The sequence below is a fragment of the Meles meles genome, chromosome 10, assembly GCF_922984935.1.
Source record: "Meles meles chromosome 10, mMelMel3.1 paternal haplotype, whole genome shotgun sequence".
Taxonomy (NCBI): Eukaryota; Metazoa; Chordata; class Mammalia; order Carnivora; family Mustelidae; genus Meles; species Meles meles.
In genome coordinates this window covers 3,003,449-3,072,767 of record NC_060075.1, presented here as the reverse complement: position 1 = coordinate 3,072,767, position 69,319 = coordinate 3,003,449, and the positions used below count along the sequence as shown (strand labels likewise).

The 69,319-nt window shown below is 58.8% G+C and overlaps 2 protein-coding genes and 2 long non-coding RNA genes across 6 annotated transcripts in view; 2 read left to right on the top strand and 2 right to left on the bottom strand.

Moving 5' to 3' along the window:
- Nucleotides 1-12,137: 12,137 nt before the first annotated feature.
- On the bottom strand, nt 12,138-36,908 carry LOC123952130. Its single transcript, XM_046021364.1, has 7 exons — nt 36,888-36,908; nt 36,667-36,803; nt 36,036-36,079; nt 35,403-35,576; nt 24,052-24,320; nt 21,442-21,569; nt 12,138-12,859 (listed from the first exon to the last, which is right to left on the bottom strand). Exons 1-7 carry the CDS (start codon nt 36,906-36,908, stop codon nt 12,697-12,699), a joined length of 936 nt encoding a protein of 311 aa, XP_045877320.1. The 3' UTR covers nt 12,138-12,696.
- LOC123951690 lies at nt 26,734-34,349 on the bottom strand. Its single transcript, XR_006820497.1, has 3 exons — nt 33,869-34,349; nt 29,509-33,756; nt 26,734-26,862 (listed from the first exon to the last, which is right to left on the bottom strand). It is a non-coding gene; the product is annotated as an uncharacterized LOC123951690 (long non-coding RNA).
- A 251-nt stretch (nt 36,909-37,159) lies between the features above and the next one.
- LOC123951691 lies at nt 37,160-54,523 on the top strand. Its single transcript, XR_006820498.1, has 3 exons — nt 37,160-40,403; nt 48,522-48,527; nt 54,512-54,523. It is a non-coding gene; the product is annotated as an uncharacterized LOC123951691 (long non-coding RNA).
- A 13,819-nt stretch (nt 54,524-68,342) lies between these two features.
- The window catches only part of INSIG1 (insulin induced gene 1), a 23,291-nt gene continuing 22,314 nt past the window's right edge, over nt 68,343-69,319 (top strand). For 2 of the 3 annotated variants that reach the window (XM_046020820.1, XM_046020819.1), the window contains exons 1-2: nt 68,344-68,483; nt 68,965-69,319. The exon at nt 68,965-69,319 is cut by the window's right edge and continues 74 nt beyond it. In XM_046020820.1, coding sequence (XP_045876776.1) covers nt 68,991-69,319 — 329 coding nt within the window. In that variant the 5' untranslated portion in view covers nt 68,344-68,483; nt 68,965-68,990. Of the gene's footprint in view, nt 68,484-68,964 lie in introns of all 3 variants that reach the window. The other variant, XM_046020818.1, reaches the window with a different exon arrangement.

Below are 69,319 nucleotides of genomic sequence, written 5' to 3'. Positions count from 1 at the left end.
GAGTTATTGACCCCCGAGACCGGCTCTTCTCGTGTGAAGTATCAGCCGCAGCCGGTTTTCCTCCAGAAGGTGGTTGGGAGGGGCGGTGGGCGAGTGCACACAGCAGGCGCCCAGTCAGCGCTGTGTCCCTGTGGGCATGTGGCCCCGGGGCCTACGACCCTTGGAGTGGCCTGCACTTGTAGTAAGACGCTGTGGCATGGGGACAGGCCGCAGAGCCGGCTCTCTTCAGGCCCCTGCGTTCTGGGCTCTGACCCGGCTCCAGATCCCGCCAGCAGAAGGGGAGACTGGACAGGTGTCTCCGGCGGAGGGACTGGGCATGGCCACGCCCCCCCATCCTCGCTGCAGAGACAGGTGAGAGGGGTGGGGGATAGCGACATCAGGGCGGCCGCCTTGGGAGACCACCTGCCACCCCACAGACACACCCACGGTCACCTCCCGGCAGCAGAGGTGAGGTTACGGCGCACGAAAAAGGACAGTCTTTTCGACAAAGACTGCTGGTCCAATAGCCATGCAGGTAAAACCCCGAGACGAGGCTTGGCACCCCTTTCCACAACACCCACTCGAGGAGCCTTCTAGAAGGATCAGAGACCCAAAAATGAAGGACAAGAGAAGTGGTTTTTGGAAAAAGCGAGGAGAATAGCTTCACGTTGCTGGAACAGGCGAGTATTTCTTCAACAGGACACACCAAGTCCTCACCAGAGAGGAGACACGGCAGTGAACGGAGCGGCCCTGAAACCGAGTGTGCCTCGTCGTAAAGACACCTTTAAGGGAAAAACAGTCACAGACTGAGGGGACATCTTTGCCATGCATCAAGGATCGACACCGAGTACACACACGCACACAACCTGAAGTCAATAAGAAAATGACAGACGAATAACAAAACCAGAAGCAGGAACTCCAAAATAGAGCTTCTCCAAAATCCAAAAACACAAATGAGAAAGCGCTCAACGAAGCAGGTACATGTTCCAGGACTCTCCTGAGAACACGTTCAGAAAGCCAGGAGACACTCACCTTTGCTGCGGACAGGAGGGACAGCCCGCCCCCTGGGCAGGGGTGACACCCTCCGAGACGCAGGGGTGTCTTTTTGGTGATATGACGCGTGGACTTTGTGAAGTTCACTGACCTGCACACTCATGGTTTGCGGGTTTTCCTGTCTGTGTGTCAAACTTTAATGAAATGCAGTAAAATAAAAGGGAAAAGTCGACATAGATATACGCTTTCTCACATTTCTCCATTTTCCATGATTAATTGCAAATTTGGAGAGAGAAAGGCAGGGAGATGGGCCCAACAGAAAAAAGAAAGAGAAAGAGAAAAAAACAGAAATCAGTGTTTTTAGTGAGTGTTAAAGCGACCAAAGACACACACGAAGGGGGCAAGTCAACACCCCCGGCTGTTATTGTGATAAGGTTTTTGCACGCAGAATTGGGGATGTCTCGTTCTCGTTATGTTTTCTGTATCGAACACGGAGCCTCCTTTCCAGAACAGCAGATAGGAAGTAAATTGGAATTATTTCTCGTCCTTATAGAGGCTCTAACTTCAAATAACACAAAATGTCAAGTTTAATGATTCTTCCCACCGCTAAGCTGGAAATCAATTTCTTACCTCATTTATCGAGCCACCGCCCGGTCTCCAGCAGACACCGTGTTCTCACAAGAAATCGCGGCTCCCTGCGGTGAGAGCTCAGGGGTCCCGCACAGACTGCTCCCGTCTTCCTGCAGAGAGGACTGACCACCTCACGCGAAGGGGAAAACCCGTCCCTGGGAACAAATGAGAAAGTGAAGTGTGAGCAATCACGGACGAAAACACTCTCCCAAGAAACACAGAAGCGGGTCCCTGCCTCTCCCGGGAGGGAAGGCGGACGTCGGCCAGCGAAGGGTGGGGCTCCAGAGTCACAGGAGAGAGCTCAGGAGAGTGTCCCCGTGACCTCAAAGGGAGGAAGGTCGTCTTCATCAAAATGTCTGAACCCATGAGGTGCGCGCACAGAATGCCTGCTTGATGACCGAGGACCCGGGCTTCTCTCCAATGCGCACCTCGGCCGTGAGTGCCCAGCAGGGGAGGGATAGAGGACGGTCTGGGGCTGGCGAATCCAGACTCTCGCACCAACAGGAAGGCGACTGCCACCACAGGGGACCAGGAGAAGCGTCCAAACAGGCCGTTTGCAGAAAGCAGACGCCAGGAGGCCTCAAGCAAATAAAGCCACGTTCAAGCCACGAGGCATCCCGCAAACACGAAGGACAGCACTGTGTCTCCCTTTACGCTCACGGGCTCGGCAAACGCTACACGTGGGTCCTGGGACACGAGGGTGGCGGGGAGTGGCACGGGGCCCGGCCCACGGCCAGCAGCAGCCCCTCCCCCCAGGGAAGCCGCGCCTGCAGCCTGGGCGCAGGGCAGCTCCCGCCTTGGGGCGCGGGCCTCACCTGCTGCTGGCGACCCAGCTTGCCCGTGGGGGGCCCTCCCCCAGGAGGCCGGCTCACCCCTGCTTGGACTACCGAGTTCCGTACACACTCCGGCAAGGAACGGGCTGTGTCTTCACAGCTCGCCACCTGGGCCCGGAGCAGAGGACGGAGCTGGGGACACGCTTGTGTTTTTGAAAGTTCACGGAAGGGCGAGGGCCGCGGGGGTCTGGGGCACGGGCGGCGTCTGAGCCCCGACAGCCGGGGCTCGGGGGCAAGTGTGGTCCTGTCACAGCTGCAAGCAGAGTCTGCCATCCCTCGTGCGCTCGCGTTTATCTGGGAGGCCAGACCTCTCCTTGGGGAAAATCACTTAATGGGTTTTTTTTTTCCCTCCAGAACAAAGATTTGGGGAGGAACTGGAAACAGCGGCGCGTAATGAGTCGGGCTTGGGCTGTGGGCTATTCCCACCTTTGCGAGCCTGTTTCCTTTAGGAAAGATGCTCCTTTCCCAAAGAAAAATGTTTCTTTGTTTTTAAAAAAATGGGTTTCTAGTGCATTGTCCCTGACAGTACCAGTTCTGGGGAAATGTGTGTGCATTCAATCCACGACCCTCGGGGCCTGCGAGGGGCGCCTGGCAGGAAGGTATAGCACTGAAAAGAAAAAGATGATCCGTGTGGAGCTGGGGTGCAGGAGGGGACGGCGGGGGTCACAGCAGCAGGGCCTTCGGGCAAGACGACCGTCCCCGGCGAAGCAGGGCCCGCCCGCCGGGCGTCAGGCGGGGCCTCTGAAGGGGGGATGGGTCGGCACAGAGCCCAGGGAGGAAAGGTGCGCCCCACTCCTGCCCCCACAACATGGCAAAGGGTCAGCGCTGAGGGCATATGGGATCTGGGAGGGCTCCTTGGAGGCGGTGAGCTCACAGCCACGCTGTCTTCTGGTCCCAGGTCCCTGTCCCGTGATCCCTGCTGACCACCCCTCACGCGAGGACATCAGCGAGGGGTTGGCATCCGGCGGCGGGAGGAGTGTCCCAGCCGGCGCGTCGGGCCCCCAGACAGGCCCCCTAAGCCGGGAAGTGGGTGGTCTGTGGCCGCACCTGGTCAGGCGATCGGGAACCGAGTCCGCCCGTGTGGCTTTCTGAGCCAGCAGAGGGCTCCACGCCGACACAGGGTGTCCCGCGAGCAGGTCTTGTCAGTATTCAGGATTTCCTCACCTCCAGAGGCTGACGGTCTCCCCGCGCCCGTGGGACTCCCACACTTAACACGTCCGGGTGAAGGGCTGTTACGGATTCAAAATCCCCCAATACGCCCGACAGCGTGCGTGCAAGGAGAGTCCGACGCTGTCAAGAGGGGGCTCGCGGGCAGCCTTGAAAAGGGCGCGGTGGGTGGTCTGTAAGGCGTGGAGAAGGACGGGCACGGGCGCTGTGGAGCCTGGGCAGCGGCTCTTGTCCCCGGGAGCACGGCTCTCCCGGCTAACCGGCCTGGCGGGGCCGTCAGCTCGGGGCCCTGCTGGTGAGGCAGGGGACAGAGCTTCGGGACACGCACGGCGGCCACACAGTCGCGCTCTCCAGGGGTGCGGGGCGGGCACTGCGGGGTGAGCAGCGAGGTCCTGGGTCCGCTCGCACGGCGACGGGAGTCGAACAGTGAAACGAGGAAGCGACTGATTTCTCCCGCGTTTGGGACTTTTCAGCACGTGGTACAGCGTGTGGGCGAGGAAGGGCCCCCCCTGCTTTCGGGGAGCTTGGGGGAGAGACAGGGGAGGGCGAGAGTGACCACCACAGCAGCAGTGTCTGCGGGGACGTGGTGGGGGGGGTGGGGCCCGGGGGCAGGAAGGAGTCACGGGAAGGCAGGCTTGACTCTCCCCATGGTCAGCACCGGGAAGCGGATTACAGAAACACGCGGGAGCGAAACACAGAGGCGAGTCCCGACGGCGCCCATGGCCCCCACGGCCCCGACAGCCCCAAATGACTGTAGCTCAGGGCATGGACCCGTGAGGGTGTGGCTCGTGGTTGAGTCTCAAGTCCTGGGTCAACCTCCGGGTCAGGCCTCGTCTCAACCCCGCGGAGCCTCACCTTGCCCATCTGGGATGTGGGTTCGACACTGACCTGTGACCTCAGCGAGACGGAGGGACGGCCAGGCTCCTTGCACTGCCCCGAACACGGCGCACGTTAGCTATCGTGGCCGTGACCCTGGTGAGGGGTTCCGGACGCACGTTAGCTATCGTGGCCGTGACCCTGGTGAGGGGTTCCGGACGCACGTTAGCTATCGTGGCCGTGACCCTGGTGAGGGGTTCCGGACGCACGTTAGCTATCGTGGCCGTGACCCTGGTGAGGGGTTCCGGGCGACACGGGGATGCACGGACGTGGCCCGCTGGGAGGCGAGGACTTCCCTTCTTAGGGAGGAAGGAGGCCCCTGGGGAGCTCCAGGGATTAAACATCGAGGCTTCCTGCTGAGAAGCTGGGGTCAGAGCGCAGGCCTAGCCCCAGACCAACAAGGACGCTCCCGGCCCAGAACAGCCCAGGGCCCGGACGCCTCCTCCCAGTCGTCCAGGGCACAGGGCAGACCTCTCCTCGGGTGCCGTGAACTCCACGCTGTCCGCCTCCATCTCCCCACTGGAGAATTATAAAGACCGAGGACTTTCATTTTCTTTCTGCTTTTGCTACATTTTCTCTAGGGACTGTTCTCCCTTGTGCAGTTCTCGTTAAGACAGTCAAAAGCTGTGGCTCCAGACCCTTCTGTGTCCACACCTGGGTGCGAGGCCCAGGCCCACCTAGAGCAAGAGAGGCAACTGCATTTCTTTGGCTGTGAACTAAAAGGGCCCAACCTCCTGCCCCCTTTTCCAGCTGTGAGTGGGGTCCTCCGAGGAGAGACTCCGAGAATCCCCCCAGATGCTCACGCGCCTCCGTGGGGGCCCTCAGCTCCCCAGCCTCAGCTGTCGGGAGGGAAACTGCCGGCGTCCCCCGCCCGCCGCCACCCTGCCCGCCGCCGCCCCAGCTCAGGCCCCTAGTCTGACCACCGGAGGGCCTCCGGCAGGGGGACACTCAGAAAGGAGGGGGCGGTCATCCAGTCTGGGAGCAGAAAATGGGTGGCTGCAGAGACAGGCTCAAGCAAGCCGCCTCCAAGGGGTCTGGGGCCTGGGCTAATCCAACCCAAAGAACTTGAGCCCCACAGTCCAACCTTGGCTAACGGGGCTGCGGGCTGGCCCAGGTGCTGGAGCCCCGAGGAGCCTCGGACTCCCCAGCATCTCCGGGAGTCTGCGTGTGACACATGGGCCGTGTCTGCCGTCCACACCTACCCCTTCCGCCTCTCTCTCGCGGGCAGGCACGATCCAGGGCGGGTGCGGGGTGGGGCCTGGGACGGGGGCCCCCACCGCCTTCCCCAATGAGCCTCCATTCAGAGCATGGCCTTCACTTAGCGTCTAAAGGGTCTGGGGGACCCTCGCTCACACATGCCCCCCACACTGGGTGTCCGTCTGGGGAGCCCCGGAGCTCACCTCTTTCTGTGTATCTCTCTCGCCCATCGGAGCACGGGGTCCTTCTCCACCAGGCGTCCCAGCGCCCCGACCTCGTTCTGAAGCCTTGAGAGGACTGGATTTACTTAAGGAGGGTCCGTGCGGAGCCGTCGTGTCCATCCGGGACGGACACTCGCGGAGCAGGGTGCCACCCGCGGCAGCGTCCGAGGGGGTGTGCGTTTACTTCCTCACGAAAACCAGTCACGTATGGTGTTTTCTAGAACAGAGAAACGTGACTGCATCTTACAAGTGAAGTCTCTGAAAAGTATGAAATGGTCAAGCATAGAATCAACGCTCGTCCCCCAGCGCCCGGCCTTCCTCTCCTCTGCCCGCTCCCCCAGCCTGAGCCCACACTCCCGATGCCGCCAGACCTTCCGTTCGCGTCGTTTTCGAGTTCAGACTCCAGCCGCCCTCAGCGACTTTGGGACGATGAGCTGCACCTGTCCTAGGGCGGGCTGTCGGGGGCTTGTGGTATCTTGTGTCCCTGGTTTTGAGTTACACATTCACGGGCTTCTGGTCTCACCGGTCTGTCCGGAGCTTGGCTCTCGCGTCTCGGAGAAGCAGCACGTGGCCAGCGCCCACATGACTGCACTTCTGGGCACAAGGCCCCAGGTCCGACCGGACGGCAACAGTTTCCCAAGGAGCCAGGGACTCCCCAGGAGGCCCCACGTAGGCTCCGCTGTCCAGACCCTGCAGCGCTGCGGCCTGAGACGGGGCCACAGCACAGACGTCCCCAGGAATTCCTCACCTGCTTGTCCAGCCACCGCCCAGAGAGCCCCCCACAAGGTAAAGATCCCTCGGGCACGTCGGCTGGGGGATGGGTTTGATCTCCAGAGAGCAGTTTGCAGGGGTCAGAATTGCAGGTGGAGGGTCTGGAGGGTTTTGGGGGTTGGGGTCTAGAGCAGACAGGCTGAGGATCGCCCCCACCCGACCTCAGAGCTCAGCCGGGCCCTCTTCCTGGCCCTGTGTGGCCTAGAGAAGCCATAACCTCCATTGCTTAGCTGCAGCGTGGGGTAATGACCGCTCGTGTGGATGGAACTGTGTCTCTGAAACCTCATTTAAGCCCTAACCCCCCGTGCAGCTGCATTCGGGGCCTTGAAGGAGGTGGTCAAGGTTAAATGAGGCCTGGGGAGGGGGGAGGCACCTAATCCCATAAACCGCGTCCTTACAGGAAGCGGAAGAGACACCAGGGCTGGCCGTCTGGGCGCCCTGTGAGCACACGGCCGGATGGGTCTCCCGCAGGCCAGGAAGACAGGCCCCAAGGGGACCAGCCGGCGTGAGACGGGCCCTCCTGTTGGGGAAGCCCCAGGTGCAGCCTAAGACGGTCACCAGCTCTGCTGTTAGGCTTGGGAGCAGCTGGAAAGGCCCCTCGCCTTCTTGGGGTCTCACAGGCCGATTTCTACAAGCAGGTGGCTGAGGATACAGGACAGCCTGGCAAGACCACAAGCCCCACAGCGATCCCGAGATCCAGAGCGGTGATCCAGGGATCCGGCGCTGGAGGGAACACACGCGACACCCCACCTTCCCACCTTCCCACTCTGTGCATCCCTCCTCTGTCCCCCCAGGGATGTTCCTGGGATGTCCGGCCAGCATCACACCCTGGCTTCTGCAACGCCCCAGGTCCCTGCAGGTCCCTGCACTACCAGGCGTGGCCACCGGGTGGCAGCCCACATGCGGTTCAGGCTCCGGGTTGGCAGGACCAGGTGGGGACCCTGGCCAGCAGGGCTGCTCCTGGTCCTTCATTTGAACCAATCCAGCTGGAAAGAGGGGGGCCGGTGGAAGCTATTTCTGCTTTGAAATAACTTTGTTGTTCTGGTGCAACTGTACTTCCCTTTAATGGTTGAAAATTTAGCATCTCAATCGAGATGCGCAGTTCACTGTGAAACAGACACCCAATTTTGAAGACTTTGTACCAAAAAACGTAAGCTAGTTGTTCCCATGTTTTTGTTTGGAGTAGACATTGAGATGATGTTTGGTGACGTCGGATGAAAGAAGACAATGTAGCGTGGGTGTCCCCGTTCCTGGTTACTCCGGCTCATTAAATGACGTATGAGCTCAAACTACATTTCTGCGGGACCCTGAGCTCTGTCTTCCTCCTCCCCGTGGACAGAGGGAAGGCGTGGCCCGGCTGCAGTGGGAAGCACCTGGGGTCCGGCTGCCCCGGGTGCTGTAAGAGGAAACCGGTCCGGCGGACTCAGGGCACCAGTCGGGGTCAGAGTCCTGCCAGTCATGAAAGACGCTACTTACCAAGCTGCTCCTGGGGTGTTTTGCTACAGGTTGGGTCCTTCATCAGTTCAAGCGGCATTTACTGAGCAGCAACGTGCCAGGCCCCGTGTGGGAGTCAGTGCCAGGCGCGAAAGGCCCTCTGGGTTTCCGGAGCCGGGGAGTGGGCTGCAGACAGCAGCAGAGGCCTGGTCCCCAGAAGGGATTTAAAATTTGGGGTGACAGGCGAGCCTGGATGCAGGTCCATGGCGTCAGAAGCCACCCGGTCCTATGGCTACAGGAGGGAGCCTCGTGTGGGCTGCATGTATGGGCACACACACACGCACACACACAATTTATACACGTGTGCACACATTTACACACACGCACGTACCTAAACACACGTATGCAAATACATAAATACGTGTGTTCACAAATATGTGTGCCCAACGTGTGTGTGCAAACACGTGCACGTATGCCCGGCCGATGCACAGATGCGTGCATTTACACGGACGCACTCACATTTACACACACGTGTGCGCCCGCGTGTATCTGACACACAGACAGACACGTGTGGCTCGTGTGTGCCACATGTAGAGCGAGACTGCTGAGCCCACTGCACGCGGTGTACCTCGGCCAGATCCTGCCCGTGTTCCTGACTCGCGACGCTGTTTGAAGAGACACGTCCCTCTTCTCCCGTCTCCAGGAGACTCTTCTCGCCCGCCAGCGGTTGATTCCTCTTGAGTTTGAGGACGAGCCTCGGTCCTCTCTCTGACGCGCTGTGTGGTCCTGGGGACGTGACCCGCCTCTCCTCACGGGCGTCATCTCTCTGGATGAAAATGACCCGGTTTTCCTCCTTCCTCCTCAGCACGTTCCTGTCTAGCCGGTTACCCTTCCCCTGGGACACCAAGTCTGCATTTCCCAGAGAACTTTGAGCCCATCTCAGGGATCAGCTTTCTCTGTGGATTCACCAAACGCCAGAGCCCGCCTGCCGGCCCCTGCAGACTTCGCACGTCACGAGGAAGACTCTGGCAGATCCAGAGTGAACACATCGCACTTTGTTGAACGGATCAGCCTGGACCCACGAAGAGGGCAGGGCTGGTTCCAGGAGCAGCGGAGGGCAGAGGGCTCCGTCTGAGGCCAGGAAGGCACGTTCGAGTGTCTTCTGAGTGATCGGCAAGTGGTCACTGCCCTACGGGGAAACAGACCCCATTCTCAACCCCCGACCGTGGGCCTGTTCTAACTGTCCAGGACCCTCAAACACACGGTGCAAGGAACAAGCTGTAAGCCCAGAGGACAGACTTACAATCACATGCTTGGGGGGAATCTTTCCTTTTAATACATAAATTTTATTAATTTCTGGAGAAGGACATGGAAGAAGAGGCCGTGATGAGCCGAGCCCACAGGAAAGCCTCCAGCTGAACAAGAATGGACTAATAAGGGTGATGTCTGGAGCCCCAGCGGCCCGCGGGGAGCCCGAGCAGCGGGGTGCAGGCTGCGGGAACGCATCGCCTCACCCCTGCTCACTCCCTGGGCTCCTGCTTCCCGCATGGCCCCGGGAGCCTGGCTGCTCTGCTGCAGAAGGCAGAGCTCTCCGTGGCCCCCACGTCAACCACGCCGTCCACGCCACCCTTGGCTCGTAAAGAATCCGGCATGGGAAACCGGGTTGGGTGTGCCACACGACGTGAGGGACCCAACAGCCACGGGACGTCTTTTTCACGTGCCTCCTCTGACTCACTCGTGTAACGAGGAAGGACCTCCCGCGGCCACGCTCTCCGGGGTCGGACCGAGCTCCCCCTACGACCATGCTCTCCAGGGTCGGACCGACCCCAGGCCACCGAGCTGAGCGTTCCCCCTGCCCCCGGAGCGTGTGCTGCAAGTCCTGTGGGCCACCGCGGGCCTGGGAGGAGACCGGACCACCACAGCACACTCCAGACGCTCAGCAGGGTCGTCTCCATGTTTTCTGGGGAAAACTTTGCTTCCGAGTCCATTCAGCCCCATTCTGGGCCGAGGACAGCCCTGGCGCTTGGGGCCAAGGTCACAGCCAGCATCTCCCCTCAGCCCGCGGCCCTCACTTCTCCTCCGACGGGTCCGCACCGGCGAGGCCAGGCCGGGCTGCAGCGGCGGCGACTTGAACTACACAAGATGTTTGACGAGTCCCCAAGGCCCGGTGGGAAGCGTGGAAACGTGGAGCGTCGTGGTGATGCTCAGGATCCCCAGGGAGGCGGGACGGGCCCGCGCAGGGTGTCCCCCCGCAGCTGCTCACGGCAGAGCCCGACGCTCTGAGCCAGCGTTGTTCGGGGCCCGTGTGCCAAACCGGGGTGACTGTGACGCTGTGGGACGTGTGGCCGCGTCAGGACACGGGAGGGGCTGTCACGGCTGAGGGCGGGATCAGGTAGCCACGAATGTGCCCATGCACGTGCGGCCCCGAGCGTCTGTGGGGTCGAGGCCGAGAAAGCCGGCGGCGGCGCCTCGCCCGTTCCTGTCACGTTTCTCCACACGGCCCCATGGTTGCGGACGCTGTCGTCCCCGTCACTGACTCGGTCACCTCCAGGCCGCACATTAGTGAGACTCACAGGGTCGGGAGTGACCAGGCAGGGCGGCCAGGCGGCCGGGCAGGCAGGGAAGGCGCTGGCATCCACGAGGTGGGCTTGTCGCCACCCGAGTGGGAGCAGTGAGGGAGGTCGGGGACGGCCGTCAGCCCGGAGGAACTGCCTGGGCCCGGGAGGGGCCGGAGTCGCCCCGATGACCTGGACGCAGACGGGGAGCAAAGCCGACGACATCTTCAAGCTGAACAAATCCTGAAAAGATCCTAAAATCAGGCGAAGACCAACAAGGTGGCCCCTGAGAGGGACGACCGGGACGTGGCGTGTTTGGGGCAGAGCACATGGCCCGCCTCGACGAGGCTCGCAGGGCAGACTTCCTGCCTCCCCTCGCTCGCAAAACGCTCCAGGTAGTGGGAGGACGGTTGAGAATCACGGACGGGGCCAAGCACGCACAGCAGAACCTTCTGGCTCCGGCCCGGCCCGTTGCAGCACGTTTTTGCCCGTGGTACTTTCTCCGACTGAGCCCCTAATCTGTGCGGGGGCGGACAGGGATGTCACTGGACCCACTTCATCAATGGGGCTCAGAGGAGCCACATGACTTTCAGGGTTTCAAAGAGCTGGGTTTGGAAACCGGGCAGTTCATTCCAAATCCCACACTCCTCTCGAAATGCCTGGCCCCAGGGGACCCGTGCAGGACAGTTGAGGGGGTGCTCCCAGGGCCCAGTCCCAGGACTGCGAGCCCCGCAGAGGTCAGACATGGGGGAGGATCCCTTAGGCATCCGGACAAGACAGAAAAGGAACCAGACCTCATCGCAGAGTCGCGGGACAGAGGGTTCCCCACCCAGAGCGCCCGCTCATGGATAAAGGAAACGGATCGCTTGAAAGTGAGCGGCTGCAGGGAGACTTTTCCATGTGACTCTTTCTTAGGGACTGCGCCAGGGGATGAGCTGTGATCGACCCGAGATAACTAGGAAATCGGGGCCAAAGGGTCAGCAACAAGTGTGTTTGAGCGAACTGGCCGGAAGCTAGAGGGGGCGTAAGCGAGAGGACAGAGTGCGAACGTCTGCTGCCTCAACAATGAAGCAGCAAAGGAGCCACCGTGCAGGGGACTGATTCTTCATCAGAACCGCTAGGAGACCAGCGATGACATTTGGGCACAGAAGCAGCCATAACAACTCAAAAGTAGTAGGTGCTGAGAAGAGTTAACTTTTGATTAAAGCTGGGGGAGCAGGAAGGAAAGAAAGAGCAGCAGGAGGGGGAGGGGAGGAGAGAAGCCACGTCGTTGTCGCTCTCACCAGGGAACCCACGGACCCTGTCTGAGGACAGAGAATGTGCAGCCCTGTAAGGAGGCTCGGTTATAAAGGACACACTGGAACGCAAGCACAACCTTCGGTCTCAAAAGAGTTAACATTCAAGACGTTTGCGGGAACAGACCCCACAGAAGAAGATCGTTTGAATACGTGTGCCTGAGAAAACTGCTCCGTATCCATCCACATAAACACGCGCACACACGTAATGTATATATTTCAGGAATCGGGGGGGGGGGGGAGAGGTAGACACAGACATAGTCATGTACTCTATCCACATGCATGGACCGATAACCCAATGTCACAGCACAAAGTAATGACCATAAATGCATTTGTCATACCAGTGAATGTAAAAGAAACTAACTACTAAAAGAAACACGGTTCTCAAGTTGGATCATTGCATTAAACATCTCCTGCTGTGTAACCAGCCACCCCCGTATTTAGCGGCTGAAAACAACAGTCAGTACGTATTGTGTCTCACAGTTCTGGTGGCTCGGGTGTTCAGGGGAGGACTGGTGGATGCTGGTCTGCTCAGGGTGCGGGCTGCGGGCGTGGGCTCATCTGAAGGCTCAGCTGAGCCGGGAGACTCCACGACCAAGATGACTCCTTCCATGGCTGGCCAGGTGGGCTCTCTCCACATGAGCCTCTCCATAGCTCGACTCGAGTCTCCTCGCCGACAGGGCATCTTGCTTTTCAGAACGAGCAACGCCCAGCCCAGAGCAGGAGCTGCACTGACTTCCATAGCCTAGACTTGGGAGTCACACACCGCCATCCCCGCCGTCTTCTGTCGGTCACGCAGACCAGCTCCGGCTGATGAGCGGGAGCCCACCCGAGGGGCAGAAGACCAAGAGATGAGAATCTCTGCATGCCCTCTTGGAGCCTGGCTGCTCCTCCAGTTCTGCGGCTGCCTTCAAGAGAGTCACCCGAGGCCGTTATTTAAAAAGGTTAAAAATCAAATATAAACAAAGACATACCAAAAAAGAAAGTCAGTCCCCAGTTTTAATATGAGACTATTTTTTTCCACCAAAAAACATTAAATGAGATAAAACAAAGGCACTTTGAATCCTTGAGCATTATGGTTTATGATCAAGAGGTCACGGTCATAAATACTGATATGCTAAACATTAGAAAAGAAATTTTCAAAAAGCAGAAATGACAGAGAGTACAGGAAAGTCGGCAGACACCCGTGATTTGTAGGAGGTTCTGTCTGTCCCGTCTGGTTGTGTTACCCTGTTCCCCTTGAACATATTTTTAGCATCCCATTTTAAACAATCTCTTGGCTTTCCAGCTGTATCTTTTTGTGTTATTCTGTCAGCAGTTTTCTGGGGGTTATGACAAACTTACCTAACATCTTGCAGTCATTTAGAGCGAACCTTGGCCCTCTCAAGAGCACCGGAGAAGCCTTCCCGTCACACCGTCCCGTACCCCGCACTGCTCATGTCATCATGATCACATTGACGAAGTCCACATAAACACTAAACCCAGAAAATTCTAGAATACTTGCTCTCGACAGTCACATGCATTTCCCAGAAGTGCAGAGGAGCAAAGGAGCACATCACCTTTACCCGAGCACCTCCCGTTTCCGTTGCTCTAACACCCTTCATGGGAACCGGCCAAGTTATAAATCAGAAAACACCCACATTCGTTTCGAAAAGGAGAAATAACATAGAAAACATTTTCTAACCATAGTGTAGCAAAACTAGAGGGTGCCACAATCACAAAACCAAACACAGCCCTAGAAATTTTACCACTCCCTACTGATCAATTTTTGGGTCGGAGGGACGTTTAAAGCAAAACTACAGAATTTCGGGGAAATCATCACACCTGAGCTACTACACAGCGTTTGTGCGATCCGAACAAAGCGCACTCATAGACGTGACTATTTGTATCCGTAAAAAAGAAAGAAATGAAATGAGTTCACCACCTCGTTCAGAAAGTTGGGGAAAGTGTGCTGGGAACCGCCGCACAGAGCGGAGCAAAGACTCAGTAACAACAACAGAGAAAATGTTCTGAGATCCGGTAACAGCTGAACTCGTGAACAAACCAAACGGCTGGTTAATTTCTAATCAAAGAAAAGTGAGGAAATGTAAAGCAGAAAGCGAGGAATGTAGGTGACATGCACCCCAGGTCCGGGCTAATGTGTCCCACGCGCCCGAGCACTGAACAGAAGGTCCGGAGCTGTTACTGGTGTTACTATTTTTGTCCCCAGTTGACCTGTGAGGCAATGAGGCCCCAAGAGGTCCTACGACCCCTGTGGGTCTCCCAGCCCCCGCAATGGTGGACCCACAGCCAAGCCCAAGGCCGGGAGACAGTGAAGCCCTTTCCGTCTGGGGTTGACGCTGTCTGTCAGTGAGGTCAGCTCAGCGTTTCCCACTCCCTGGAACCAGGATGGCCTCAGTCTGAACGCATTTACGAGCACCCGGTGGAAGATGGAGGATGACCCCTCCCCGTCCGCCAGGCCAAGGGCACGGCCTGCTTCTGTCTCACGCAGCAACGGGCTTGCAACAGGGAGGCTGGGAAGGAGGTCACGATCTGTCCTGATTTTAGCTGATCACCTAGTTTTTCAGGTAGCCGATGAAGACAGAGACGTGGTCTATGAGAAAATGAAATACAGGAACGCCCTTTGACTTTCGTTGCTGGTGACCAGGCGAGACAATGATGGGCCATTTGGTAACGGGAAATAAAGCAGCTGCTTCACACCGCGCCTCCAAATCAGTTTCCAGATTGATTTAAGCTCAACGCAGAATATAAACCACAAAGGTTAAAATCCTAGAGAAGAAAAGACACTAGCATCTTGAGAAAGGGTAAGTACATAGTAAGTATTTACAAATTAGTAAACGACCCCAAAGAAAAATGGACAAAAGATCTGAACAGGCAATTTCCAGGAGAAGGTAATGAAATCTTTGTCCGATACATTCCAGAAAATCTGCTCAACCCTGCTAAGGACCGGTGAGTGCCGCTTATCTCAGTAAAGGCTTCCAAGTGCGCTGGCGGGGAAGCCCGGCGGGGCAGGGCGCTGGCCGTGGGGAGGACAGCCGTGTCGGCCTCCTAGGGCTGCTGTGACAAGTGCCACAGTGTCTCATGTTCTGGAGGCCGGAGGTCCGAGCTCAAGATGTGGCAACATCGGCTCCTACTGAAGGTTCTGGGAAGGTGTCCTCCCTCCCCACCCCCCCCCTGCTTCAGGCATCTGGCAGTGGTGTTCTCCCTGCATGTCTCGGGGTCTCTGTGTGTCTCTCTCCCCTTAGAAGAACACCAGTCATTGGACTTAGGGCCCACCCTAATGCAGGGTGACCTCACTGTAACTTGGTTACATCTGCAAAAACCCCATTTCCAAATAAGGTCATGTTCAGGGGCCTCGGGGGGATGTGAATTTTGAGGGGACTCTGGTGAGCCCAGTACAGCAACGTAGCAACACCTTTCTATTTTAAATATCCCTGTTCTTGTCCTACAACCTTCCTACAGGTATGTGTGTGTCCTGCAAACCACTGGGCTACCTGTCCGTCTAAGACCTGCAGGGACAGGTACGCCGCAGCCCGTGAGAGCACTGTCCTTGGACCAGAGCACAGCGGCAAGCCCAGGAGCCGCTGTGGTCTCTCCTCCGTCTTCTGAGCTCGACCTCCGAGGGCATTAGCACCCTCTCACCCACTAACTTCCCTCCCGGGCCGCACGCCTATGCGTCTACCACAATCTACAGCTACATCTTCCTCCCTGGCCTCTGGCTTCCTGAAGGTTCCCACAAACAGATGACTGTGTTTCTTCCCAAGAATCAGATGACATCAGTCCGAGCCTGAAACCCTTCTTTGACTTCTGTGATGGGCCGAATATACGTGTCCCCCTCAAATTTCTCTGTTGAAGCCCAAATCCCTGGTGTGGCTGTATGTGGAGCAAAGAACTCCCAGTCCCCACACAGCCCGGGTCCCCGGTCCCCACATGGGCCAGGCTTGCTCCTGCCCCAGGCACGCACTCTGGGCTCTGCCCTCCCCCCCAGGCTCCTCCCCACTGGGCCTGCATCAGCCAGCAGGCCATCCTCGAACACTGAGTCTAAAGTAAGGACGCACAGCCCTCAATTTCTACTTACCGGCTGGTATTTCTCCCCCACAGAATTCATCACCACCTAAAATTCGCTCTCTGTTCCCGTCGCTGGCCTGTTTTGGGAGTGGCCCCCACCAGAGGGAAGCTCGGGGACAGGCCCTGGCCTCCCCCGCAATGCCCCCCGCACCACGGTGCCCGGGACGTCGTCGGAGCTCGGAAACAGGGATCAGGCACGCTCCTCGAGAGATGCCAATACCACAAACAGAAGCTTTTACTCAACACACGTGCCACCCTTCTGTGGAAAGCAGCCGTCACAGTGAGGTCCAGGGCCCTGCAGGGCTTCGAGGCCCTGCTAGGGGGCCGTGAGCTTGAAGCTGTTTTCCTAAGAGGAGCACAGCGTTTGCCCTTTTGTGCCTCGTGTCCAGCGGCTGCAGGATACCGGCGCGGAGGGAAGGCAGAAGCGGACCCGAGAGTGCCGCCGTCCGCGACAGCGTGAAACGCCAGTCTTCTCCACAGTAGCTTTTGTTCTGGAAGAGCTAGTTTTCGTATGAACATACTAACAGGAACGGGGTTATTTTTCTTTTAAAATGAGTTTATTTTAATTTCCCAGTTTTCATTTCCAGCACGGCAGGTGTCAGCAGACGTAATCCACGTCAGCGAAAGTCTTCGGGGTCGTCAATGATTATTTTCAGAGTGTGCAGGGTCCTGAGACCACAAACCGTGACAGCGGCGGCCGCAGACCCCGTCCAGCCGTGGACGAGACCACAGGGCCTGCCGCACCGATGTTCCCTCGTCACGTTAAACAGACCAGCTACAGACCAGCGTGGATAGCTCGACCCTCCCGTGCGAAGTCGGAGAAACGGTAATAATCATTTGTTTAGCCGTAACCCCGCACGTGCGGGGGTCCTCACAGCCCACTGGCCAGGGTGTCCGGGGGGACAGCCGGGCGGGGAGCGGACAGGAGGTGGGGAGGAAGGACCTACTTCTTCCTGTGTGCATTTTTGTACAATGGGATTTATTCCTTTATTACAGACTCTTTTTTTAATTTTAATTTTTATTAATGTAAGTCGGAGCCCGGCGTGGGGCTTGGACTCAGGACCCTGAGATCAAGACCTGCGCCGGGATCAAGAGTCAGACGCTCAACCGGGTCAGCCAGCGGCCCCCAGACTCCTCTCTAAAGAATCTTGGGGAAGAGAAAGCCCGAGGAGGCCGGGCTGGCTGGCTGGGGGGCTCTCGGGAGGCGGAGGCCCCGGGCAGCGGCAGGAGCCTGAGGCCAGGAGGCGGGCTGCCCGGGGCCTCGGAAGCCCTGGTGGGCGCGCAAGGGTGGTGAGCGGTGCGGCCGCCGGGCTGCGTGCTGCAGACCAGGGTTCCGTAGGTCGCGGGCCTGCATCTGTACTTGGCGGCTCCAGGGGCCTCTGCTGGACACACACGTCCGAGAGCTCAGAGCATGGCAGGGGACTTGGGAGGGGACCCGGTCGTGAAGGAATCAGAAATGAGGCTGGGACGGCCCACGGGGAAAGCCCACTTCCGCCAGGACGACAGGAGCCGCCGTGGTTCCCGGAACGGCCCTCTGAACAAGCCTCGGACACTGTCACGGCTCCTGGAGGTCGCTCTGTCCCCGCGGGCTAACGCACGGCTGCGGTGGGGAATACAGCCGGCAGCCTGCAACCACCCATGACCTTGAGAGCACCTTCCTGGGGTCAGGTTCCCGAGGTGTCCCCTGCTGGTGGGGATGGGGCAGGCTGGCGGATACACTCCCAGGGGCACAGGTAGGCGGGCGAAGGGCAAGCCCTGCAAAAGCCTCTTCCCCAACCACGGTGGGGGAGATCACGGATGGAACTGCCCCTTTCACTTTAAGTTTCTCTTCCCTGGGCGTCCTTTCTTAAGCCCCCACACTTCTGCCGCTTGTCTTTCTGGGCGGACATCAGTCTCTTTGGTCCCCACTGATGCTGCTTCCCTGTCACTGAGCAGCTGTGGGGTTGGGGGGGACGCGCAGCAGAGTCTCGGGCCGCCCAGAGCATGGGGCCAGCATGAGAGCCAGGGGTGTGGAGGTCAGGAGCAATGCTTCGCAGTGCCCAGCCCGTGCAGCCAGTGGCGGCCGACAAGACCAGGCTGGCAGGTGGGCTGCGATTCTATCTCCTCTCAGGTGAACTTTCCGCTGAAAGCCTAAGCAATTAGGGTCCTGGTTTGCTCTGAGCTGCTCATGCAGTTTCCAAACTGAGTCGGGCTTGACGCTGGTGGTTTCCCTTGGCAATGTGCCCCTTGTTGCCAGCACTCAGCCTCAACACCGCTGGAAACCTCCGATCACCACGTCTCCCGCTCCGTGCCCCACTTCCGACGGAGGCCCCGGGAATCTCCAGATAAAGAGCTTGTAACGCGCACGGTCCCAACCTCAACTTCAGGCTGTTTCGTCCCTTCAGGTAAAAACTGGTTTGGTATTTAAGTTGCATCAGTACTTACCTCTTAAGTCAATAAAGCTTGATGTGCTTCTCCATCGACGTGGGTGTCTGCTTGGACTTTCTTCCACTTCCAGCCCACACGCAAGCAGCCTGGGAAAGAGGACAGCTCTCGCGGGCAGGATGGCTCCCGGGTCCCGCATGGTTCCCAGGTCTCACACCTATGTCCAACGGCTCCGCGTCCACGTAGTCAGAGGCTGGCGGGGGTCTGGTGGCTCGGGCCGCTGAACGGCAACATGAGGAGAATGAAACATGGTTTCTCCCTTTGGACAGACGAAACAGTTGCTCTGATCTCGGCTGGTCCTGCTCAGGAGCAAATTTCTGGGGAGAGTGATGAAAACCATCAGATGGCCTTAAAACTGGGACCAAGGAGATGAGGGCCTCTGGTTTCCATGGGTGTGCCCCTGCGAGGAGAATGGGGGGCCCCTGCCATGCCTCACAGCCCGAAGGAGCCCGTGGGTCTCTCACACCCAAACCTGCACATGCCCTGCCCCGGGGGGCCAGCACCAACGCCGCCAGCTGCAACCGGACCCTGGGAGGTGTTCTGGGGTCGCATCGTGGGAGGGGAGCGCTGGGGGGTCAGCGGCGCTGAACCTCGCGACCCGCAGAGGACAGAGATGGGGCTGGGACGGGCTGTCCCGCTTCCCGGGGTGGCAACCCTTCCTGAACGCTGGCTTAGCCGGCCAGTAGGAGCTCTGCACGCTCTGCGGGCAAGGGACAGACCCGGACAGCCTTCACCGGGTACGGCGGTCCCGTTCGCGAGCCAACGTGCCTGAGCCCCAGGTGCCCAGACGTTGGGTCTGACAGCATTCTGGCCGTCCTCAGTGAGGGTATTCCGGGACGAGGTCGGCATCTGAAGGTGCGCACTGGGAAAAGCTGATTGCCCTCCCCAACTGCGACATTGGTCTTTGGCTGCCCCACTGGCCTCCCGGCTCTCCAGCTTGCACGTGGCCGCTCGTGGGACTTGCCAGCCTCTGTAGTCACATGAGCCCACTCTGCACGTGCGCGCGTGTGTGTGTCTGTATCTCCCACGGGCTCCGTCTCTCTGGAGCTCACCCTGGGGCGAGCTGTGCCGCACTCATGGATCTGAAGCCTGGGGCTTCCCCGGTCTGTGACCCTGTGTCGGCAGAGATGTGGCAGTGACCTCTCTTGGCCACCGAGGGCCTGACCGGGGTGAGCCCCTGGGTTCTCGGAAGCCGGACGGCATCTGGGGTAATGGAACAGGTCTCCAGAGCGTGTGGGCTTCGCCACGAGCACCGTCTGTCTCCACAGGACTCAGAGCTGCAGGAGGACAGCCTGGGTCGGCACGCGCGGTGAGTCGGGCATGGGAGGCCGTCGCGGCCGTCCTGGGGCATCTGGGAGACCTGGTCAGGGGCGCAGGTCTGCGGTCAGGCTGCGTGGGGGCCCGGGGCGCCCGGGGGACCCCACGAGCTCCTTCCTGCCCAGCCACATGTGTGTGAACAGCACGAGTTTCTTTGTCTTCTTCAACCAAAACATGTCCTAACAGAAGAGAGGCAGAAGCGGACGGGAAAGCCCGGCACCTTGGGCTCAGCCAGTCAGCGAAGGGATTTACAGAAACGTGAAGACGGCTGTTTGCCCTGAAATACGTGTGTTAAAACGTAACAAATTTATCCCCGCTATTTCTAAATGAATGAATAAATACGGTGAAATGTTTTTGGTTTTGTTTTCCAATACAGAGCGCTTCTAATCAGTGACCGCTGACGTGGCAGATATCCACAGGTGTGACTCACAGGAAGCACGGCTCCGCGCGTCCTCCCAACCCCTCAGAGTGTGGCGGGGTCCAGGGGCGCTCCGGATCGCAGCTCTGTCCCCGCCCTCACGACAAACCAGCACCTTCCGTTCCTCCGCACCTGCCTGCGGGCCTCTCCGGTGAGGGAGAGGACAGCAAACACACCTGGCTTCCCGCTTCCCACACTCTGTTCCAAGCCGTTTGCAAATATTAAGTCAGTTAACCTTCATGTAATGCCGTGAGGTGAGCATTATTTATTACCTCCCACTGACGGGGGAAGCCCAGAGAGCTTAAGGCACTTGCCGCTGGTCACACAGCTGGGAAGGACGGAGCCACGACCCACAGGCAGACAGGCGTCAGGCCCTTCGTCGCTGGGCTGTGCTGTCTCCCATGCCAAATGATTAGTTACTGGCGCTCCCCGGTCCGCGTCCTCTCAAACCACACTTGCATTTTAATAGCCAACTTTGATGTCCTGACTCTGGGTTCACAGTCCAGGTGGTACGGCCTCCCGGGCGGAGACGTGTGGGTTTGTGCTGCGTGTGTCCTACTCGGCTGAGGTTCCCCCACAAATATGCAGCCCGGGGGGGAACAGCAGAATCGTGCCTCCTCCCAGTCTGGAGTCTGGAAGCCCGAGATCGGGGTGCGGGCAGGGAGGGCTCGTCCTGACGCCTCGCCGACATGTGCATCCAAGCCTACGCGGCACGGCAGCTCGCCAGACCTCAGTTAGGGCCACCCGAAGCCGCTGTGCCTCCTGGTAACTTCTTGCCTGCAAGGATCCTGAGTGCAGATAAATTCACGATCGGAGGTATGGGGGGGCAAGGGCGTCCGCGTGCAAACGCAGGTGCCTCATCCAGGCCCTGGCAGTACCTCACACCACAGCCGTGCTCCCGACACTTCTGTAACGCAAGCACCGCTGTGGGTGTGGGACCACAGCCAGCCTAGGGAAGGGGGACAAGCCCCAGATGGGGGCCGGAGCAAGGCGGTGCTCCGAGCCGAGGTAGTCCTGGGTTTGATTTGTGTTTCTCTCTCTTCTCGCTCCTCTCCCGCCCGGCTGGCAGTAGGGACGGGACCTGAAGACTGTTTCTGTGGGGAGTCCTCGCCCTGCCCACCCGGACACAGGGGCAGTGACCTTCCTGCTGCGAACACGGTTTCTCCAGGTGGCCCCGCAAGCCAGGCCCACTGGGGGAGGCCCGCCTCTCACCAAGTACCCCCAGAGTGGTTTGTGGTAGGGCAGTGCTCATATCCCACTCACCGGGGGTAAACGGAGGCAGCATGCCCGGATTCAGCAGAAGCCCCATCACAGCTTGCCGGGAAGGCAGCTTCTGCGCGCAGCCCACACACAGCGGGGTCACCAGGGGAGCCGGGCGCCTTCCACAAAAGCTGTTTTGCAAAATTAAGATAAAGGAATGTGCAGATTTACAGAAGTGAGAGACTGGGGTTGATTTTCGGCTAATCAAAAGGCCTCCCCGAGAGGTTCATGTTCAGCGGGAGGGCGGCCCGGGAGTGCCAGGGGCCGGCCGGCACGCCCTTGCCCTGCTCCGGAACATGCCTCCCAGTCACGTTTGTTCCCAACACTTATCACACTGTGCAACTTGATTAAACAGCACGTCAGCTGTGGCCGCCGGAGCTGTTTCTGCGAAAACTGAGTCCAACGACCTTGGGAAGTCTCCAGAACGAGTCTGCCTTAAAAGAGTTGCCATTGTATTAGCTGTGGACGAAACACTTGTAGAAAATAGGGAAATTGGGGCGCCTGGGTGGCTCAGTGGGTTAAAGCCGCTGCCTTCGGCTCAGGTCATGATCTCAGGGTCCTGGGATCGAGCCCCGCATCGGGCTCCCTGCCCAATGGGAAGTCTGCTTCTCCCTCTCTCTCTGCCCCTCCCCCTGCTTGTGCTCGCTTGCTCTCTCTCTCTCTCAAATAAACAGTCTTTTAAAAAAAAAAAACTTCGAAAAGAAAATGGAGAAAATCATAAAAATGTGCAACTCTACGCTAAGATCCCATTCTATCTTTAGTTCTCAATCCATCTTATTTTTAAAACTTTCTTATCGAGGTAAAAAAATCCATAAACTAATCTTATTTGTACAGCTTGTGTAACTACCATGTGATTTACGCTTGTCTAGCTACTCCATTCCAGAGTTACCTCGTCGACGTGTTCAGTGACACCCAACAAGACACTGAACAAGAGTGTTCAGGCACACTCTACAAGCCTGGTCCCCACAGAGCACACAGCACAAGGCATCTTGTGACGCTTCTCCACATGAATTCTGGGGCTTGACTAGATGTAGTCACCGAGGCCAGTGACACCCTTAACTCTGTGCACATAGTAGGTCCTTAGTGATAAGTGTTGGTCCATGAGGAGCCCACTTGACACTTGTTTCTAATTTTGAGGAGTCAGCACAGATGTAGGCAACTAGACCGGCTCCTTCTTCCCCACCCACCTGCACACTGAACACCCCCCGCCCCAGATGCTCGGTTTGTGAGGTCATGAGGCAGAAAGACCTTGAGTCCTTTGAGGGCAGGGCTGTGTCTTTTCATCTCTGGGTCCCCAGACACCAGGATCAAAGAGTGGCGGTCAGCCTCGTCTGTCTCTCTCAGATGTTGATGTTCAAGATCGTGAGCCCAAAGACCAGCCTGGTGGCTGGAATCATGCCCCGCCACCTACCCCGCAAAGCTATGTCCAAGTCCCCAAAACCCGTGAACGTGACTTTATTTGAAAATGGGCTCTTTGCAGATGTGACCAAGTGACGGGTGTGGAGGAAGGTGGGCCCCAGCTCCACAGCTGGTGTCCTCACCGGAGAGAGGAGGGACTTGGGCCACAGAGAGGGGGCGTCCCCGTGAAGAAGGCAGAGGGAGCGCTACGGAAGGAATCGTGGCGGGAGCTGGCAGCAAGGCCTGGAGCCCCACGAGCCTCCGCACAGCCCGCGGGAGGAGCCCGATGCTCTGAGCCTCCCGGTGGGTCTCTTACGAGTGGCTTGGGGAGGACTGGAGTCCCAGCCCCGCACCCCGCTGCAGGACCCCGTAAGAGGGCCCACCTGCCCGGGACCGAGGTGGCTGCTTCTTCTTGTTGCCTTGTGCTCCTCCCGCACAACAGGCCAGCTCTGGGGGAAAACGCCTGAAGGCCCTGAGGATGCCCGCGACCCTCGCTGCTCCTGCTCTGCTCCTCGGTGACCTGGCTTTGCCAGCTGCTGTTTGCCCATGGTGGGGTGACGGGGGCACGGGGGTCCACCCGCCCAGGGCTGCCCGAGGCCTGTCAGGAGATGCCTGGGCCCAGAGCCCATCGTCCGGCGAGAGGGTGTGGATGGCCGGCTGAGTCTCAGGACAGCCCCAGCTGGGGTGAACCAGAATAATGGAGTTAAATCTGGTTTCTTTTCCCCGTGTACCCGTATTTCACTCAGAGCTATGCATCTTAAGCCCAAAAGATACCCTAAGTCTCTACAAGGCTGATTCTCTTGCAAAGCCCTTCCTCACTGTGACCTGCTGGCAGCCTGAGGTCAGCGAGCTGGTGCCTTTAAGCCCTTCAGACAGCTGAGGAGCCTGGGTGGCCCAGGGTGGCGGGGCCAGGGCCAGGCGCCTTGCCCAAGGGCTCCTAGAGTCCCCTGACACCCAGTCCTGGGAGATCAAAGGCAGCTTTCAGACCGGCTGCCCCAGCCCCATCCTCTGCCCATGTCAGGCCCCACAGCTCCCTCCGCTCTGCGAAGCTGCGGGGCACATTCGCTTCCGCACATTTCTGGGGTGTGAAATCCCTCTGGGCTGCCGGCCTGAGGTCTGCTGCGGCTCAAACGTCCGCATGCCCGAGGGCTAGGACGCTTTCCAGAGCTTGTGGGTTCGAAGCCTGGGGGGCTGGGAGATGATGACACCATTTACCTGGATCCTGAGGTTGCTGGAGAAGGCGCCTACATGACAGCGACATGAGCTCAGCTCGGGGGAACCGCAAAGAAACAAAGAAAACCGTTTCAGGCCTGACGCAGCACGCAGCCTGCTTGCAGCGCTGAAATACGGACCAGCGAAGCCTCCGAAACGTGTTCCCCGGGGATTTGTCTGCCGGCACCAAATGACGTCCCGGCTGACTGCCCAAGAACGGAGAGAAACACGGGGCTTGCCTGAAGGGGAGGAGAGTAATCCTGGAGGCCTTCCTGTAGGAGAGGAGGAGTCTCAAGTCAGGTTTTACAGGCCAGTGACTGGTGACCAGAACATTCCAAAACGAGAAGCACTAGCCAATACTCAGAAGCCCTTCATTCAGAAGTTTTGAGAGAAAACACTGAGAGCAAAGGCGAGGGCCAGAAGGGAGGGAGACAGAAACAGAGACGGCAGAGACGGACGGAGCCTTCTCGTTCTGCCTGGGAACCAAGCACTCTGGGACACAATCTGGCATCTTTTCGGGAAGTGTGCTTCCTCCTTTCTCTCCGCTTCTCCCCGAGTAAATGGTCAAAACCCTCCTGTCGTGAGGTTCGCGTAGCTCCCGCGGCCCAGGTCCGCTTATTTAATTAGAGCGAGGATTTCGTCCTGCCAGCCGGAGCCATGAGACCTCAGCCCTGCCGCCCTCCGACCCGGCATGGGGGGGTCTCGCTCACCCTCCGACCCTGGAAGCTATTTTTATCCGCTTGATCTCAGTGTGATTAGCAAAGGCAATTAAGCGGCTAGATCAAAGCTCAGGGCCGGCAGCCTCTCCCACACTCGCTAACAACCTGGAAGGTTTGACAGAAACGTGCCTAGAAGGAATCAAGCGCGGAATGAATCACGTCCCCTGAAAACGTTAGGACGAGCTGGTTCCACCTCTGAAAGAATGTTCTGGAAACCAGGCGCAGGCAGAGGGCCCCGGACACCCTGCCCTGGTATTTGTTGCGCCCCCCCCCCCCGCCTTTCTTTAAATAAGAGAGTGTTATGTATTTCCTTTTTTCCCCGTTTTTTGGAGTTTGAAACGGAAGGAGCCGCCAGTATTATGGCTACAAAACGAATCAGAGTAACGTTATCTGGGGCAGTTGGATAAAGGGGTTTCAGAATTGACCTGGCTTCCTGCAGCAGGGCGTGCCTCCTGGCCTTGGGCATCACTGAAGGGCCCAGGAAAGATGCTGGGCCACAGAGCGGCTGGCCAGGAAGGGAGGCCCAGGCCAGAACCTCAGCCCCATGCTTTTCAGCACAGGGGCTGCCGAGCGCCCTGCACACGGCTAAGGCCGAGGGAGAACAAGAAGGTGCCGGGGTCCAGAAACAGGGGTGCTTTCTCACTGAGCACGTCGTGGGAAGCACCTCAGACTGTCCTCCGGGAAGCAAAGAAGGCCACATCGACTGAGTAGGGGCTGGACACTGCGCTGGGCAGACCGGCAGATCGGGCCAGTGTAGACACCGGCCGCAGGCTGGGCACTGCCTGGAAGACCGTGGGAGAGGGTGGGGGGCCCCGGCTCGAGGACCCCGTGCTGGGCAGCCACCACGTGGCAGGGCATAGCCAAGCAGGGGGAGCAGGTCTGCAGAGCTCGGAGGGAGTCAGACAGAGACACAGAGGAGAGCAGAGACAGAGAGACATGGAAATAGGAGACAAGGAAGAGACGCAGAGAGGCGGAGACGAGGCTTCCTGCCCACGGTTCCTAGGGAATTCCTTTCCTTATGCCCGACTGTCTGCTTACGCCACCCAGGGAGAGTGTCGGTTCTTTTCAACCAAAGACACCTCGATTAAACCCTAAATTAGAGCTGAGGAAAGTGACCAGTGACGTGCAGTCAGGGCAGGGGTCCCTGGGGCACTCTGCGGGGGGACGTGGGGTGTGTTCTGAAGAGCGAGTAAGGGGGTTCGCACACCTCCAGCTACAGGAACTCATCACAGAGCCCGGGCCGCACCCCAGAGCCGTCCGCCACCACGCGGGGCTGGTCCGGGGCTGGTGCTGGTGCTGCTCCCAGCCGGCCACTGAGCACAGAGCAACACTGAGGAGGGAAGGCTGCGGGCTCAAAAGGTTCAAAGACAAAACTCCCAGTTAGAAGACAAGTCCTGGGGGCGCCTGGGTGGCTCAGCGGGTTAAAGCCTCTGCCTTTGGCTCAGGTCATGATCCCAGGGTCCTGGGATCGAGCCCCGCATCAGGCTCTCTGCTTGGCTGGGAGCCTGCTTCCTCCTCTCTCTCTCTCTGCCTGCCTCTCTGCCTACTTGTAATCTCTATCTGTCAAATAAATAAATCTTAAAAAAAAAAAAAAAAGAAGACGAGTCCTGGGGACGCCGAACAGCACGGGGCCTCCAGTTAGCAACACTGTAGGCCTGACGGGGGCTAGGAGAACAGATCTGGGGACGCATGGGGACGGACATTAACTCATTGCGGTGATCATTTTCCAAAAGATACGTGATCACATCACCATGATGAAGTTCCAGAACCTAGGTGAGGTTCGGTGGGCTGAGGTCCGGAGCCGATGACCAAGAAAGAATACTTGAGACATCTTTGTGCAAAATGGGGGTTTATTAGAGCACGGGGACAGGACCCGTGGGCAGGAAGAGCTGCTGCCCCGGGTTGTGAGGGATGGCAGGTTCCGGACCCTGCGGGGAAGGTGAGGGGAAGGGAGTTTTCAACGGAGCTTTCATATGCTAAAGAGGGCCTGTGAGGTGCCAGGAGTATCCCGGAGGTCTTCTGGCTTGATCAATGTGGTCTTTTGGCAACCATTAACGTCAAGATAGTGGGAGATTCCTGGTGGCATGTCGCAATCCTGCTATCAAGAGTCTTTGTTAGAGAGATTCAGGTTCAGGAGAGATTGAACTATATTTCCATTTCCTTCTGCCTCAGCCTCCTGCAGTTTTGTGTGTGGAGGGGAGGGCGGCCTTAGGGCCCGAGGAACTGGGTTATTGGCCTTTGGAAATTATCGATAGCACAAGGTAACTTCTTTGTCTGTAGATCTCTAGGACATTTGTAAACCAAGGGGAACTGTTTGTTTCTCGTTTATGGCGGTCAGGGGTGCCTGAGGAACGTTACACGGTATTACCGAGGGGAGCGGATGGAGAGGGGGTGCAAGGGGCCAGCTTTTGCTTTGTCCTCAGCCAGTCCTGCTCCCTCATCACTTACGAGGTACGTCTAAAACGAATACAGGGTTATGTGTCAACTACGTCTCCATTCCAACCATTAAAATAAAGCGCTGGTCCTACCACTGGAGAGCAGAGAGACGGGGCCCCCCATGGTGGACGGCTGATACCCCCCCCCCCCCGCAGGCGGCCCCGAGGCTTGGATCCCTTCTGACAAGAAATCAAGAAGAGCCTTGTCCCTCCGACCTTTCCCGGAAATGTGCTCACCCCCCCCACCCTCCCACCCACCCACCCAGCTCAAACCCTCCGACCGACCGCGGCTCTCGGTCCCCACAGCCGCCTCCCCAGGAGTCAGGCTGTCCCGATGCCCCATCCCTTGTCCTCGTCCCCTGAGTAAGTCTCACAGTGATTGGACCCGGGAATGTCGTCCAGCCACCCGGCCGCCCACATCTGTCTGTCTTATCACTTATTCAGGGAGGAATCCTTTGTCAAGGTCTGCGTCACTGATCGTCATAAAAGCAGTGAAATTCCAGTTATCCCGGCAATGCTCCCCTGACCTACATCGGAACGACGTCAGCCTAGACCGGCTCATGGACAGCAGGAAAGGTGCTGCATGTGGGGAACTCGGGACAGCCTTCTCCGGACAGTCACGTCCCCATGTTGGCCACCAAACAGCCTTGCTCGAGGACAATAAAAGACCCCGCAGGAGGGAGGAGCTCGGGTCAAGTCCGGCACGTTCATACGATGGCGTACCACACGTGCATTATGAATTACGCTGAAGACAGGTTTTTCTTGACCTGGGAAATGCCCAGGCCACTTTCCCTTCGGTGGAAGGTTAGAAAAAATCCTGTCTACAAGCAGAACACATGGGACTCCGTAAGGGTGCTGGGCGGGAGGAGGACGCCTTGAGTGTGGGCAACTCCCTCACCCCCAAACCCTCGGTGTAAACACCACCCGGGGGGCCCAGTGTTTACCCCACAGCTTTGTTCCCAAACTGGTTCCTTAAGAGCTTTAGCCTGAGGCTCAGGGACCTGGAGACACCATCGTCACACCGGGTCCACGTTGTGGCAGGAGGAGAGGACGTGACCATGTGTCCGGAGCCCCTTTTGAAGGAGCTGGACCAGCACGGCTTCCGTGTTTCACGGGCTGGGACGGGAAGCACACACCCCGGGCTCAGACCCTCGTGGCCGAGCACACGCACCACCGGACACACTGGAGGTCGTTTCTGCCCCTGGAGTCGGTCTCCAGGAGGAGCAACCTGGCCTTGGGTCTCCGTCACTGACCCTGCGGTCACAGGCTCTGACGATAAACTGGCTTCGTGCCCCGCAAAGCACGGGATTCCAAGAGGCTGAACAGCAGGGGACTCGCTGGGGACATTTCCCGAGCAAGGAATTCAGCGCTTGGCCAGGGAGACCCGTAGGCCGCCGCTCCTGGTGGCCACTGGGGCTGCCTCCACAAGGCCACGGGATGCTCCCATCTTAGCAGAAACCCAAACGGCCTCCCACAAGGCTGCTCCCGGGATCGGCACAGCGACGACCTCCCAAGTGACCCACATCCTGATTTCCAGAACCTGTCACTATCTTAGGTTCCGGTTAAAAGGGAATCTATGATGCAGATGGGCGAAGGTTGCCAGTCAGGGGACCTCGAGCAGGGACAAGTGTCCTGAAACACGAAAGAGCCAGAGGAAGACCAGCGGACAGCGGCGGGGGGGGGGGGGGGGGGTTGGTGGCTGGGCGAGCCTGGGGGAGCGGGCGTGGGAGGAAAGCCAGGGAACAGAGTCCCCCTAGTCCCCCCGGAGGAACCAGCCCCCCAACGGCATGACTGTGGCCGGGTGAGGCCCGCCTGGGAGTTCTGACCTGCAGGACACCCGTTTGCGTCATGTGAGAACAAGAGGTGCGTGGGAGAACCCTGCTGCCCCCCACCTGCCGCTGCGCCCCTCCCCCTGCTGCTGGCTGGCCTTGGGCAGGCGACTGAGCAGAGGGACGTGTCTGTGAAGGGTGGAGGCCGCTGGCAGCAGGCATCCTCTGCCCTCCCGGGGAACATTCAGGTGTTTCCTCCTTATTCCTACCCGGACAGACTATTCCTTTCCTGACAGTTTACATCCACTCAGCACAATAAACACCAGTAATCCTGCCGATGGCAGAAATTAGGAATGACTTCCGTGCCCCCGCCCCTCCCCCACCAGGGGACAAACAATTCATTCTGGGGGCGGAGTTGGCCGCACCTTTGTGCCGTCAGTCCTGAGAAGCCTTTGAAGTCAGTGCCCCCCTCCCCCCACACGGCCCCAGGCGCTGGAGAGGCCGGTCCAGCTGCCCGAGGCTCTCCGGCTTCCTCACCTTTCACAAGGAGCATCTCACTTCCAACACTTAACCACCCTTCAAGGACTGGAAAACACATTATCTGCCAAATAATTTAGGTAGTCGCCTGGCAAACCGCTGTCTTCAAGACTAAGTCAGCTGCCGCTGGACGGGCGCCCGAATGATCACAGATTGAGTGGAGTCCCGCATCACGACATCAACCTGTAAGGATCATTCCAGACGTAACCCCGCAGCCATGTCTGGGAGAGTCTGGGCAGGAGGACGTGTCTGCTCTCGGACACACTGTTCCCTGCTGGGGTTTCTTGGCCCGTCAGCCAAACATTTTCCCGACATTTTACCAAACGGCAAACAAGAAAAGTGATCTTCAAGCAGCTTTCGACATTGCACCAGAGAGATCCAAGTGGCCTCTGCCGCTCAGACGGGCACGGGGCTATCACTGCCGTTCACGTGCCGTGACCGAACAGCCAACCACGGCCATGCTCCTTCCATGACCACGGAACGGGAGCGCTTACCAGCGGCGCCGCCGGGGCAGGCGAGCGGGCGGGCGTCAAGCCAAGTTCACAGAACAGCCGCCCTGCCTAGGCCCCGAGATGTGGGCCGGTGCGCCCCAGATGGGCTTCTGCGAAGAGTCTGGGTGGGGCGGGCCGGGATAATTAGAGGGCACGTCGGACCCAGTCACGAGGCCGGGAAAGGCAGGTGTCGGCGGACTGGTTCCCCAGCTGCCCGACCTTCGGGCCTGTTATTTCCCTGGAGTAAAAGGCCCCACCTGCGCCAGGTGCTCGACCTCTTACTCATCAGAGAGACGCACCTGAAACCAAACAGCGGCCCCGGACACACCCACCAGGAGGCCCGTGAAAGAAAACCTCACGGCAAACACACACACCAGCGCGGTGATCACGGGGCCTGAGTCCTCAGCAGGGATGGCCAGACCCCAGCGAGTCCCTGCGCAGTTCCCAGCCCATCTCTCTCCACGACGGCTCCGCACAGGGGCGTCTCCGAGGGCCTCGGCCACAACGCTCCTGGACTCCAACCTCGACCTCTCTGGCAATGCCGCTGTTCAGAGAAAACACTAGAAGTAGCAGGAAACAGCATTTCTCTCCCCGAACCGCCGGACTTCACTTCTCATCGTAAAATACTCGTGTGATCTCTAGTGATGTCTGTCCCCCCGCCCCAGATGTGGCCCTGGAACGCCGCTTCTCCAACGTATTGCCGGTTTGCTTCCACGGCAACATCCCAGGGGCACCCGTCATTTATCGTTTGCTGTCTTTTATGCAAGAATGATAACGAGAGACAGAAGCACTTGACAACCATAAGGCTTTTCCAAACACACCTCACTAGACTCTCTTAACGGCTTTGTGAGGTGAGCAGGGCGGTCACCACAAACGTGCAAATGGGGAAGGAAACCCAGGCCAGGAAGGCGACTCGTCCCACTTCTCTGGGGTCCGCACACCTGTCACACTCCCACCACCCTGGAGCACATGAGATGCCCCTGTTTGAAGGAGACAGACAGTGTCTGGCATCTCTTTCTCCCCCGTCTCCAGCGAGGGATGCTGATGGCCGTGTCCGCCTCAGCCTGGCTGCCGTGGTCACGCAGCAGGTCATCCCCTCCGATGACCCCATCCCTGAGGTCGCAGCTCGGACCCCACGTTTGTCAGCAGAGCCTCTGACGACAGGCCCCCGGCGGCCCCCACCCCACCATCGCTCCACGGTGTGGCCGATCCTTAAAATACTAAAAACAGAACCGCCGTTCACTTCACGCTGGGTGCACAACTCAGAGAACAAAAAGTGAGGTCTTGAGGACTCCCCGTGTCCACGCGGCACCCCTGCGGCACCAAGCGGGGCGGCGAGCCGCTCCCTCCCTCGCTGGATGAGTGGATGCGCACGACGCGGGGGGTTCCTGCGCTGGGCTGTCCCCCAGCCTCCCGAGGAGGCCGTCCTGATACCTGCTGCAACAGGAATGAGCCCTGAGAGCTTGACGCTGACGGAGAGAGTCCAGACTCGAAGACGCGAGCGCCCCCGGAGTCGCAGACATGAGGAGGACAGCAGAGGGCGGCTGCGGGGGGCCGTGGGAGGGAGAAGGGAACTCAGTGTCTCCTGCGGAAACAGGGAGTTTGAGTTTGAGGAATGAGGAGCGTTCTGGGGAGGCTGGTGCTGATGGCGGCCACGGGGTGAACGGCCTTGCTGCCGCTGAATTGTGCACTTGAAAGTGGCTAAGTCAGTAAAGTTTATGTTATGAATATTTTACAATTAAAAAAACAAACAAACCCTAAACTCATGTCTTCCCCTCCAGCCTCGCTCCTTGCTGACGGGCTGTGGGTCATTGTCCCAGACTCGACCCTCACTCTCCCGCACCAAGAGGGTCACCAGGCCTCCATGTGGCACCTTGCCACCCCGTGGCCACCATCACTGTCCACCCGTCCTCACACAGACCCCACGAGAACCTCTCCGCTGGTCTCGGGCCCCCTGCGCTGCCCCAGCCCGTTTGGCACACGGACATCGGTGAGGCGCTCCCTAACGCAGACCGTGTTCTCCGCTGCTCACGGTCCTCCCAGGCCTTGGGGCTGCGACCCCGTGGCTTCCCGCTGAATCCCCCGCCCTGCACCGGCTGCCCTGCCTTCTTTCTAGAACGTCATTTCTCTCCCATCGGCTCCTGACCTCCTGAAAGCATCATGGGTCCAGAGACCATCCGGGGCTCCCTGTCGATCCCCTCCACCGACCACCGCTGTCCTCTGCAGAGCGCCTCGCTTCTCGTGTCCCCACCCCCCGGAACACAAGCTGTTGAAGAAGTGGGCGGGAAGGAGGGGTGAAGTGGGCGGGAAGGAGGGGCGGAGGCGGGAGCCCACCCGCACGCTGTTGTCTGGCTCCGTAGTTCATAGACCAGCTCTGCAAACCTAAGGGCCACAGAGTGGAGCAAACTTCCTTCCCCAGTATGGCTCCTTCTCATGGGACTTAGAAGAAATTTAGCGGCTTCAGAGACCTAATGTCATAACACTGAGAGGCCAATCTTGGTAACAGTGTCCAGAAAGCACATTAATGGGGCGCCTGGGGGGCTCCGTCGTTCAGCCGCTGCCTTCGGCTCAGGTCGTGATCCCAGGATCCTGGGATCCAGTCCCGAGTCGGGCTCCGTGCTCTGCGGGGAGCCTGCTTCTCCCTCCCCCTCTCCCCCTGCGTGTGCTCTCTCCCTCTCTCGTTGAACAAGCCTCTGTTGAGCGGCTGGTGAATGTCAGCGGCCCAGGCTGCAGAGGGCAGGCCCCGGGGAAGAAAACGGTCTTCGTTCTTCCCGCAGGCACCTGCCGTGCCCCCAGTGTCCCTCCAGGAGTCTGGGCACTTGCCGGCAGTGAGGGTGAGGTCCCCACTCCCCAGCAGCTGGTGTTCGTGGAGGAAGTCAGACAAAACGAGGTTAGTGAGAGCACAGGGTAGGAGCTCAGTTGGGCAGTGGTGATGAGACAGCAAACCCAAGCCAGGGGAGCGTGTGGAGGGGCAGGGGAAGGCCCCACGGAGTGGGGAGCACTTCCAGAAGCAGGGAAGGGTGTTCTGGGGAGGAGGCGGGGAGGGAGGCCGTGGTGGGGCATCAGGAGGGCAGGGGGACACGTCCTGCAGATGTGCCCCCGCTGACTGGAACATGTCCTCCCGACCAAGGCCAAGCACATCCCGTGCCCTCAGGGCTCCAGGCTTCGCAGCCAGAGGGACAGGCCCAGGCGGGCAGCGAGCAGGAAGGCCTGGCTTCTGTCCTTGCGCACCCGAAGCTGTTTCTGCCCTCCGGCCTGTCTCCCCGTCTGCAAAGTGCCTCTTCCAAATGGTGTATTCTGGGCTGTCGCACACCAGGCCCTAGGAGAGGCTGTTGGGGACAGTCCCTGCGGCCCAGCGATGACTCGGGCGGACACTGAGGTCAACAGTTCAGTGTCCATCCTGGCCTCCCTCCTTTCACCAGCGATGCCATTTATGGGACGGACCCCATGTCTAGGGCTGAGTCCCTTCTTTTTCACTCACGGTGGGTCAGGGATTCCGGACCAGCCCCTCCTCGGGCTGCTCTCGCCGGCATGTGGACGGCGGGCCCCCTGCGTCTCTGCATCTCTACCTCCTCTTCTTAGAAGCGCACTTGCCAGACTGAACAAGGACCTACCTCCTGACCTTTTACCTTCCCCACGTCCTGAAGGACCTGTCCCAACACTGTCGCATTCTGAGGTCCTCGGTTCGGTAGGACGTCCGCATGTTCACTTTAGAGGGACAGATCCCTGCCCAGAGCAAGAACCGTGTCGTTTTCACCTGCCGGAAACCCCGCAGAAACTTCAAGTCAGACTCCCCAGGGCTCAAAGGGGATGCAGCTGGCCCAAATTCCCACAGCCAGGAGTGGCCAAGCGGGGATTCCCAGACACACCTTTTCCCTCCAAGGCCAGAGCTGCCAAAGGCCACATCCTGGAAGAACCCCAAAGCCCACTGGGTAGAACGCTCCGGGAGTTCCACGGGCTCCACAGCTCGCAAGGCGTGAAGGAAATGCATTGACACCCGGGAATGGCCCCTTCCGCTCTGGACACTCACAGCGTTGCTGGGGAGTGGGTCTAACAGTCCGGGAACGGCAGAAGCGTTCTTGGCCTGCCCTGAAGGACACACCTCTTCTTCGGGAAACAATCCAACCTTTTGGCTCAAGACAGCTCACGGCACCCCAGTCCACCTCAGGTGAGAGCTACTTGGCCAGAGCTGGACATCTGTCCCAAACCCCAGCAGCTGCCCCTCACCCGCTGGGACTGAGTCCCTGGCCTGGGGTTGGGCTGACACCATCAGGACCCCCGGGAGCCCTCCCCCAGCGCCGGAGCCCTCCTGCCGCATGAAAACTCATCATGCCGAGAGCCGGTCTTGACTCCTCCCTTGTGGCAAAGCAGGGAGGTGGGAGGGGCTGGGGCGGCCGTGGCCTCGTTTCCTGCCACCTCGTAGAGAAGGCTGTCTGAGCCAGGCCGAGCACCGGGGAAGGCGCAGACGCGGTGCAGAGAGAGGTCCTGCCGTCCTAGACTTTATTCCTGTTGTCCCTGAAGACAGCTGTCCCCTGCCTTTCTTAGAGTTGCATTTCCACGAACCCATCGCAGGTGCAGACCCCAACAAGGACGTTCTGAGCAGATGAACAGGGGTTCGTTCCAGGCTACCCGCTGGGCTGGGGCGTGAGCTGTCACAGTGAGAAACGGTGGGGACCCTGGTACCAGACCCCGGGTATGGTCTCTGCTTCTGTTTAAGGGTTAGACTCTGTCCCTCTGCCCTCTCCCAAATTCGTATGTCAAAGTTCAAACTCCCAGAACCTCAGAGTGTGACCTTATTTGGAAATGGGGCCCTTGAAGATGTCTTTGGTCACCATGAAGTCATACCAGAGTAGGGGGCTTCCTAAAGTCAAGGGACTAGTTGCTTCTGAAAAGAATGTCGAGTGGAGAGAAAGGGGTCCACACGGAGGAAGGCCATGTGGAGGCAGGGAGAACACTGTCTACACCAGGAGCGCCGGGAGCTGGGAGCAAGGCCGGCCGCACCTGCTCGCCAGCATCCGGCTTCCGCAACCAGAAGACCGTCATTTACGGCGTTCGAGCTGCTCTGCCTGTGGCAGTTTGTTAAGGTGCCCCTGGCAGATGGACGGTGCCCATGCCAGCCTCCCAGGTCTGGGGTCTGGGGTCTCGCTCACGGTAGGGTCTAAGAGGCTGGGGAGAAGCTCTCCCCACCACTGCACCGGGTGTCTGGAGGGAAAGAGCCCTGGACAGAGAGGTCTGGGAAGAGCAGGCAGGATGCTCACAGGAAAGGAGGGAGGATGAGTATCCACCCAGGGGGGATGCGGAGCACCGAGGCTCCGGACACCTGAGGGGAAGGACAGCAGAAGTCGTGGAAAGTATGGAAGAGGACAGAGAAAAGGAGTCCGGGGGTCTCGGCCAGCTCCCCACCTGTCTCGTTCTCGTCCCTCCCATGGCCTTGAGGCAGCGCCAAGGCAAAGCTTTCACGGCCACAGCCCACAGTTGCAAGAAGGCCCCCAGCAGCCCGACGCCTCCCGCCCCCACTGCCGACTCCCAGGCAGGGAGAGCAGTGCCAACAGTTCCTGTTCTCAGGGTCAGCCAAGTCTCATGACAAAAGGTGGTGTGACTTAGCAGGCTTTCCCGAATGGCACAACCTTCCCGAGGGGGCGTTCCCGCTGTGTACTGGGTCACTGCCACGTTTCCAAAAACATTCTGTTTCCACACTTGGCTCACCAGAGTGGGGGAGCATTGCACAATGGAAGCAGATAAGAACACGCTGGTCTCTCTGAGCACAGGGGCCACTGTGCGCAAACGAGGACTACGAGAGGGCAGCGCCCAGACGGGGGGGGGGGGCTGGGCATGCTGTGAAGCTACCCGCAGGCGTCCAGTGTCCCGAGGACAGATGCCCACATCTCCCCAGCCTTGCAGAACCCGCCTCCTGCTTCGTGAGCAGAGTCACGAGAAGGGGCACTTGCTGGGGAAGAATGATTCACGGGCTGGCCCTGCACACAGCATTCAGAAAACAGGAAGCCTGGGACTTAGCAATCACGCAAGGCCACGCACCTGCTGGGCTGGGATTTGCCTCCCACAGGCTTCGCTGGGAGACCCTGCAAGACAGAGAAACGCCCACAGCGGGAAGAAAAGGGGGCTTTGCCATACGGTGTGGAAAGGGCGCACTCTCGAACACCAGCCCTGAAGAGGAAAGCTGCCTCTGTGCTCCGGTCACCAACCTTGACCCTGAAGGTAATGAGTCAATTTGCAGCAGGTGCGAAAAGTTGCCGGCGGTAAAAGCGAAGAGTGGGCACTAACAAAGCTGTCACAGCAAACCCAGAAGCAGTGGCAGAATTAATTTTTCCTTCATTAGCAATATCCTAATTTGCATGATTAATGTGTCATGGTCGATCAACACAGGCCGCTACGAATAAAATCACTGAACAGAAATGCCACCGCTGAGCCAAGAGAATAAGACAAATCCATGAGTGGACAGCTAAGTAAGCAGGAGACGCGGTGGTTCCCCCAGAACAATGCTCGCAATGCTCGAGGTGCCTCCACGATCGGGAGAGCTGGGTGAGGGACACACAGACAATCATTCTGGACGTTTCCGTGGAAGGAGGAGCTCCAGGTTATTCTTGACTCTGGCAGGCGGCCACAGGACGAGGCTGACTCCTGCCAGCTCCCTGGGCTCCTTCCTCACCTTGCGCTGCTTCCCGTACCAGGCTCAGGCCATAGGGCAGAACATTCCAGGCCAAAGTGGGCCACCATCCGCCCGATCCACGGCTTCTTCTGGCGGCGAGCCTTCGCAATTGTTGGCCGGAACTCGGGCCGGAGCGGCTGCAGGGAGAGGAGGGGAAAGGGAAACCGACCGAAATGACCCTAAAGGGCCTCAGACACATTGGCCAGACCCTCCGTGGACACCGGTCCCGTGCCGGGCGCCATGCTGGGAGCTCGGGAGAAACTCCTCCGTGGGTCCTGGGTGCAGACGGTGGTCTGAGAGCCCGGGAGGCGGAGCAGCCAGAGCGGGGAGCAGCCTGTGCTGCAGAACCTTCTGCAGTGAGGGGAATGTTCTAGATCTGCAGTGAGGGGAATGTTCTAGATCTGCAGTGAGGGGAATGTTCTAGATCTGCAGTGAGGGGAATGTTCTAGATCTGCAGTGAGGGGAATGTTCTAGATCTGCAGTGAGGGGAATGTTCTAGATCTGCAGGGTCCCGCCACAGGCCGGCACACAGGGACTGCGCACCTGAACGGTGGTCGATGATTCCGGACCCCCGCCGACTGGACTGTCCGTTTCCTTCCGTTCTAGTGAAGGCGGATCCGGAGAGTCACGTGCGGCTGTGGCCACCGTTCCCCGCAGGGGCTGGAAGGACGCTCCTGCACCGGAAGGCAGGAGGCCCTGGTCCCAGAGCCCTTTCCCAGCCACGACCTTGAGAGATGCGGTTCACCTCTGGCCCTCTCCGTCTGCGGCTCGAGGGGCGAGGCTTCGCCGGCACTGAGGACCCGCGGGCTGCCTCCTCACTTGAACAGCTGTCGGACGGCTCTGTGCATGATCTGGCGTCACTGAAAACCTTGGAGAGGCCCCGGCGACTTTCCAAACACGCCCCCCTTCGGCCGTGGGGTCTTCACAGCCTGCCCTTGTTCCCCCCACATCCCCTGCGTTCACCAAGAGATGCTGGCCGCACCGGGGACCCCTGCCGGTGCCTCGTCTCACACCACAGCCCCATCGTTCCGTGTCACCCCCCCGTCCCCATGGCTCCGTGTCACCCCCTGGTCCTCTGGAGACCTGGAGGTGGAGCCCGTGGCTTCCTCTAACCCAGTGTGGGCCTCGCTCAGCCTCTGGCCACAGCCTGTGACCCTGGCTTACCGATCCCCCATACTCTGCACACGCAGTCATATTGTCGCATCACGGCGGCAGCGAGACCGCACAGGAGGGCCACAGGCAGCGAGGAGAGGCAGAGGCAGGGGTCCCCGTCCTCCCCACCAAGTAGATGTGGGGCCTCAGGAAGCTACTGGACCTCTTCAGCTCTGGGCTCCTCATCCGAACACGAGGGGAGCGACACCTTCCCCTTGGGATTCATGGGAGCCCAACCCAAGCCAGGGCTGGAGCTCGCACGGCCCGGGGCTCAGCAGATCCTCAAGCCCCGGGGGACTCTGGTTCACCCCCAAGGACAGTCACATTCCTCTGCTCTCCATGGCTCGAGGCAGATGCTGAAAGCTATGGCCACTTAGGGGCACGGGGACCCACAGGACATCGTACCACACATGGTCTTTATCTCAGCCTTAGTCGGTGGCCGGACACGGGGCTCTGGGTCGTTGGACTCTGCCTCAGGGGAGGGGAACTCGGAGGAGGAAGAGAAGACACATGGCGAGGTGAGGCTGCTGGAACCGCGCGCCCAGACCCGCTGGCCAGCGATGGGGCAAGTGTGGTCCCCCGTCCCCTCCCCCGCCCCCAGGCTCCACAGCAGGGGTGATTTCCGCATCTCTCCATGCCCGTGGGCCCCAGCCAGGGGTCAGACACAGGGCATGGGGGCATCAGCGCTCTGCCCCACAGCGGCCCAGACCACTTGGAGCTCTTTCCGTCGGCTCTGGGATCTGACCTGCAGGCGCTTCTGCGTCTCCCCGCGACGCCGTGTCTCACTGTCCCGCTGTCTGCCGCCGTCTGGCGCAGCTCCATGCCCCCCGTGCCTGCGATCTGGAGTCTATGCGGCTGCCCCAGAGCTCCACGCGCCCTGAAGAAACCGGAGGGGAGGCAGGGTCCGGGCGGCTGCATCTCTGCCTAAAGCTGCGTTCGAAGACCCAAAGGCCCAAAGCAAAATTCTTAGAGAATTCTTAGAAAAATTCTTAGAGAATTTTGAGAAAAATTTTAGAGAAAATTCTTGTATTTTCTTTATACCCATCAAAGGTACGTTTATTTCTCATTGACAGCAGCTTCTTGTTGCCTTCAGGATTCCGCCCTGGGCTTGGCGCCGGGGGCCACGGGGACGCCCATGGCCCCGCCCCAGTCCCGTCGCAGCCCCATCTCACCGCTCCCTGCCTCTTCCTTTCCCATCTCCGTCCCGAGGAAACACATCTCCAGCCACGCGATGAGCTTTCATCCTCTCCGAGAAGTGTCTCACGAGGTCGTTTAAGAAATAAGTGAAGTCAGCTTCAACGTTATGCGTTATTTAACCCTGTATAATCCAAAACAGCATCGTCTCAACGTGTAGTAAGAAATCAAGTATTCGGATTACTGACAGGATAGTTCCCATTTTTTTTTCATGCCAAGTTTCTGCGGTTCTGCGAGCATTCTGGGTGCTGCAGGGCGTCTGGATGGGCGGCCCATTTCAAGTGCCCTGAAGCCATGCCCCGAAGCCATGTGTGGCTCGTGGCCGCCGTACCGGACACACAGCTCTCGTCCATCTGACTTGTTATGGACTGAATGTTCGTGTCCCCCGACCAGATTCACTTGCTGACGCCCTAACCCCAGTGTGATGCTATTAGCAGGTGGGTCCGTTGGGGGGCAGTGGGGTTTAGGTGGGGTCGTGAAGGTGGGGTCCCAGGATGGCATCACAGCATCCTTACGACGAGAGCCACCAGGGAGCCCTCCCACTCTGTCTCTCGCCCCCTCTCCCTCTCTCTTCCACACGAGGACACAGCGAGAAGGCGGCTGTCTATAAGCCAGGAGAGAGCCCTCACCAGAGCCCCCGATGAGTGGCACCCTAATCTCGGGCCTCCCGCCCCCAGAACTGGGAGGAACAAATGTCTGTCCTGTGAGCAGCCCCATCTGTGGTGTTCTGGGAGGGCAGCCTGAGCTGACCGGGACATGGCGTCGGCAGGACCGCAGCCCCCAGATGATGAGCAAAACATAGCTCTCCGCAGGGGCCGAGCCAAGAGCAGCAAGAACGGGGACCACAGGGGAACCACAGGGACCACAGAGACCACAGGGACCACAGAGACCACGGGGACCACGGGGACCACGGAGACCACGGGGACACACTACTCATCACCGCATCTCATGGTGCTCCTGAGTTAGTTCCTGCGTGTGGGGGCATCATGGGCGGAGAACAACATTTCTGGTTCCTGTCATGCTTGAGGCTCACCGTTTGGGGGGGAGATGGATGATAAGTCTCCGTCACATCCTGTTTTACTGGTTTATCCCCTGTGGTTTGGGTGAAAAGTGGCCAGAGGTCCACCAAGGACCCTGTGAGTCACAGAGACGGCCGCAGGCACTGGGGATCCCAGCGGAAATGGAATGACCCAGGGACCCAGCTGAAGGAGCCCATTGCTTCTCTCCCCCGCTGTCGGCGACCGAGGAGGTCGCATGTGGCTATTGCCTTGGAAGGTTTACCGACACACCCAAGACTTGTGTCCATGGTCCCAGGTCATTCCCGGTGTCTGACACTGTCTGATTGACAACCCAAACCACTGTTCCAGGCTGTCCCTGAGCCAAAGAAAAATGTCTTCCATGACCGTGCCCCCTCCAAATAAAACATAAAATAATTAAAGAAAACAATAAAGATGCCAGGCCCTGCAACCGTCAAGAAATTAATTGCTCAGTTTTGACCTATGAGACAGAAAAGTCCCAAACTTCCTCAAGGTCGGGATTTTCAGTGTGAATAGGAAACCTGGAGAATTTAGAAAACATTTGCCTCAAATTATCATCAATAGTCATCACAGCAGGGGGCCCTACAGACCAGGTTAAGTCACGTCAAGGGACTCCCATGCTTTTAGAGTCATAAAAATATAAGAAAATGATTAACCAACATAATTAGAAATGCCTGGCAAGGTCAAGGCATCAGGAAAAGTCCTTGAGTAAAAAAGCAGGACCCTGGGATTCATCTGAACAGAATCCGAAGTATCTGGTATCCCGTGTCCGTGTTTTTGTTGGCGGGCACGACAGAGGCCAGAACCCGTACCCCCAGGGAGCAGCAGAGTGACACGGAGCACAGCCCGCCTAACCCCTAACACCCTGACGGGACTGGAAGGCGTTCCTGACACCACGGAGGAGCAGGCCTGAGCCAGCCTGAGCACCCACACAAGCGTAAGTTGAGAGGAGGAAAAATATCATATTGTGCAAAAGGTCACCTGGAGACTCAGCCAAGTACGAGGGAGGAACAGAATTGCGGACGTGAAACCAGCCAGGAGCACAGGCCAAGAGGCTGAGCAAGGAGAAATAATCTGGCAGGGACCAGGCGGGGCTGGAAGGACGAGCCGGGCTGTCCAGCGACGACGCGGTCCCAGAAAACACTGTGCTGTCCACGCCAAGCCCCGGCCACCTTTCCCACATGTCCCCAGCAACAGCCCACGCAGACAGCCTGCGGGGCTCTGGGGTCCAGCTCCAGGGCCCGGCCTGTGGCCGAGGGGACGGGTCACCTGCTTGCGGGCGGCAGGAATCGTGTCCTGTGTTGCGCCCCCTTGCTGCCCACGGACCGTGGCCATCGGGTGCGTTCCTGCCTGTCCCCAGACGGGTCCTCACACCTTCCACCCGCCTGTCCCCAAAGGCCTGGGGTGCACCCCTGCACAGACGCCATCCTGCTGACCGGTCTGTGCCCCACCCCAGCCTCCCCAGGAGCTGTCCTCCTGGCGGGCAACAGCTGCGTTTTCCCATAGGATTGTTTAGAGACGTGGAGCCTTAATCCAGACCACGGCCCTCACTGCTGAAAGTCATTAAGCGTTTGCCTCCAGCTCAGGTCATGATCCCACCGTCCTGGGTTTGAGTCCGCATCAGACTCGCTGCTCAGCGGGAAGCCTGCTTCTCCCTCTCCCTCTCCCTCTCCCCCTGCTTGTATTCCCTCTCTGTCTCTCTCTTTGTCAAATAAATAAAATCTTAAAAAAAAAAAAAAAAAAGCCATGGGTTCCTGGGGCTCCTGTGAGTCACGGCGTAAGGAGGGCCCTGCAGACACAGCTGTCGGAGGAAGGGGGACCGTTCGGGCCAAGAAACGCTCCCCTCAACTGTAGGAATACTTTGTCTTAAGCTTTTATTTGTAGCATAATGATTTTTTCTGATCAGAAAGGTAACGCAATCGTGTTGTGAAGCGCTGAAACACCTGCTACACAAGGTTTTGTGCAAGTGTGCTTGAAATTCACGCCCGAGAAACACTGCCCACAGTCACGGTAACGCCTGCTAGGATTTCCGTGTGCACGTCGTGTGCGTGCGCATATACACGCACACATCCAGAGAGGGAGACGGTCTACACACAAGTTCTAAAAGGAAACCATCCCCAGGCCCCGTCTTCTCAGTCGCGGTTTGGTTTTCCCTCCTTGTGCCGATGCTAATGGAACGCATCACACCTGGGGCAGAGGCGGGGGACAGACGGGGACAGGAGAGACAGATGTCCTACGGCCCAGGGCCCAGCAGGAGCTGGAGAGGTCGGTCCCGCAGTGAAACATGGGGCCTGCGTCTTATGGGAACAGTCACTCCCTTTCTCAGGACGTGTGCCCTCTGCTTCTGGCTGTTAATCTCATTCAAGGGGGCGAGCTCAACCGGCACCTGCCAGGCTGGGAAGAGAGGCCCCGCCGCAGCCTCTGTCCACCCAGAGCCTTCGTTTCCTTGTGCCGAAAGCATCTCCCCAAGCTTGAGTCCATACTCATGGGCTCAGGAGTTTTCCGTAAAGACTTCCTGGTCGCACGGACCCTTCTCAGATCTAACGCACATGGCACTAGGGTGTGTTTAGGGTCAGTGGGACCCCAGGGACCATGTCCACACCCAGTCCCAGTCCCCCATAGCCTCGTCCTCATGCTTCCGGCTCCAGCCCCCACACCCCGGGGCACAGCGGGGCAAGCCTCAGGGGGGGAGCCGCTGACCGCCGACTATCTCCACCAAGTTCATGGGGGCGTCTGAGTCGTTCAGTGGAATGACTCCTTCCTTAAGAGTGTGAATCTGGGGGGCCTGGGGGGGCTCATCGGTGAAGCGTCCGACTCTTGATTTTAGGTCAGGTCATGATCTCAGGGTCGTGGATGGAGCCCTGCTTTGGGCTCTGGGCTCAGTGGGGAGTCTTCTCCTTCTCTGTCCCTCTCTGTCCCTCCCCCATCTAACAAAAGAAAAGAGTCAATCGGGCAGAGATGGCCCCCTCCGAGGATGGCACAAACGCCCACGCAAGGGGTTGGCATTTACTCTGTTTCGGTTCAGGAACCATCGTGTACGGTAGGACCAGCAACAGGAAGGCATCAGGGTCCCCTCCCACTTTCTGCTGGGTGCGCACAGGACACGGGGCACTGAGGGGGCAGACCAACGGCCTGCGACGAAGCTGGGGTGCCGGGGCCAGAGTCCCCCTTTCCCACGGGCCTGGGCGCACCCCAGACAGTCACCAGAGGCAGAAGGGCCACCATGCTCTCTGTGTTCAGCAACTTGGCTTTTCCCCCAGCCAACACTCCACACTCGGGATGGCTGTCTGTCCGTTGTCCCTCCGCCCTCCTCCCCCGTCCTAAATCTCAAAGGTGCGTCTGCAGAAGATAAACCACACGGACAGTGCCCTCTCGGCCAGATGCAACTGTCATCTTTGTCCAAGGATGACCAAGGTCCCACCAGGAGGTTTGGGTGTGAAGGATCAGGAGTCCTTGTGATGGGACCTTGCTCTCCCAGCTTCCTTCTCACCACGTGAGCTTCTCCCGGTCCTGGGCAGGCACCTACACAGCCTCCTCGCGGGCCGGGGACCTCAGCGCGTTCCCCGCAGAACGTGCTGGGGCAGAGCGCTCTCCGCCGCTCCCGGCCCGGGGACAGATGAGGCTCCCGGGTATCGGGTCAGACAAAGCTGGACTTTGCACCTGCTCAAGTGCACCGGACGCAGATCCGGTGTTTGGTTCTGGACCCACCACAGCAGCGTGTGAGCTCACACAGCGGACAGCAGGAGGGACAAAGGGATGGCTTGCGGCACCGTCCGGCGGGACCCACACGCTCGGAGCAGCATCGCTGGGCTCAGACGGGTGCCGATGCCTGATGGAGCCTCTGCTGGTCACGGCCCCATCTGCTGGACGATGCTCTAAACACGGGGTCACAGAACCAGGATGCCTCACTTCTGGGACTCCACAGGCAGGAGACAGGCTACGAACCCAGAGGGCTCCAAGGACAGCCCGGACGGCGCAGGGGACGGAGCGTGGAGCCTCAGCCCTTCTCCGCTGAAGCCTCCTGGAACGCGCCCCGTGGTGTCAGACTTGCCTAGGACCTGTGCCCACTCTGCTTCCTCACCTCCTCCCTTCTGGAATGCAGCTGTCTCTCCCAGACCCGTCCACCGCTGTAGTTCAGAAGCAGAGAACCTGTTTTCCGCAGGGAGAGAAGAACATCCTGGGAATGGGACCCGGCCTGACGGGGCAGGGCATGAGGGGGCTGCTGCCGGCCGGGGAGAGCCCGGAGCCCGGAGCCCTGGAGGATGGCACAGACCCGCCCTCTGCACCCACCAGACCAGACCTTCAGGGGATACGTCTCTGTTGTCCTAAACTGCGAGGTCTGGGCAGTTTGTCCCCAAAGCCATCGAAGATGGGCGCCCACCATGGGGCTGTGCGCGGGACAGCCCTTCGTGGCAAGGAGCTTCCCTTCGCCAGCGACGGCCGTGGGGAAGCCGGTGGGGAGGGCCTCCCCGGACCCTTGCTCTGCTCAGACCGTCCCCGGCTGCACACTCGGGTGTCACTTCCAGGAACACAGAAAACCGCTCATCCCTGACCTGCCCACCCCACACTTGAAACCCTCCTCAGTACCTGGGAAATCCCCCGACTTGGGAGACCATCTCCAAACGCAGCCGCAGGAGGCAAGGGTGCTCCCCACTCCCTCCCCAGCCCCCCGAGCCAACAGGACACCCAGCACCAACCAAACTTAGTGCCCTCCCACCGGAAAGCCAGTCACTGCCAGGAATGGTTTAAAAACAAGAGGAAAGTGCTTCTCTCTAAAAACACATCAGCTGCGGAAGACGCAAAGCCTGTAAAATGATGGCATCCGTGACCAGGGCCGGCGCGGCTCCAAGCAGCAGAGCAGTGACTACGGGGACCGCGGGAGGCCCACCCCCCACTCCCGGCTCGTGGATCCCGATGAGTCATCAGAGAACCTGTGTGCACCTGTGGGTCACCCCAAACTTCTGGGGTCGACACCGTGGAGGGCAACCAAGCTCTCCCAGAGTCCAGCTCGGCGTCATGGCCAGCAAAACCAGCAGAGTGTGATGGAGCAAGCCCCAAAGCAGAGCTGGAAAATCTGGATTCAAGTCCTGCTACGTGGCCTTGGGCCAATCCCTGTGCCTGCCTTCAGCTCTATCTGCCTGTTTCCCCCGGGCCGGTGTGGTTTAGGTGAGAGGGCTACAGGGGCCGAGCGTAAAGCCAAGTAGGGGACCTTCTCCCCGGGCCTCACACCCGCGCGAGAGGCGCCACGGTCTAGACCAGCCGGGCAGGGGGCAGCGGTGGCCAGGGCAGGAACGAGGCTGTGTGCGAGGCTGGGAGGACCCGGAAGGGGCCGGCAGAGGCAGCATTGGAGTGGGTGGGGGGGGGCTGCCTGCCGGGGTGGGGGGGGCTGCCTGCCGAGCTCCCCGGGACAGAGCAGATCAGCGTCTGCGTGTGGGAACATCAGGCTGCCAGAGGGATCCCAGAGATCTCCCAGCACAAGTCACTCTACGTGCAGGCACAATTCCTGCCGAAGCCAGAGCGTCTCAGTCCGGGAACACGTGCCGTCACGTGTGTGTTGCGTGCTCACCCACATGTGCACGTACACGCACACGTGTGAGGTCATACTCGTGTGCGCGTGTTTGCACCCACGTGTGTGCAGATACACGCGTGTGTGTGGGCATTGTACACGCGCAACATGCATGTGTACGCAGGCAGAAGTGTACCGTGCACACACACACGTGCATACTGTGTGCACGGACACGTGCCTTAGGACCCGCTGAGAGAGTGCCGATCCGATGAGAGATGTTGCTAATTTGGGGAGTGACACCGTGCAGACCCGTGGGGCAGAGAAAACGAGTCACGGGCCCCCTGCCTGGCCTGGAGTCAGTGTTGCCCAGAGAAGGTATTTCCAGATCGTAACGAAGAACCGGTAGTGATGCAGGCGGCCTGTCTTCCCTATGCCCCGATTCACCCCGCACTCGGGCCCGTTGCTCACAAGTCCTCGTCCGAGCGCAAGGCAGCCTGGCCCAGCCGCTGTTTGCCATCCTGGCTTCCTGCCTGACCCCACGCCCTCCGCGCCCCACTGACCCCAAGTCCTGCACAGGACCCTCCGGCCACAGCTCTCGGTCCTCTCCCAGGGCCTGCCCCAGCCCCGCCCCACCGCGCCCACACTCGCTACCTGCTGGTCTTCACACTTAGTCGTGGAAGCCAGCTCAGCCATCGGCGTGAACAGGTTGTGAGCTCCCTGCAGGCCACGGCGACAGCTTGTCCCGTGTGCATCTCCCCCGTGGCGTGGGGCCCAAGGAGCACACAGCAAACCCTTGCGAACTGAAGTAACGAAGAAAAGCAAAGGGTCGTGCACAGGTGTCCGCTCCAAGCCCTTCTGTATTGGAGTAAAATCTTTGCGTGGTGCCACATGAAGTTTTTAAAAAACCGTCCTTTGGGGCGCCTGGGTGGCTCAGTGGGTTAAAGCCTCTGCCTTCGGCTCAGGTCATGATCTCAGGGTCCTGGGATCCAGCCCCGCCTCAGGCTCTCTGCTCAGCAGGGAGCCTGCTTCCTCCTCTCTCTCTCTGCCTGCCTCTCTGCATACTTGTGATCTCTCTCTGTCAAATAAATAAATAAAATCTTAAAAAAACAAAAACCGTCCTTTGGACAGATCTGAAGGCCAGCGCTCTCCCAGCCCGAAGACACACAGTTGTGAGGACGGGATGATATACTACAACTTCCTCTTTGTAAAGCCAGTTTCGGTGGTTGATTTCAGATCCGACACCGTTCCTACTTTTCGTTTTGCAACTTTTGCCGGACGCGGTAGCCGTGAACACAACGCGATTTCCTGCGCTTATTTCCTCCAAGCAGACTTGCTACTTTTTCCCATTCTCGGAGCCCTGATGGCCGGCCTCACTCTGGGGGCTTTCCTGGGAGCTGCCAGGCTCCACTTACCTGCACGCGGCCCCACGCCCCAAGATGCTGGCCCTTGTGGACTGAGTCCGGGGCTTCCTTACCCTCAAAGAGCAAGGTCGGAGGCCCCAGCGGGAGAGTGGAGGTAGGGAGGGAGGGAGATGAGGTCAGTCTCTAGCGTCCCCCGTCTGCCCTGGCAGCGGCTGTGTTCCTCCTCTGAAAGCCGCAGCCCCTCTCGGGGGCCCCCAACAGCCGCAGTTCTCTTCCAGGTCTGCTCGTGGTCCCTCACCTTGCCCCCCGAGGCCGGGCTGGGAGAGCTCGGAGACGCTTCCCCCCGCCCCAGCCCAGGATGGTTTCCCACGCCACCCTTCCCTTCCGGGGGCGCCGGGTGCAGCCCCGGAGGGAGGAGCTGCGGCCCCAGTGGGGTGCCGAGCGTCCCGAAGGATCCCAGGCCGCCTCCCCGGGACCACCTGTCCGGTGATCAGGAACAGGCTGTAGCAATTCCCCCTCTGGTGTGCGGTTTGCTGCCTGGACTCGGTCCCCACGGAGCCATCCGCACGTGAGTAAAATGGAATTCCCTCCTCAAAGACACCCCCGACCGGGGCGCGGAGACAGGGAGATACTGACAAGAAATGCCATCACAGAGTCAACGAGGGAGCCCAGGAGAGAAGTGCCGTGGCAGAGACAGCAGCTCGGAGTCGGTCCCCACAGAGGGGCATCCAGGCAGACGGGGAGGGAGGTGCGGGAGGACACGGCGCGAGCACACGGGAGGACACGCGGAGCCCCAGCAGCAGGCAGGCGGGCTTCCCTAACCCTTCAGGAAAAACGTCCTCGGTCGCTGGTGGCGGGGTGGCGGGGGACCCGGCGAGCACAGCAGCAGGGCGGCTGGTGGGAGAGCGTCTCTCCAGGACACGAGGACGCGCCCGGCCAGCGGGGTCCCAGTGCAGGTGCGGCCTCTTGTCCCCCACACCTGCTGGCTTCTGGAGGCTTCCGGCATAGGTCATCTGCCCGCTGAAGACAGCGGTGCCCGCTGGCAGGGCCTAGACATTTGGGTCACTTAGATAACAGGCTTTGCTGTGGTATTTCAGGGAAGAAAGTTTGCCTAAGTTTACTTTAAAAGGTGTAAATCCTCAACTAAGGTATTTCTTAAAGGTAGTGAATGGGGGGCGCCTGGGTGGCTCAGTGGATTAAGCCGCTGCCTTCGGCTCAGGTCATGATCTCAGGGTCCTGGGATTGAGCCCCGCATCGGGCTCTCTGCTCCACAGGGAGCCTGCTTCCTCCTCTCTCTCTGCCTGCCTCTCTGCCTGCTTGTGATCTCTCTCTCCGTCAAATAAATAAATAAAATCTTTAAAAAAAAAAAAAAAAGGTAGTGAATGGACCAAAACCTATGAGGGAGCCCCAGGAAGTCTGAGAAACTCTGTCCTCTTTCCCTCCCAAACAGACCGCTTCAAGTTCAACGGCGTTTTCTACCGGTTCCCCCTCCTCTCCTCGAAGCCGGACCGGACTTTAAACCCGTGGACGTCAGCGAGGACGACACAGTCGATCGATGCTGACACACACGTTCTGGAACAGCCAGAGCTTTCAGAAATCAGTCAGCATCCCGTTTCCCTCGGTTAAGAAGAGAGTGTGCCTCTTCGAAACATGGGTGTTGCAACTCGGTCACTGACCTCTGGTGACACCCAGGACACAGAAGCCACGTGCGGCCGGACATCCTGAGCACCTGCTTGTGCCCAGTATTGGGGGGAAGCCACCGAGGGTTCCGACACATGCCCCGCTTTCAAAGGGTTTCCAGTTTGCGGGTGCCCATCAATGTGGGCAGGACGTGCAGGGACATCAGGAGAGGACCAGAACCTCTCCTCCCAAGAGCATCACAGGAGGACCTCGGAGCCCAGCCTTGAAGAGTGGGGCCAACCTCCTCGCCTTGGCTTTAGAAACATACCTCTCATGCACACAAATAACGCTTCACTTTTGCCTCGTAATCCATTCCAGCACTGGGCAAACGGGCCAGGTTTGACACCTTGTGGTGACTTTTTGATTCTTAGTATGATTCCACTACAGGGGCTCATTGAGAGTGGGAGCTGAGATGTACCCGCATCCCTAAACAACTAACGGGGGTGCCCCGGACACTTGGTTACCTACAGTAGATAGCCGCAGGCTCTCCACACCGGCTTCTTTCCAGGAGGACTTTTCATCCCTCTCTGCCCGGCTACCAGCGTCTCAGGGGAAAGAGATCCAGGAAGAGACAAGGCTGGGAGCCGGCAGCATAATATATATTCTGGATGAACATTTTTATTTTTATTTTCTTTAAAGATTTCTTTGAGAGCGGGGAGTAGGGCTAAGCAGAGTGAGAATCTCGAGCAGGCTCCCCGCTGAACGTGGGTCCGGAGGTGGGGCTCGATCCGCCGGCCTGAGATCATGACCTGAGCCGAAACCAAGAGTCAGATGCGTGACTGACAGAGCCAGCCAGGCACACCCACCAACGCTTTCATTCAACCGTTTCCGCTTTCCAAACTAGTGCTCAAGTCCACACGGCCAAAGACAACTGAGAAGGCCAAGGATTATGAGTTCCCCAGACCAGCAGTACCAGCTCGGCCTGAGAACGGGCTGGAAGGCAGACTCTGGGCCACCCAGGCCTGCCTGATGGGTGCCAAGGCAAGCTGAGCTCCCCAGGGGATGGGAAGGGACACTGAACTTTGAACAGCCCCACTCTAAAGAACTTCAGCTAAGACACCGGCCACCTCATCCATATGAAAACAGAGAAGCTGGGGGTGCACATCCCCCCAAATTAAGTGCCCCTGCCGTCCTCCCAAGGCTGATGGTGTAACCACCTCTCAGCAGCGTGCTGGGGTCACCGAGGAAAGGGCTTCTGGGGCCAAGTTCCTGGGAGCTGTCCTCTCTCTGCTTTGATGTGTCAAAGGTCTCCTGGCTTAGAAGAGGCATTGGATCAGTCAATAACATGGAGCCTGACCTGCTGATGCAGGAGCCAAGGTCATGACCAGGGCAGGCAGGAAAGGTGAGGCCCTGGGGACACACACACACACACACACACACACACACACACATACACACACACACACACCCCTGGCCTCCAGCCCCGAGCTGAGCCACCCAGAGCCCACAAAACACTCACACTGGGTGGAGTAAACCCACGTCCTCGTGTTAGCGAAGCCGCTGCTTGCGCCGCTAACGTTTCCCTGGAGAGAAGGCGGTGGGGGGCAGTGGGGGCTGTGGCGGGCTGCGAGGAACCCCCAGGGATGGGGAACAGTGAGCTTGCACCCGGGTGCCCCGGGGCTGTCCGCACATTTTGCACGTCCCCAACCGGAGACAGAGACAGGTTCTCACGAGGGCTCGGAGGCCTGCCCGACCAGCTCGCCCACGCAGGGGTGCACAGCCGTGAGCGCAGAAACCCCCGTCTGTGTCTACTGAGCTTCAACCTTCCCACCGAGAGAGAGGGCAGCCGGGACTGCAGGTGGGCTCGGATGTATTTCTCACCTTATTTAGGATTTTCCCATAGTTTAGTTTTACAGAGAGTCACACAGATCGTTTTTTCGTTAAGATGTCTTTACCTTCTTTTTTCCAGGGGTTTATGCAAAAAACGCTTCCAACAGTGGGAACCGAGAATGGGAGGAGGGAACCGGACTCTTGGAGCTGGGAGTGGTCTGCGACCTCGCCTCGGGTTTCCGGATTACCTCCCGATGTGTGAGGAAAGCCTGTGCCAAGGAGAAGTTTAGGCCTCATCTAGCTCCCAGGATGAGGGGCTGAGTCAGGACCAAGCCCCTCTGATTCACAGGCGGAACGGTCCTGACACCACCTGCCTTTCCGCGTTGACGTGTGCGCACACACGCACGCAGTCCTTCCTTACCGACGCATGGAGCGCTCCAGCAAGAACAGTAACACAGTAAAGAGAACTCTTGGACGTATCCCAGGGGCTCAGGGAGCAGATAAGTCTGGCTCTTCCTGTGTCTTGCTCTGTGAAAAGAGCAAACTGAGGTGTATTTTGAATCGAACCTATTATCCCCTTTCCTCCATGAGGACCTCGCGTCTGAAACCATTAATAAAAACATTCAGAGCAATGCTGCGGAAACAGGCATATTCTAAATAAAGTAGCATGCTGTATAAGCCATCAGACGCCCACTATCCAAAACGGTGCCTAGAGCGTCGGCGCGGGAGGCCACAGAAGGCGTCCACGGTGCCCTGCGACGCTCCCGGAGGAAAGGTCCGAGACAGCCGCTCTCCAGGTGGGGTCCCGAGCGGGGACAGGTCCCGAGCCTGTCTGCGTCTTCTGGGACTTTTCAGGAGCGCAGAGGCCACGGTCCCAGCACAGAGCCCCCAGCGGGACAGCCTGGGGAGCGGGGCCTCGGCAGGGCCTGCCCCTTGTACACAGACCTGCCCGATACGAATGAGGCATCTGGCTTTCCGTCTGCGGCAAGTCTAAGCTAAACACTGCTCCCTTCAAACCTCTTGTCACGCGCCTGTGGCCTATGCCCTCCAGTTCCCCTGGCTTTGACGGTCAACCACTTCCACCCCATGAAAACCACAGGCTCCTCTTTGAAAGGATGCTGTGTGGGACAGTGACGGAACTGTCAGTGACAAAACCAATAACGTCCCATGAACACGGTTTATCATCACTGGTGTCATGTCCTGTAAAGCCAAGTAAGGTCGTGACAAACGTCGTGACAAAACGTGCCTCACTTGTGCCCAGAGTTGAAAACCAAGGCTCCCATACTCAGGGGCACTTGAGAGGCTCTCAGGGTTCCCCAGTAGCCGAAGCCCCGGCTTTTTTTTTTTAAGAGGACCTCATTTTATCCTTCGTAAACAGACTGATTTACATCAAGTAACAGGGCGCCTGGACGGCTCCGCTGGTCGGGTGACGGCCTTCAGCTCAGGTCATGATCCTGGAGCCCCAGGATCGAGTCCCGCATGGGGCTCCCTGCACAGCAGGGGGCTGCTTCTCCCTCTGACCCCGTGACCGCCCCCCCATGCTCTCTCTCTCCCCACTCTCTCAAATAGAAAAATAAAACCTTAAAAAAAAAATCTGAACTAAGTGACAAAGGGGCCAAGGAAATGTTGAAAAGTTTCTTGAAGAAGCCTTCAGCAAATTTCTTTGTATTCAAGGGAATTTGAACTTTAGGAAACAGCAGAAAAGGAGACTTTGAAGGTCTGAGGAAAAGGGGAATTGGAGAATGGCCGGTGACCGCCGGTGACAGTGGAGCCTTTGCCTGGGACGTGGGAAGCCAAGCACGGTGGTTGCTTCTGCAGACGCCATGACTGGGGGAGGAGTGTGGGGTGCAAGGCGGGGGAGGGCCGCCCAGCGGTGGGGGCTGAGCCGTCCCCAGAACAGGAGCCGGGAGAAAACCCTCGCTGTGGCCGCGCTTCCCAAGGACACAAACCAGTGGTGGAGTGGCCCTGTGTTCTCTGCTGGGAGGGTCTGTGACAGCGTCTTCGTGACAAAAACGCCCTCACCATGTGCCGCGTTGCTAGTCGCTTTCCTAGGGGCTGGCCTGTCATCCGGACGCCTTAATACTTTCGTCTTTTCACTGGCTCGTGGGGGCTGGCTTCCGTTTCTGGCCTAACTCCTACAACAGCAGCCCTATCCGCGCCTCTCCCTGGCTTGAGAATAAAATGTATCCCTATATTTAGTCACGAACATGTAGTTCTGCAGTTGAAAACAAAAATTATCAAGGTCAAAGCCGATTCTCAAAAGCGCAATCACTGCTCTCCAACCTCGTTACCCGAATGCCTTTAGCGCCCCAAACCGTCCACCGCCTCACGCACTTGAGTGTCGTTGTAAAGAAATCAATAAAAACCTCTTTCCCATGATTTTAAATACTTCTTTTCTGTGTCATAATACCAAAATTAATGTATTTCCCTGGTTTCTTTGTTAATAGTAATAAACCCACCACTGGGAGTATGAATTGTTACCCAAAGGATACAAAAACCCTAATTCAAAGGGTACCAACACCTCGATGTTTGCAGCATCTTCTACAATAGCCAAGTTATGGAGACACCCCAAACGGCCATCACTGATGAATGGACAAAGAAGATGCGGGGGAGATCACAGGTACAGACATATAGAAATGATGGGATGTTACTCAGCCATCACAAAGAATGACATCTTGCCATTTGCAAGGATGTGATGGGGCTAGAGAGTATCATGCTGAGTGAAATCACTCAGAGAAAGACAAATACCTTATGATTTCACTCCCGTGTGGAATTTAAGAAACAAAGCAAATGAGCAAAGGGGAAAAGAGACAAACAAAAGACCAGAGACTGAACTACAGAGACCTGATGGGGGGGGGGGCAGGCGATGAGGATTAGGGAGGGCCCGGTCACAAGTGCTGAATCCCCACGCCTCGCACCTGACACTCTATCACACTGCGCGCGAGCTAACTGGAACTCGAATAAAAGAGTTAGAACATACCAGCGTTCTTCATCTTTACAAGACGTGTCCCATTTCAAATGCTTTTCCTGCAGCACACGTACTCCAGAATGAGCTTGGGTCAACCACCTCACTTTCAGACGCGCTTCCCAGACACTGAGCTGGGGAAGCCCAGGCCTGCTTGCAGGTGCTGGGTACCGTGCAGCCATCACGGGCCCTGTCAGAAAGTGCTGCAGCCGACGGCGGGTGAGAGGGAATGAGAGGCCACGGGCAAGGCAGCGAGGCAGAACCCAGGAAAGGTCTCTGTGCGCGCTCGTGGGTCGCCCTGCCCCCTCTTCTTTGCAACATGATGGCCGCTTACATTTAAAAACGGTAGCATCACAGGGTTCAGATCCTTGGATGACAAGTGCGGCATAAGTGGGGCGTGGTGGACAGAACTTTCAGGTTTGCAAAGGTTTTACCTTCACGTGAGATGATATGCTAACTCGAAAGAGACGGCGAAGGACGAATATTGCATCCCTACAGCGATGACTGAAAACACACACACAAAAGATATAGCTTCAAAAGACAATGATAAACTAAAATGGAATTCTGAAAATCAAGCAACTCTAAAGAAGAGAAAGGAAAAGAGAGGAGCAATGCCCCAGGAGGAGGAGGAGGAGAGGAAGGAGAAAAACAGAACACAAATAGCGAAACGACAGACCTCAAATCGCCCCAGTAACTACAATAAATTACAATAAACAGAGGATTAAACTCCCCAAAGAAAAGGCCGCACACAAAGTGGGTACAAGAGACGCGTTCTAAATGCAGACACGCAGAGAGGCTGAAAACAAAGAGGGGGAGAGGGCCCAGCCCCACGAGGGAGACCAGTCACCGTGCTGATGGCAGACGCAGACGGGGAGGGAGCGGAGGGTCACTGCAAACAGGGGAGCACTTGGTAACAGCAAACGGGTCCACACAGCACCAAGCCCTAACGATTATAAATGTGTATGCACCCAATAACAGGGCTTCAAAATACACGTGGCAGGGACCAGGAATTTGCAGGCGCGCCGCATGCCCGCGGGTGGTATGCAGACACACTCTCTCCCGAACCATGGACAGATCAGAAGGAGAACTGGAGATCCCCAGTAGATCTGGTCAACTCAGAAAATCAGACAAAGTTTTCCATCCCACTCTGTCCGTGCCGGCAGTAACACGTTGCAGGGAGCTTTGTCGTCCACGTCTGGTTGCAAAGGTTTATTGTTTTTAGCTGCTGAATGGGTCCAGCAAGGGAAGCGGACACCGACCCCAGGCATTGCACAGGTCGCTCTGAAGGCACTCCAGTCTCCCTTAGAGGTAGGGGTCATTTGGGGTAAGGTCACAGGTCACCCAAACACCCAAACACCTAGAGGCTCTGTCCTCATTGGGTGTGGCCCTGAGTGGAAGGAGGAGGCTTATCTCGTCTATCAACTCTTAAACATACAGAAATTATATATCCCAGCATCCCCCCTACTTGAGGAGGAAATCGGTCCAAAACTTAACTATAATTAATAAATTACAACTCACAAAAGTTTCCTTATTGCAAAAAGGAAAAAGAATTCCATTAGCAAGATTCAATAGTCTGTTACTCAGCCAGATTACACAGAGCAGCAAAAACTAAACTCACACCAACGAAGCATAACTACCCCGTTCATTAGTGAGCTTTATACACTATGTTGTTTTCATAAAGCCCCTGAATATTTAAGATTAGAAGCAATTTAAGGGTTTCTTGTTCAACCACAGACGTAAGCTCAGCTCTGATAGCTTAAAAAAATAGGGAAACAGGAAATACCCATGGATGGAAAGCAGAAGGAGAGCCCTGTGTCCCAGGAGCTAACTTCAGTGGTGAGATGGTCACTAGGACACGTTGCTCACATCTGCACCCGAGACAGGGCTGATAAGGAATATCAATTCCAGCGTCCAAAACCAGACTGAGTACTTGCGATCGAGAATGGCACACGTACTTAGCTGAGTGTGCAACTCCGTTACTTTATCAAAAGACCGGGCAGGGGTGCCTGGGGGGCTCAGCAGGCTGAGCATCTGACTCTTGGTTCCAGCTCAGGTCATGATCTCATGGATCTTGAGATCGAGCCCGAGATCGAGCCCGAGGTCGGCTCCGTGCTCAACGGAGAAGTCTGCCCCATTCTCTCCCTCCAACTCCTCCCCCACTCCCTCTCGCTCACACACATGCTCCTCTCTCTCAGATAAATGGGTAAATCTTAAAAAAAAAAAAAAAAAGTGGGGGCGCCTGGGTGGCTCAGTGGATTAAGCCGCTGCCTTCGGCTCAGGTCATGATCTCAGGGTCCTGGGATCAAGCCCAGCATCGGGCTCTCTGCTCCACAGGGAGCCTGCTTCCTCCTCTCTCTGCCTGCCTCTCTGCCTGCTTGTGATCTTCTCTCTGTCAAATTAATAAATTTAAAAAAAAAAAGTGCTACAATTTCTCCTAAGGAAGAAGGATGTGCGTACGTATACGGCTGTGAGGTTATTTCTTGAACTTCTGTTTCCGATCATGAAGAACGGGAGGCTGTCTGTGAATGCCCAGGGATTGGACAGGCTGGGAAACTTGTCACACACACCCACACCGCATGTGACCAGTAAACACGATGTGACCGGATGATGTTGACCCCAGGTTATCAGACTGCCCGTGGCAGGAGTAAACAGAAACGAGATAACAAGACACTATGCATGGTACAATGCTAACTGCAAAAACTCCGAAGTTTACAAGTGGAATCGACGTGTAAAAGATCTGGTCATTCCTCTACACCAGAGTACTCACCGAAATCCCCTCTGAATTTGGGGATTATAAGTCATTTTTATTTCCCTGTTTTTACTTCTTCTGACTTTCCTATGTGCAGATGAGTTATTTACGTAAGGACATACATGCAGATTTTTTTTAAGGGGGAGCAGAGGGAGAGGGAGAGAGAAAGAGACTCCGAAGCAGACTGGACACCCAGCATGGAGCCCCAACAAGGGGTTCGATCTCACGACCCTAAGATCGTGACCGGAGCCGAAACCAAGAATCAGACGCTTCACCAACTAAGCCACCCAGGAGCCCCGACATACACACAAAATTTTCATCAACACACCAGGGCATTTCCTACTTCTAAGGTCATTAAATTCTTTGTTCCAATGAAATCTCCATAGTGTTTCAGACTTTAGTAAATATTTTCTCTAAACTAGGTCAAGTCAAGCCCCGTCACTTGCCCTGAGGTCCCCGCGGTCAGCAGAGTGGGTACCATCGAGGGTTCAACTGTGTCTCCCCACACCTGTGAAGGGGACCTTATGGAAATAGGGCTGTCGCAGAGGGAATTAACAAAGATGAGGTCCCACCACAGTAGGACTGGTGTGTTCCTAAGAAGAGGGGAGGACCACGGAGAGAACACCCCCGAGCAGGAGACAGCCACGTGGGGACAGGGGCGGGCAGAGATGGGAGAGAGGCGGCTGTCGGCCATTGCCAGAAGCCAGAGGTGCGAGGAAGGATTCTCCAGGAAAAACTGTGGAGCGAGTGTGACCTGCGGACAGCTCGATTTCCACTAATCCTACTTTCCATAATCCCCTCCTACCTACTACTCCCGGCACAGCACCCAGACAAGGCCGTTCTTATGCGACCTAGAGCGCGGCCAGTATTCCGTGGCTCAGCGTCTGTGTACCCGTGCCCCCCGACTCACGGGAGTGGCCTGCCAACGACACTTTGCGTGCTTCTCCGGGGAAGCCTGCACGCCCACAGCAGCTGCCACCAGGCCTTGGGCACTGTCAGAAACGTCACCGTCTCCCCAGCCGGTCTTGCTGTCCTCGGAAGTTTCTGGAAGCCTGTTGCTGGGCGGCGGACCAGAAGAGGTGGTGGTGATTCCACCAGGCTCAGGGAGGAATGGTTCTTACCGAACCCTGCCCAGGGGAGAAGCTGAGGAAGCTGCAGAGACCCCACAGCCTTCCTGCCACGCCGGCGGCCTTCTAGCAAACGCGAGTGCTCCGCGCGCAGAGGCGACCAACACGGGACATCAAGAGTCCGGCGTGCACGGCAGAGGGGAAGGAAGCAGGGTGCAAACGGAGAAGGGAGCCCAACAAAGGCTTCTACCGCCCTCGAGGCTGCTGTGGCCCCGGCCACAGGGCGCTGACAGCATCGCACAGGACGCCGGGCCCTTCCCCTCCCGGTCGCTCCCTCCTCCGTGGTGTCTGGCCAGCCGAGGGGCTGCAGAATTCAGGCCTCGGTGCAGTCACGCGCACAAGGAAGAACCGGGCTGCGCCATCCCTGCCTCCTTCCGTCTTGTTCTTACATCTGTCCGTGTTATGGCAAGATGCACGCAACGGACAACTGACCGTCTTCGCCACGTGTCTCGCTCTGTCACGCTGTTACGCAGATGCCACCGTCCTTCCCCAGCTGTAACTCTGTCCCCACTGAACACAAGTCCCCCTCCCCTAGCCCCTGGCACCCGCCCTTCTGCTTTCTGTCCCTGCGGATTTGGCTCCTCGGGGCCCCCACTGACTGAGCCACAAGGCGTTCGTCCTTCAGGGACCAGCTTACTTCCTGAGGCAGAAAGCCCTCGAGGTCCGCCACGGGGTCCCAGCGGCGGCCTCTCATTCTTTTCCACGGTAATAGTCCCCCACGTGTCCACACCACCACGTCTCGATCCCTCCTGCATGTGGGAACCGCGGGCCGCCCTCCTGGCACCCCGGCGGCCTCTCGAGGCATTGCTGCCGTCACGCACGTTGTCCCTTAGGGTCCTGTCCCAGGCCCCCACCCCAGCCCAGGCCTGGCTCCGCGAACAGCACGTGCCTTTCCTGCGTGGCTCTCTCCGGGTCCCCTGCAAGGGCAGGCGGCGCACGCAGCTTGCTCGCCCAGAGCTCGGTTGCCAGCAAGCTCAGGGACGCTCATGAAGGATCAGCAACAGCGGGAGTCGCCGTGCCCGCCTACAGCCCTGGGCGCACTTCCGAGGAGGCACGGTAGCGAGGTCTTCCCACCTCCGGTTCTGAGAAGCAGACGCTCTGTCCCACCCCCATCCCCTGGGCTCAGGCACCTACGTACGACTCGAGGAACTGTCTGATGACCCATTTCTCCCTCCCAGGCCTGGGGCTGAAGGGACATGCAGCCTGGGCTCTGGGCTCCCTGGAACTCGCCGGGACGAGGGGCCCATCCCGACAGGCACAGCCCCCAGCAGCAGGCACCTCTGTACCTCCGTCCGGGGCCGAGGGGAGAGGTGGCCTGGCCGGCCACCGCGCCCACCCCAGCGCCCCCAGATCAAAGCCCCCTCCGACCCCACCCACACGAGCCACTGTCACTCCGTGGCCTGCTTCCTGCGACATGAGTGATGCCTCCCCGTCTGCCCCTGCAGGTGTCCAGTCTGTGGTCAGTCGTCTTCCAGAGCCAACAGCGTGAGCGGGAGCTGAGCTCGCAGGACACCGGCGGCCGTGCATTCTCGAGAGGCGCGGCAGGCAGCAGGGTGGGGCACAACGCTTCCGGAGGACAGACCCGGCTCTGCGCACATTTGGCGTCCAGCTTGATGGCGACACCCGGCTTGGCCCGACCGTCAGGTGCACACCTGGTGCGGCCGCCCGGCACCTCCACAGAAACGCCGCTTTCTCGTCCCCCAAACTCTTACACTGCGCATCATTATAATAAAATCTCTTTGATTCTCTGTAAGGAGATGGGAAGTGACCGGAGAATTTTTTCCTGCACGCACAGCTTTGCTGTCTCTTCCGGGCGACGGACTTTAAAAAAACCAAGAAACAAACGGCTTGAGCTTAGCCCACGAGCCCCGTACATTTATCCGGGTATACGCGACGCGGCTGCAACAGGACAGCGGGAACAAGGCGACGCAGACGGGAGCGCGGCCCTCTCTCCCGCGGCCCCCGGGGCTGGGTGCTTCACGCCCCACCCCGCGCCCCCCAGGACCCTCCGGCTCTGCACCGACTTGCCTGTGTCGCGGCAGCCGGCTCACTTCTTGTCCACACTCGCGGCTGGAGAACAAACACTCCAGGAAACGACCTTGCGCTTCACCAGGAGGCCCCGGAACTCCTCATGGCGCACCTGCGCCCACCCCAGCCGCCGGGAGGGTCACGTAGGACCACGCCCGAGTGCAAAGGAGCCTGGGAATTGTGGTCTCTACCTGGTGGCCTGGTAGTAAATTTCCCTTCCTTGTGTACGTTACCTGCAGCGGGGCCGGGATACTTGGTAAACAGCTGACATACTCGGGATGCAAGCTAAGCTTGCTGTAACCGGTGGGAACGCACGGCCAAAGAAGGTCTGGAGACACGAACCCACAGGATCAAGGCTAAGCTTCTTGGCAAATCCTCCTTCAGGATCTGGCCCAGCTACTTTCTCCCGCTTCTCCAGGCTTCATCCCAACACGTCCAGCCATGCTTGGAGACCTCGGACCAACTTTCCCCTCAGTGCCTTCCTCCCACAGCCTCCTCCTTCCACCTTCCCCTTTCTCCTCACCGCTCACCGGCGCCGGCCCCTCACGCCCCAGGGGAAACGTCTACCCTTGGTGGAGTGTTTTCTAACTTCTAACCGTTGGACTTCTGTCTCCCTAGCGTTCTGGAGGAAACCAGAGGAAACCAGCCACAGTGCGTGGAAATGACATCCTCCCTTCTCTAGCAGGCAGAGCAACAGACTCGGCCCTTATGTGCACGTGCCAGCCGCTGGGACCTGTGGACGTGTCCCCCACCACGGCAGTGGGCCTTGCACATGTGACTGAGGGTCCTGAGATGGGACCATTGTCCAGTAGGTCCTGTGTGAGCATCAGGGGCCTGAGAAGCGAATGAGGACACGGCAGAGGCGGAGGGTGGAGAAGGAGGTGTAAGGACTGAGGTGGCGGGCGGACCTGCACTCGGAAGGGGACTTGAGCCGAGGAGCAGGGCTGGTCTCGAGAAGCGGGGAAGGCAGACAGGTGGATTTCCCCACGGAGCCCCCAGCAGGAGCAAGGCCTGCTGACACCGTGGTTTCTGCTCACTGAAACCCATTTCCGACGTCTGACCTCCCCAACTTAGACATAATAAATTTCTGCTGTTGCACGCCTCTGGGTTCGTGACAGCCTGCTCCTGCAGCCCTAGGAAACGCACCCAGCGCCCTTCTCCGTGGGCCCAGGGCTCGAGCTGCCTGCGTGTCCAGCACAGTGTATACAGCCGGTGCTCCAGCATGGTTTGTGAGTGGACTCCGGGGTGGGGCTGGGGGAGGGTAGCGGCCTCAGACGCCGACAGACTGGATTTGAGTCCTGGCTGGGCCTTTCATCATGTGCTTGGAGCAGATTCCTGAATCCAGGACTCCGTTTCCTCACCGGACAGAACACGTGACACCTGCTTCAGGTGTTTGCAGGATTAAGACGTGACACTGGGCCTTTGTGTTTTGGATGATCACCAAGGAGATCGCGGCCCTGAGGTTCAATGCGCTCGCTGGGGTGGGGGGCAGGGGGATGCTCTGTGGACCTTGCCTACCCCTCACCCCCCACCCGGCTCCCAGTGTCCCAGATGTCTGGGCGTCCTCCGGGCACACTACTCCCCACACTACACCCACGCGAGCCTGCCTTCACCCTCCTCTAGAGCCCCGGCTGCAGAGACCAGGATTCTGGGAACCCCTGCCCTGCAGCCACCCACCGTGGGGCGCCTCACCTCCGTGCCCGGGGCCTTAACCTGGCGTTTTATCCTCTCCTGGCTCCGAGGTGCCTCACGGGCAGACCCTTCCCAGAGACGAAGGAGGTAGAAGGAACGCAGGCAGGGACCTGGGACCCGCCCTAAGAGGAAACGCCCAGGAAGGAGCCCTCCACCCTTTCCCACCTGATCCGGGAGGTAACAAAAATCCCACAGGATGTGATGGGGTGGTGACAAAAATCCAATGGGATGACAGGCACAGGGAGGGTTAATCAGATTAAAACAGCCCGCCAGCCAGCCCAGAAAACCCCCCGGACATAGAAACTCTGGGGGCAACCCCCTCGGGTCCCTCCTTGGGAGATTTGTGCTATCACTTTCCTGTCACTCAGTAAATGTCGCTTTGTGGCCCTCCAGTCTGTCTGGTCTCCCTCCCTGGTCTTCAAGGCTGCATGACCGAGAACCTGGGACAAGGACAGAGAAGAGTCCTGCAAGACGGGCCCCGTCCACTCCTGGCGGCACCTGGCTGTCCTGGGCCTGCGGGCCGCCCGCGGAGCCGCTGTGATCCCCGCCACCTTCTCCCGTGTCTCCTGTGTCTCCCCTCTTCTTGTAAGGACATCAGGCATACTGGATTCGAGCCAACCTCCTCCTCTATGACCTCATCTTGACCCATCACGTCCACAAGGACCAGATTTCCAAATAAGGTTGTATCCTGAGGTCCCAGGAAGGACATGATTTGGGGGGACGCAGGCCTGTGCAGTTAGTACACCCATTTTGCCACACCCATCTCCCACCCTCCTAGATGCTGCCTTTACCTCCCCAGGAACTCAGGCTCTGGCCCACGGCCGGCCCTCACATCCTGAATGTGACATCAGCGAAAGCAACTTTGTCCTCCACAGGCACAACCCATCCAGGCCCCAGCCTCTCTGTGCCCCGACCTCCCCAGGGCTGATGACTCATTCCACACCACTTCAGCCGCCCAATCTGAGCGCCACTCTGTGGACCTTGTCATCGCGCACAGCTGCTGTCTCGCTCTGAAACCACGCATTCATAAAACTTCCTGCAACTTCTCTTCTCCAGATGCCAGATCTAGTAACAAGCGAGTCGGTGCCGGGTTTCTATGGGCGGACCAAACAAAGACCGCTCATCCTAGAGCCAACTCCAGAGCTCACACGGTGCTCCCTGCGCACTGGTCCTTCCTCCCTTCCTCCCGGGGGCCCTCCGGGAGAGGCTGGCTCCCCTGCCCTGGTGCATTCCCCACCCCCCTCCACACTTCCTTCCGCCCTCCTTGGACTCCATGACCCCCTTAACCACTCGTCAAATTCCTGGACTTCCTTGCTCCATCATCCCAGAAAAACTCCGTCCTGGATGCCCCAGAGGGTCCGCCTCCCACCCCAGCCCGCCCCAGCCTGCCCCAGCACGGCCCAAGGAATAGTCGCACCACCTGAGGCCTCTGTGGGATCCAGGCAGAAACCTCCGCGGCGGCGGGCACTTATCATCTGCCCCTTCCCCCCACCCAGTTAAGTCCTCGCGGTCTGCGAAGCCTGGAACTACCCCAGGGCTAGGCCCTGCAGCCCTGCCATGCCCCCACTGCCTGCCCATCTCAGCTCTGGTCCTCTCCTCTCAGAGGGGCTTCCCGGTGACTCCAGTGAACCCCGGGACTCCTCTGGGAATCACGCACACGTCCTTCCCCTTTATCAGTCTCTCTACCAGAATCTTCCCGCAGCACTGAAATGGGCTCAGGTCTTCCTCATTTGTAAAAGAGAAGAAAACTCCCTCTGCCCTGGGTCTACACTGGGCCCCACGCTTTCCCTGTCTCCGCCTCTCCCCGGGCGCCCCACCGGCACCGCACACCGCACGCCGCACACCCGCAGAGGGAGGCAGGGCCGGGTGTTTGTCTCTGCCACCTCCTGCCTTCTCCTGGGACTTGCGGGCGTCTCATCTCCTTCCAACCCTGCCGGCCCCGGCCCCGACCCCTGCGCCCTGCGGCCTCTTTCCCCCCTTGCCATTCCCAAGGCTGTCAGAGGCGCAGATTTCTCCCCCCACACGCTCTGCCTTGGCCCATCCTCCAGCGGCTTCGGCTGCCATTTGCCATGGTCTCTGTGACGGACGGACCAACGACCTTCCACATCTAAGGGTTGGCCTGGAAGGAAAGGACGAACTCTTCTCAGTCTTCCAAGATCTTCCTTCTGGACTAGGAATTAAGTTTATGGGAGACAAGTAACAGGAGAGAAAAACAAAGATGTATTACGTGCTCACCGTGGTCCAATAATGAAATTGAGACATAAAGGCATTCTCTCTGGAAGCTTCAGTTAGTAAGGAATTCTAAACAGAATGGGGGCTATGGTAGTAAATGAGTAAAAAGTAACGAGAGGGGTCGGCTCAGCCTTCTCGGCTCCAAATCCCCCACCTCCGGTCATCAGGATGTCTCTTCACTGCTGGTACAGGAGGGAGCGTTCCCTGCTAGATTTGTTTCCTGCGTTTAGGAGACAGAAGAGGGTTTGGGTGTCCTTTTGCACAGGCTGTCTCTCTCTCTCTTTTTAAAAAGATTTTATTTATTTATTTGACAGACAGAGATCACAAGCAGGCAGAGAGGTAGGTAGAGAAAGAGGGAAGCAGGCTCCCTGCTGAGTGGAGAGCCCGATGCAGGGCCCGATCCCAGGACCCTGAGATCATGACCTGAGCCAAAGGCAGAGACTCAACCCACTGAGCCACCCAGGTGCCCCCAAGGTGTCTCTTTAGTAACTGATATTTTAAATAATCAGTATGCCACAGTGGCACCTTTAGGGACAGCCTAATCATGTCTGTTGGACTCCCCTTTCGAGTGCCTGAAGGGAAATCTAACCTAAGCAGACCTGCAGAAGCGGTCTGGGCTCTTCCTGCCAGGAGAGGCTGAGTACTCGGACGGGAGAGCAGAGGGGCTAAGAGCCGTGGGGCAAACCTGGGCCCTGCGGAGACAGGAACGGAGCGAGCTGACTGAGGCACGTCTTTCCCCCAAAGGACGGTGGTAGCCGCAAAGCCGAAGATACGACGCGTGGCTCAGCGCGGCTGGCTCCGCTACGCACGACCTTGTCTTTGCTTTTCCTCCTTCGCCGCCCACTCGCCTCTTTCCCTCGCTCTCACTGGGATGACGCTGGCCAAGAAAGTCTCAGCAAGGGAGCCGAGATGCTCCTCGGCCTACAAGAATGCCGTCTCGCCACCAGAACCGTGACCTGACCGCCTCAGGCCCACCAGGATCATGAGAATCATGAAGTCTTCGTGGTAACAGGTGCTGACAAGGACGTGCAGACGTCGGAACCCTCATTCCTCGCTGGCGGGAAGGTGCTGTGGGGCAGCTACTTTCAGAAGAGGCTAACCGGTCCGCTAAGGACGGAGCCCTGGTGCGTCCAGCAGCCCCACCCGAGAGAAGCAAAACCTGGCCCCACGGAGACGCGCACTCCAAGGTTCCCAGAAGCATTGTTCATCCGAGCCCCAAAGTGAGGACGATGCACTACCCATCAGCTGGCGAGTGGGTAATAGAATGTGCATCTCCGTATAATGGGACATTATTCAGCCACAAAAAGTGAAGTACTGACAGGACACAACGCAGGGGACCCTTGAAATAGTCCACTAAGCGGAGGAAACCAGGGGCGCCTGGGGCTCAGTCGGTGAAGCGTCTGCCTTTGGCTCAGGTCATGGTCCTGGAGTTCCAGGATGGAGCCCCGCATCGGCCTCCTGCCCACTGTGGACTCTGCTTCTCTCTCTGCCCTCACCTGCTCATTCTTTCACTCTCACGCTCTCCCTCTCCTGTAACTAAATAAAATCTTAAAAAAGAAAGAAGGAAGAAAGAAAGAAACCAAAGAACACATATGACGTAATACCAGGCATAGGAACCTCCAGAACGGGAAAACCTATAGAGGCAGAAAGGAGATTGCTGGCTGCCCAGGGCTGGGGGTGACCCTGGGATTATGGGGTTTTTTAAACATATATTCCCGGGGCATCTGGGGAGTAGTCGGTTTCCTCTGAGTCTTGATGTCAGCAGGTCATGATCTCAGGGTCATGGGATCAGGCCCTACGAGCCCTGTGTCAGGCTCCACGTCGGGCTTGTATGCTCAGTGGGAGTCCGCCTATCCCTCTCTGTTTCTCCTCCTCCTCCTCTCTTGCTCTAGTTTATATTTAAATAAATTTAAATATCTTTTAATTAAAAAATTAAAATAGATTTTCATATTTTCTGAATGTTTTACAAGCATGTGGTATTTTTCTATTAAAAATAATATATTTAGCTATCTACCCTCTTCTGAAAAGATATGTGTTATTGTTATTAAAGTTAAAAAAAAAACAACAAAACAGCAGGAATATTGAGTATGGGCGGTAGATCGCTCACTGCCTGACCTCTCAGAGATCTCCGAGACCCCGCACTTCCCTTCGTGCCCTTTTTTTTATGCCAGAAAGTTTTCCAACTGCTTTAAATAAATTATGTATAAATCCCTTCGTGCCCTTTGTCTTCTGTGTCCAAAAGAGCTACAGAGGTCTCGTGTCCTGAGTGAGTTATATGGGGAGAAAGTATGGGGCTGCGTTTAGTCCGTAAGCAACGGGAAACTTCCCTTGCTTGATGGCCTGTCTACAATGATTAGCATAGAGTGCTGTAATTAAACTAAACAGTGCTGTCCCGAACACATTTCCCCAAATACTTAACTCAGAGTAACTGGCGGGCTGGGGAGAGTTGACCCCATCACGCTCAGCGCAGAGCCCTCGTGTGCTACAGAGACTGCGGCAAGAATGCCGTCACCGGAGGGAACGGACTTGTAAATTCTCAAAGTATTTCAACACGGCTCCCGAACCCAAGCCTGTGGTTTGCAAGACTGTGCGTTGATGTTCCCCCGGTGCGGTTCACCTGGACCGACTTCCTCCGTGGGACCAGACTCCGGCACTGGGGCAGACCGCAGACCCTGGGGGTGCAGGGGTAAGGCCTACAGATACTGAGGCCCCCAGCAGCCCTCAGCAGGAGCCCTCCCACCTTCCCACAGGACTGCTGGGCCTCGGGGGCGCTCCAGGAGCCCCTGATTCACACAGTCCTGGTCCAAATGCGAGGGATTGCAGAGTCAGAGGTCGGGCTGTGTGGACAGCCCCTCCGGTGGGGAGAAAAGTAGTCACGTGAACTGGCCTCAACCTACCCCTCAACCCATGCGATGGAGAGTCACTTTCCACACAGGAGACAGACAACACAGGAACCCACGAAATATTTTCATAAGGGGCGCCGTGGGGTTTCTGTCAGTTACGCCTCCAACTCTCGGTTTCAGTTTTGGTCATGATCTCAGGGTCCTGAGATCGAGCCCCACCCTGGGCTCTGTGCTGAGGGTACAGTCTGCTTGGGATTCTCTCTCTCCCTCTCTCTCTAAAATAAGTAAATCTTGAAAAAAACGTAGTCTCATAGGGTTTGTCCTTGTACGTGAGGGGCATTACAACTGAAAGTGACACTGGGCTAGTCTGCGTGGCCGGACAGGCTGGTGAGAGAAAAAACAAGGAAAACCCACTACGCCTCAGATCCCAGAAGACAGACACACTGATTTCGGGGCTGTAAGAATTCCACAGGTGAGTGGAGCGCTGTGAGCTCCACTTACTGGGTGTTATATATCTGCATCAACCAGTTTCCTGAAAGCTGGTGAGAAGCTTCCTCCATTCACTGGTGTTTCCTCATTGAGTCTGTGACAGGCTTCCATTTCAGGGCCGAGGCAGTGGTGTAGATGCTCCACCATGAGGTCCGCACCTTGACCCATAGCGGTGCTTCTCCGCCCGGGCGCATGGCGTTGAACGCCGATTGCAGGGTCCGGGAGAGGGGGCACAGGCTGCTGGTGGCTGATCCAGCAATGACTCAACCCTACAGCGCTGCTTGGCTAGGTGAGCCGTCAACCATCCCAGCGATTTCCTACCAGTGAATGGCGCTTCAGCTTTTAATGTTTTTGCTTTTTTTTTTTTTAAATTTTATGCTTTTACAAAGTTCCAGCATTGCTCCGACGGCAGGCGCTTACATCAGGCGCCTGGAGAAAATGGCCAAGACCCAGATGACAAAAGGCCACGAAGTCAAGAATGCTTTGAACGTCTGGGTATACAGTTGATCGCGCGGACCAGGGCTTAGAGCAGAACACAGGGGCAGTGAAAGCCTCCTTCTGCCCGCGCCGCAGGGAGGGCGAAGACGGACTCCTCCGGGCCACCCCCACTTTGGGGCCCTGCAGGAAACGGAAACAAGTCAGGTCATTAGCCAGCTGCGTGCTGAGGACGCGAGCGGGGCTGAAGACAATGTCGTCATCCGCGATGACGCCGCTGTCACAGAAGCAGGAAAGCGCAGGGGCAGCTCCCACGAGGTCCGGCACGATGCACCGGGCGGGGGCACCCGCGCCGCAGCCGGCCGTGTGCGGCCCGAGCCAGCGGGACGGAACCGCCGCGGCTCCGGGCGACAGTGCACGCGCTGAACGGCCACGGCCCGCGTCCCGGTCAACACCTCCCCAACACCGCCCTCGCGTCCACGAGCGTCCACGCAGCCCCCGCAGGCAGTCCTTTTCCTGAGGTGCCCACCAGAACCTCGTGTGCGCCCCCTTCCCCACTCCCAGCCCCGCCGGGACGGTCTGGGAGGGACGGGAACGGCTCAAGCGCACGTTTCTGGTGGTTTAAATCTGCCGGGGCAGAGCCACAGGCCGCACCCCGCCCCGGCCCGCGCGATGCAACCCCCGCCCCTCGACCCGCGGGTCCCCGGGGCAGGCCTCCCGCACGTGCGCCGGCGCCGACCCGGCGAAGACCCGCTGCTGCGCCGCGTCTCAAGTAGTCGGTCGGGCTCGGCGCGACCCGGGCCTCCGGCCAGCGCGGGACACACGACACGGGCCGCCCGCGGGGAGCGCAGCTCGGTGAGTCCCGTGCCCGGGGCAGCCGCGGGGCCGCCTCCCGCGCGCCAGGAGCGACGACGTGGCCACGGGGGACCCCGTGCCATGGGGACGGCTCCCGCCCCCGCCGCGCGGCCGGGGCACGCGCACACGCGCACTGACACGCGCGCACACGCACGCGCCCGGCTCCGCGCCAGCCCTCCAGGCGGCGGCCGGCAGGGGCCGCACACGTCCGGGGACGCGGCAGGCGCTGGGGCGGCCGGGGCGGCAGGGCAGGGCCACCCGCGCGCCACGACCGCACGAGGACCGGGGGACCGGGCCGCACGACCGACGGACGCCACCGCCCGCTCCCGCCGCCCCGCTCTTCCCGCCCAGGCCCGCCGGGCCGGTCCCTGCGCCTCCCGCCGCCGTCCGCCCGCCGACCGTCCGCGCTCCCGAGCCCGCGCGGCGCGAGGCGGCGGTGGCGTGTGCTGACGTCATATGGGCCGCCCGCCCCGGATTGGCCGCGGCCGCCTCACCAGACCGCGAGCGGACGGGCGCGCGGGCGGGGCGGGGCGCGCGGAGGCCACGCCCCGAAGCGGCGGGCCGGGCGGGATCACGTGACCCGGGCCCCGCCGCCCGCCTTATAAGCTGCGCCGCGCGCCCCGCGCCACGGGCCCAACTCCAGGCGGTCCGGGCCTTGACCTCCTTCCTCCGTGAGCCCGCGCGCCGCCGCCCCTCGGACAGGTACGCCGGGCGCGTTGCGGGGCTCGGAGGCGGGCGCGGGCCGGGGCCGAGCTGGGGCCGGGGGCGTTGATGGGGAGGTCCGGGCGCCCCCACCCCCTCCCGAAGCGGGACGGACCCCAGTCCAGCCCCGGGGCGGGGCTGCACCCCTGACCCCGGCGGGCCGGCTCAGCGTCCCCTCCGTGCGGGCCCCGGGTACCTCGCGCCGCGCGCGGACGGGGTGTGGGAAACTTTGGGGCCGGACGGGCCAGCACCGGAGGGGCGTGCGGAGGGCACTCGCGTGCCCGCGGACACCCGGCCGCCGCCGCCGCCCAGGGGGGCCTCCCCGCGGGACCTGCGGCGCGGGCGCGCATCTGCGGGCGCGCCGGGGCCCGGGCTCTCCCGGACGAGCCGCTATGAGTGGGCGTCGCGATCCGCCCCGGGCCCGCGCGCCCCCGGCCCGCGAACTTGACGGGGCCCCGCCCCCCGCTCCGTCCGCCCGCAGGAGCGCCGGCCCGCCCGCGCTGACCGATGCCCAGGCTGGACGACCACTGCTGGAGCTGTTCCTGCGCCCAGGGCGCCAGGCACCGAGGCCGCCCGGGAGCCGGGGCCGGAGGGCTGGCGGCCAAAGTGGGTGACATGCTGACCCCCGCTGCGCTGGCGGCCCGCCGGGGCCCGGACCCCGACCCCGCGCCCACCCACGGGCCTCGCAGCCCCGGGGCGGGGGGTCGCGGCGCCGGCGGCGGCCCCCCGGGCAGCTGGCACCACCACCTGGTGCAGCGGAGCCTGGTGCTGTTCTCGGTGGGGGTCGTGCTGGCCCTGGTGCTCAACCTGCTGCAGGTGCAGCGGAACGTCACCCT

Coding starts and splice junctions, on each gene's coding strand:
- LOC123952130 (XM_046021364.1), bottom strand. CDS start 36,908: ATGGCGCCCGGCACGGGACCG. Junction 24,321..35,402: donor GAGGGACGAGAACGAGACAG/GTGGGGAGCTGG, acceptor CCTCTCCTACAG/GAAGGCCTCCAGGATTACTC. Junction 12,860..21,441: donor GCTGCCTCCGTTTACCCCCG/GTGAGTGGGATA, acceptor ACTCTCTTGAAG/GCAGCCGCAGAACTGGAGGA.